General features: G+C 33.8%; 7 protein-coding genes and 2 non-coding genes across 16 annotated transcripts; 5 read left to right on the top strand and 4 right to left on the bottom strand.

Annotated features, from left to right (window-relative positions):
* Window positions 1-2509: 2509 nt before the first annotated feature.
* On the bottom strand, window positions 2510-6034 carry LOC113741294 (uncharacterized). The gene is made up of 2 exons (XM_027268788.2): window positions 5791-6034; window positions 2510-2887 (listed from the first exon to the last, which is right to left on the bottom strand). The coding sequence occupies exons 1-2, from the start codon at window positions 5932-5934 to the stop codon at window positions 2732-2734; spliced, it is 300 nt and encodes a 99-aa protein (XP_027124589.1). The 5' UTR covers window positions 5935-6034; the 3' UTR covers window positions 2510-2731.
* A 4331-nt stretch (window positions 6035-10365) lies between these two features.
* LOC113741997 (C2 and GRAM domain-containing protein At5g50170) lies at window positions 10366-18830 on the top strand. Of its 7 annotated transcripts, XM_072047602.1 has the most exons (11): window positions 10986-11123; window positions 12688-12742; window positions 13300-14508; window positions 14589-14771; window positions 14863-15146; window positions 15230-15346; window positions 16183-16445; window positions 16551-16725; window positions 17335-17607; window positions 17759-18073; window positions 18284-18830. In XM_072047602.1, exons 1-10 carry the CDS (start codon window positions 11121-11123, stop codon window positions 17957-17959), a joined length of 2763 nt encoding a protein of 920 aa, XP_071903703.1. In that variant the 5' UTR covers window positions 10986-11120; the 3' UTR covers window positions 17960-18073; window positions 18284-18830. The 7 variants fall into 7 exon arrangements, with proteins under 7 accessions (XP_071903699.1, XP_071903701.1, XP_071903700.1 ...); XM_072047598.1 differs by lacking the exon at window positions 12688-12742 and having other exon boundaries at window positions 10366-11123; window positions 17353-17607; XM_027269678.2 differs by lacking the exon at window positions 12688-12742 and having other exon boundaries at window positions 10371-11123; window positions 17762-18073.
* On the top strand, window positions 18419-18491 carry TRNAF-GAA (transfer RNA phenylalanine (anticodon GAA)). The gene has a single exon. It is a non-coding gene; the product is annotated as a tRNA-Phe (tRNA).
* On the top strand, window positions 18612-18684 carry TRNAF-GAA (transfer RNA phenylalanine (anticodon GAA)). Its single transcript has one exon. It is a non-coding gene; the product is annotated as a tRNA-Phe (tRNA).
* Window positions 18831-20175: 1345 nt separating the features above from the next.
* On the bottom strand, window positions 20176-22910 carry LOC113742791 (probable disease resistance RPP8-like protein 2). Its single transcript, XM_027270751.2, has 2 exons — window positions 21337-22910; window positions 20176-20515 (listed from the first exon to the last, which is right to left on the bottom strand). The coding sequence occupies exon 1, from the start codon at window positions 22711-22713 to the stop codon at window positions 21391-21393; it is 1323 nt and encodes a 440-aa protein (XP_027126552.2). The 5' UTR covers window positions 22714-22910; the 3' UTR covers window positions 20176-20515; window positions 21337-21390.
* LOC140004004 (putative disease resistance protein At1g50180) lies at window positions 22839-24204 on the bottom strand. The gene has a single exon (XM_072047595.1). It carries the CDS (start codon window positions 24052-24054, stop codon window positions 22912-22914), a length of 1143 nt encoding a protein of 380 aa, XP_071903696.1. The 5' UTR covers window positions 24055-24204; the 3' UTR covers window positions 22839-22911.
* A 5903-nt stretch (window positions 24205-30107) lies between these two features.
* On the bottom strand, window positions 30108-32797 carry LOC113741355 (geranylgeranyl transferase type-1 subunit beta-like). 2 transcript variants are annotated; one of them, XR_003460595.2, is made up of 5 exons: window positions 32327-32797; window positions 31408-31463; window positions 31255-31331; window positions 31093-31138; window positions 30108-30449 (listed from the first exon to the last, which is right to left on the bottom strand). XR_003460595.2 is itself a non-coding variant. In XM_072047594.1 (4 exons), exons 1-4 carry the CDS (start codon window positions 32353-32355, stop codon window positions 31052-31054), a joined length of 249 nt encoding a protein of 82 aa, XP_071903695.1. In that variant the 5' UTR covers window positions 32356-32502; the 3' UTR covers window positions 30979-31051. The 2 variants fall into 2 exon arrangements, 1 of the variants encoding a protein (XP_071903695.1); XM_072047594.1 differs by lacking the exon at window positions 30108-30449 and having other exon boundaries at window positions 30979-31138; window positions 32327-32502.
* An 11884-nt stretch (window positions 32798-44681) lies between these two features.
* On the top strand, window positions 44682-46029 carry LOC140005460 (uncharacterized). The gene is made up of 2 exons (XM_072046455.1): window positions 44682-45876; window positions 46022-46029. Exons 1-2 carry the CDS (start codon window positions 44682-44684, stop codon window positions 46027-46029), a joined length of 1203 nt encoding a protein of 400 aa, XP_071902556.1.
* A 10498-nt stretch (window positions 46030-56527) lies between these two features.
* Window positions 56528-57810, top strand: LOC113743001 (uncharacterized). The gene is made up of 3 exons (XM_027271054.2): window positions 56528-56536; window positions 57080-57200; window positions 57326-57810. Exons 1-3 carry the CDS (start codon window positions 56528-56530, stop codon window positions 57808-57810), a joined length of 615 nt encoding a protein of 204 aa, XP_027126855.2.
* Window positions 57811-60948: the final 3138 nt, after the last annotated feature.

Here is a 60948-nt window from a genome sequence, read left to right as displayed (position 1 = left end):
GATTTGTGCTTATAAGTGTCATATTTGTCTGTTTCCTCTTACCATATACGTGTGTGTCTATATATCTTTATATCGTCAAATAAGAGATTTAACCTTTACAAGGGGAAGGACGAACGGAAAGTATTTTAAAGTCGAGTTAAAAACCTTTCGATCGGTTGACTAATATTAGAGGTGGCAATTTGTCCCAAATCCCAATGGGTTACTCATGCCCATGGGGACTTTGGGCGGGATGGGTACTGGAATTTGATATTGGGTTTAAAATGAGACAAATCCCAATTGTACCCATTAATTGATGAGAAATTTTGGAAAATACTTGGATACCCATTGGGCTCAAATAGCAAGGGCTCCATTAGGATTAGTTATTTTTTGGGGTGTTTTGGAAATATTTTATTGTAACAGTGTATATGAAAAATTTTTACTATAAAATTTTTTTGAAATATTTGATATACTAATATAGATGGGATGTTTTTTGAGTTATTGTATATTACTGTAACATTGTATTTAAAAAATTATTTTTTGAAAAAATAGCCAATCCAAACGGAGTGTTAGATTCAAAAATTATCTTTAACAATTTTATAGTCATTCCAGCGAATATAATCTAGCAGTCTTCATAGTCATTATCCATAAGAATTTTCAGCATTTCAGTTAGTTTAGACCTGTCATCCTCAGACAATGATGAGCATAAATATTCAACACCCTAAGTGCCTTGGCCATCTTGATATATGTTGGAATATGGCTGTATAACTATCTTTTCCTTTATTTGTTAATCCAATTTTTGGTGGGAATCCTGAGTATAAAACACTTGCATGTTTATTTAATAAAACTAAAAGAAATTTAATAAATAAAAAATATTAAAGTTATATAAAAAATTAAAAATGAATTAAAGGAAAAAAAAATATGTAGAAAATAGATTTGGGTATTGGGCGGGATCAATCTAAACCCATCCCAAAGTGATCCCGCCCAAGTTAGTTCCAAAACACATATGGGTAAGGTTGGGTCCAAACCCATATGACTCGGTTCCATCTCAAACCCAAGCAAATCCCGCCCATTTTGCCACCTCTAAATAATATTCCTATCAGTTAAGTTGTGCCTTAAAAACTATTGACTACTACTAGTTTATATCACTTGGTGGAATTTGAATCAAATTCTCACGTGACCTTCTTCCCTTACCCTTTTTCTGGTTATGTTTGGCACACAGCTACCTGAATCAACGAATGGATCCACGATAGATATCTGGTACTACTTCGAAGTGTGAGTATCTTCATAATGTTTAAGGTCAAGTGTAAGTAATTTCCCTTTTGGATTGTAACTGGTAAGTTCAAGTTTAACTAAGTAATTACCCTTTTTGATTGTGTAGTAGAGTACTTTTTTACGCTTTCTAGTTCCATTGATGGAGTTGAATCCAAGAATATTGGAGAACATAAACAAAGAAGGGAGAGAATAAAAAATTAGGAACCTAAAACAGAGAATCATCCAATTCTCCATTGATGAACAGCCTGGTTGACTTTATTCTAGGAACCTTAACTTACATGGTGAGACTCAAAACTCCCATTACCGTTGCCTTGATGTCGGTAGTCAAATTCAAGCATGTCCATTATTATCTAATAATCCCAACCTTGAGAATCAAATTAATGATTTGGCTGACGAGTGCCCCAAATCACTCGTTAAGTTTTTTGACAAGAGTAAAACTAATTTTGAAAAGTATTTAAATACAAAGGGCAATTAATTGTGAATTTATGCATTTGAAATAGTAAATTAAGTGTAATTTAAGTATTTCAACGAATGTTCTGACACTCATTAGAAAAAAAAAAATCCTTAAAAAAATTCTGAAAATTGATAGAAATTGCCACATGGAAGCAAATAATAACGTTCACCAAATGATGTAATAGTCGTGAATATGATGGGAAATCAGAAAATAGAAATCTAACCAGAATTTTCTTATATAGAAAGAAGGCTATCCAACCAGAGTCGAGGATAATGGTCTCTTAAAATTGCTGAATGCAAAAGCCTATTATTATTTTTTTCAATTCTCTTTTGCCATGATAATCATACTTGCATTTCATCAACACAGGATTGTTGAGGCGGCCATAAGGAGAGCTAACTAGACGATATATGGTCTAGCAGCATAGACAGAGCCAATTTTTTTTTTTTTCTTTGGCTTAGAGGAGGAAAACAATCGAGTAGATTGTAATACAAAATAATGAAGCAAAGAAAATGTAACTGATTAATGGGCATTCTGGAAACATTAGCTATTAGGCCGAAGTAGACGCATAAGACCCAAAAGATTAACAACGTGTCGAGACACATTCTCAAAATTTGTCTCGTCACAAAAAGATATCGAAGAATATCTTGATTAGGAGATAATGATCTGGATACATCCACTTTTAGCTCTTCATCCTAACTATTAAAAGATGCTCAGTCATGAAGTGTGATTACACAAAATCAGTGATCTACATTAAAGAGACTTGCCAGGATCATCAAAACTAAATTAAGAATGCACCATTTGAAGTAACGAGTACAAAAGATGCAAGTATATATATTCAAGCAAAAAATAGAGATAATATGGCCACAATAGAGATAATATGGGCGGGCCTTGAATAGACAGGGGTTGTATTGATCTTAAAGCAAAAAATTGCCGTTTGAAGGTCACGCATTGCCCCTACTAAACAGCTTACAACTTCAGTCAATTGACACAGAGATTTCATATGAGGCAGCAGTGAAGCTAAAGAAATCAACCAGTCTCCTGCTCAAAGTCATCTCCTTCAGACTCTTCTACATTGTCAGCATCATCATCATCTGCATCATTGTCGAAGTCTTCTTTATCATTGTCTGTAGTTGCCTTCCCAATGACAAGAAGATTGCTATTTGTTTTTCGGATTTCATTGCACTGAGAACGTAATAATGATGAATCAATCAGTTGAAATATACAAAATTTACCAAATTCGAAGAAGATTAAAAGACATGCGAGCTAAAATCAAAATGATTGAATAGACATATTCGAGACTGAAGCTCCTCACTATTTCATGAAGATAAGATGCCAATTCCACAATCAAATGAAAATGAAGTCTTTCTAAGTCAGCGGGCCCAACAAAATTCAAAAAAAGACAGCTTATTCATGACTTTTGAATTACATAGACTTAGGATTAGCTTCTCAAAATTCAAGTTGGCATTGAAAACCAAGAGAAAGGGCCAATTGGAATAATCAAGCAACTGGATATGTACACAAAAGTATGACAAATCATAAAACCAATAGAAATTGTGTCATGTTAGAAGAGGAACCATCAATGCCAACTCCAAAATATTGCTAACAAAAAAGCAAACTCTTAAAGAAAACAACCAAGATTCAAAATCTAGACTATAGGCTAAGACAAATTATATAGACAAGGAACAGCTTCATCAGGCTTTAAGTCAGCATTCAAAACCAAGAGAAAGGGCTATTAGAAAGAATCCAGAATCCAGCAACAAATGGAAGTGCATGAAAGTATGATAATTCAGAGAAGCAAAACAAATTGTGTCAGGTAAACAAAGGAACCGTCAATACCAACTCAGAAATGTTGCTAAAGTAAATAATTGAAGGAAAAACAAGATATAGCATCCAGAATGTAGGCTGAGAAACACTCTGCTTATACTATCAAAATTATGATTATTTCTAAAATAACATGGTTGTGTATCAAGTACCACAATTTATTTTTCACTCTAAAAAGGTAAAAGCTCTAAACCAAATCATGTAGAGCTATAGCAGATTCCAGGATACAGAGCACCCATGACGTCATACAACAACGGATACATGCAAGATACATAAGTAGATATAAAATAAATTCCAAAACCAGCATATCTTCTTTAGTGCTAATTGTTTCAAGATTTTAGCCTGCCATGGCTCTTATACCAAATTGGAAGTGCTTTAGTTTGCTCAATAAGCCATGAGGTGCACGTATTCTAATATCAAAAGTCATATTGTACATGGATAGTCACACAAATTTCCACTGCAAGCCATGTTCAGTTCTCAGAGCTTCTTCCAGTGGGTTAGCTTTTTACACTACTCTGTACTTACTGCCATACCTATACTGCATCAGATAATAAATTCTTATGTTCAATAACTTTGGTTAAATAAACCTCATTCCTTGACAAAGAATTTTCAGTAAGAAAAACCAGTATGTATCTGAAAAGTGCAAGTTGAAGACATTTCCCGAGAAAATGGAATTATGTATGCCTGTTTAATGACATATAATCATTCAATATTAACACGCAACAAAAGAGGGCAGATGTGCATTTGATTAAATCTCCAGCTGTTTTAACCATCAACTAGCCTTACCATTCAAAACTGTTCCTTTCCACATGGATAACTAGCCCAAATTATGAATGTGATCAAGCATTTGTTACTTATTCAGTTTGCTCTCTTCATTAGAAGGTCAATAGACTGATCAAATGTACTTCCAGACTGCCTAGATTGACTGTGCAAACAAGTAACCAATAATTAAAAGGTATGTCAATGATTAAGATTAGCTAATAACTGCGAGATTCTGCAATGACCTAATAAACGCATCCTAAACAAGCATGTTGCATCTTCAACACACAATTCAAATTAGCCACTCTCACAATGTCCAACTGTTAAATTTCACAAATCAAAGTGCATAAATTTATTAATCAAATACCAACAGAGAAGAACAACTCAGCCCCAGCTCCAAGTGTATAATAGCTCACAAATTAGAGCTGTAAAATGCCAACTTGGCAGGCCAGCACTGAAAATTGATAACGCATGGAGGAAGTAAGTTGGTGAACTTTGACAGCTACACATGCAGATCCCACCAAATTGTCGCCATCAGCATGATTAATGTCAAATTTTAGAAACATGTTAATGCAACACTAAGTTTCAGGCTTACAGCAAGCATATCAATTAGCAACAGAAGCAAGTATTCAAGGGGTCATTCTTTTGCAGAACAGTTTTAATAAGCAACACCTTTTTCAACGAAACAAATAACTAAGAACTATTTTAGACGGGAATTAAAAAGAAAAACAAACAGTAAGAATCTTACAATGTAAACTTTGACAAATTGGTAATAAAAACCTGTACCATCATTACTAGTCCTTCTTCTTCTTTCTAAACCTAAATCTATGTTCTTTTTGCTGGAATCTCTTAACATGGAATTCCTGATACTTAGGCCTTCTTTTATATCAAATTACTGGGATTTCAAAACTCTCAGAATATCAAACTTACTCAATTTGTTGGATAAAATTCCATCTAAAAATGGCATTGCTTCAAAATCCTGCCATTATCTCTTGAGTTTTACCTTCATTAGCTTTTCTTTTCTGAAAATTACATACATAATCTCATCTTAACAAAGAAAAAAGAAAATTTAAATCCAAGATTTCATTTTCCGGAATCTTCAAGTCCTACCAAATAAGCAAACCCTTACAAAGTTGCCAAGCATTCCCTAAAACTTCTATCTAGTCCATGAACTTCAATGTTCGCTCATTCAAGTCTTTTTTTTTTGGATCTTTACCTAATTTAATTCTTCAAAATGCTCGGACAATCAAATGTCTTTGTTCCCACATTAAAAATTACATCCGCATACCAAATAAACCCCATAAATTTAATCAAGAATCAATTACAAACACTATACTACATTAAAGCCCTAGAAAACATTAAGCACACATGCAACTTTAAAACTAATTTTGGAAAATTAAATAACTCAGCTTAACTCCAAAAATTTATTGAAACAGAATTGGAGATCAATTACAATAGGAGATTGTAATTAACTATTGAAAAAAGGAAGTTGGAAATTTTTTGACCTTTTCTTCGAATTCGGCCTCTTCCATGGAGAGAAGGAGCTCGTCGCTTTGGGGCTGAGGCCACTGAGCTGGAAGCAGATACGACGTCGGAATCATCCGAGTCGACCATGGGTACTGAGTCATGAATGCCGGAAATTGCAACATGCTCGCTCACTCACTGAGTCGTCGACCGTTCTCCTCTTCTCTCTTCTCCACCCGGTTTTAGCTATCAATTCAGTTCAAAGGTCGACCCGTTTTTGTGATTGAGACGAATTTTATTTCAAGTTACCAAAATAAAGTCTGGTATTTGCTTTTCGGGTTGCATATTTTACATTCTTTACTTTTAATTCCCCATATTTTTCTAAGTACTGCATTTGGACCCAGAGAATATGAAGCTTATTATTATCTCTTTTTTATTTTCCCTTATTTTCCTTTGTTCACTATATATATATATATATATATATATATATATATATATATATATATATATATATATATATATATATTGTAATTTAGACAATATATATATATATATATTTTTAATTCCACGTACCATAGTGAACCACATTGACCATGATGCATTTCTAGAATTGGCAACGATTTCAGGTGCAACTCATCAAAATTCACAGTAATCCTATTAAAGAAATTGGACTAATTCCATTAGCCTTTTTTTCCTCCTGATTTTTGGAGGGGTTGGGGGAGGGGAAGGTTCATAACCCTATAGATTATATGGGTCTGAATTGTTTTAGGAAAAAATAGTTTCTAGCTCATAATTATTTAGTGATCTGATTTACGCCTGTCTAATATGATATTATTGTTCTTGACATTACAAGTGTAAACACTTTTTTACGTGAGTCGATTAAGACGTAATGGTTTCGCTAATGAAATATTGAGTCCAACAAAAATGCATCTTAAAAATTACCTATCAAAGTATACAGATTATTTTGGTGGGAACTTCATATTTTCATGCGGGTTTTTTTTTTTTTTTTTTTGCCTTGTTATGTCAAGTGCAAATCCAAATATAGTAATCCATGACATGCAATAAAATAGTACACCCCTTATGGACTCAACATAGTATGAATGATGCTATTCCACCTGCAAAACCTGGGAGCGAAATTGTTTCCCCATACCAACGAACTCCAACTTTGCTGATATATTCTGCAACACCCCTCGTCAAGTGCAGAGCCAAATCTAGTAATCCATGACATGCACTAAAACAGTACACCCCTTGTGAACGATTTTATTTGCCTTAACTCAGAAATCTAAACAGCCCTCCACTTTCTTCCCCCCCCCCCCCTCTGAAAAAAGAGAAGTGCACATATTACTCAGTCGTCACACTAATGATCCCATCTCCCTCGTGTCACTTTCTACTGAGCCCCACGTTTCTTCATGGCTTCAACTATAATCCTCTCCCTCTTCCCCCCTTTAAAGTACCACTTCAAGAAGAAGACCAGCAAGCCCAATAAGGCCATTTGTAACTTGTCCTGAAACTTTTTTCCTGTTTTTCATCAACCCCAATAATCTTTCAGCCATTAGCCACCAACCCTTTAATTTTGCTAGCAACATTTATTTGTTGGTACATTTGCATAGAAATACAAGAAGCAAAGGATGCGGCTTTTTGTGTGCTTGTTGGAGGGAAGGGACTTGGTAGTGAAGGATTCACATGTGAAATTGAAAGTTGGTAAGTCTAAGTCTAAGACAAGGGTGTAGAAGAACACAAGAAATCCTGTTTTGGAATGAAGAGTTTGTGTTCAGAGTGCATGACGTGGAGGATGAACTTGTTTTGTCTGTGTATCAGTTTACTGAAGACTCTAAATTCTTTAATGTGGCTGGAGATTTGGCGGGCAATGTTAAGATTTAAGTTCGGTCTATTGTTGCTGAGGAAAACCACAACTTGCCTCCCACTTGGTTCTCTCCTCAAAAGCGCAAGAGCTTGAAATCAACGACTAAGAAAGATTATGGTATGGCTTTGTATGTTTTGTTAGTGTTATTTGATGATTGGTACTAATGCTTTCGTTGTTGTTTTATGTACTTATTTATGTTTAAATCATGTGAACTAGACACAAACTGCCTAATCTCTGAGTCATTTAATGGTTATGGCTTCTTGAACTGGACTTCTTCAAGAACCAAGAATTTTGAATTTTTTGGTTAATAAGTGCAGTTAATTGCATGATGTCAAATCAGTGATTGAAATAATGAGAGGATTTCTTAGTGCCTATAGAAGAATTTTGGTGCTTCCTGGTGTTAAATATTTTAAGTCAGTTTGCAGAAATGAAGCTTGAAAATGGCCCTTAGGAATGTTAGGACCAGTGAGAGGAGTCCAATTCCATGCTTGGTTCTATATTTACAAGAATTAGAAGTCCTTAGATGGCATTTGCGCACATTTTTACACTTTTTGAGGTGCCAATTGGGTTCTGAAGAATTGGTTAATTAGAATATCGACTAGAAAAATTAAACCAGGTAAAATGGCCTTGTCCTCAGTTTTGCTCTATTAGATTGGATACTAAAAAGGAGATTGAGTGGATTTAATTGCCTTTCCCATTGAGCATATAATAAATTATTTTTATACACCAATTATACAGCTGTGTTTAACTTTACCTTATGAATGCAGGTAAAATTCTTCTGACACTGTCGCTGCATGGGAGAGGTAAGCAAGTATGCAGTGGCCATCTCTTGCATGTACATCCAAGTTGCAGAGCTGAAAACACAGACAAGTATGGAAATAAATCTGTTTTTTCTCAAGATATTTTTACCTGTACTCCTCCAACAAGGAAGATATTAGAAGGGAAACAGCTAATGAAGGTAATTGCGGGTCGCTTTGAGAGGCTTTTCAATAAAAACGAAGAAGCATCAGGGACTGAGGATTCTTCTGAGCTGTCAACTACCATTTCTGATAATGAAGATAACTTGGCTGAGCCAACCAGGAACAATAGCTTTGTAGAGTGTCATGAGATTCTGTTGCATTTCTGTATATGTCAGCCCTGTAGCAAGAATATTTGTGTTAAGCCATTGTTAAACTTAGTTAAAAAGATATGCAACAAGAAACAAGCTCCTCAATATGTGACAACATGGTTGCTCCCCCAATGCCATAACTGGTCCTTGAAAGTGTCTAATTTACGCTATTATTTTGCAGCCTCTCTCTTTGCATCTCTCTAGTATAGTGACTAATGTCAGGAATCATTCTCATGTATCTGTTTTAGCCCTGCATGTGTTTGTTTCTGCTTAGGAGACAGGATTTCTATGCGTTTTCTCTCCTGTATCTTCACCTGCTTGCAGCAGTAGTTTTTCTTATTTGGGCTTTATTTCTTCATTGAAATGTTTCTGTCCTCTATCTGTCAATCAAACTGATAGTTGCTCCTCTGGAAAGATAAAGTAATTCTTGAAATTTTCACGGCCAATACAGCAGATAAGATCGCTGTTGCAGATGTTTGACGGTGGAGACTTCTAGTATAAAGTGATGGCAAATTCCGGCTACAGCAAATTACACCACAACTCCATGGGAACCTGTAACACATCATGTACTTGAAAGACGTATATCTTACAAATGTGTTCGTGGTATCTCAGTTTTTGGAACACAGCAAAAGATTCCATTTTCTGGTGATGGTGGTTGGATTGTTAATGAGGTTATGGCCCTTCATGATGTTCCATTCAGTGCAACTCTTCAAAATTCACAGTGACCCTATTAAGGAAATCGAATTTATTCTCTTTGCCTTTTCCTTTTTTTTTTTTTTCTTTTTCTTGGAGAGGTTGGCGGAAAGGAATGTTCATAAGCCTATAAATTATATGGGCAGAGGCGTTTTAGGTAAAAAAAATATATAGTTTCTAGCTTATAATTATGTTGGTAATAATATTTAACCTACGCCTAATCAACAGGGCATTATTATTTTTCACATTAAAAGTGTAAAAACTCTTTACACGAACACGTTTAGATGTAATAGTTATCTTGCTCCTCCCACAAAGAAGCATCTTAAAAAAGTCCACTAAAGTATATAGATTAATTTAGTCATGAAGGAACTTATTATTTTTATTTAGTTTTCTTTCTGGTTATCTCTATGATAATAAAGCGAGAGCATGTGATTTGGTGTAAACAATTTATTGTCACTTTTTAGTATTTCTTTTTTATTCTTCAAATAACTTCTCGTCACTAATCCATTTCAACTCAACCACTAATTTCACACAATCAATAAAAGTATGTGCTTGCTATCGTTGCGGCAAAAAAAAAAAATGCTTGTCATTTAAACATAACCCGCCTACCGACACTTGCTTGAATTAACTTTTTTTGTTTGATTTTTATAATTTTTTTTGTTATAACCTTTTTAATTTGCTATTCCTAGATTTTGTTGTCAAATAATGAGTCTACATGCATTAGTCTGACTGAAGATTTTTTTTTTTTTTTGAATCACTTACACGCATATTGAGTGTGCATCGATCACTCGTCTTAATTAAGTCAAGCCACCGAACAAACTTGGCAAGCATCAGCAGAAGGGGATTCATCATAGCTATTCCACCTACCGAAGTTTCGAACCAACATGTTTCCCCGTACCAACAAACTCCAACTTTTCTGATATGTGCTGCAACCTCAAGTCCAAGTCCCATATCCAAATCTAGTATAATTCATGACAGAATAAAATAGTGCACCCTTTAGTGGACCTTTTTAGTTGCCTTAACTCAGAAGTCTAAACCGCCCTCCACATTTCGCCCCTCAATAAAGAAAATTGCACATTACTCATTTGTCACAACAATGATCCAAACTCCCCTCGTGTCACTTTCTACTGCTGTCCACGTTTCTTCAGGGCTTCAACTTATAATCCCCTTTCACTTCCCCATACAAAGTACAAACTACCAACATCTTCAAGAACAAGACCAGCAACCTGTCCTGACATTTTTTTTTCCTGTTTTTCATCAATTCCAATAACCATTCAGCTATTAGCCACCAGCCCTTTAATTCTGCTAGCCAAATTTATTTGTTAGTACATTCGAATTAAAAAACAAGAAGTAAATGATGAGGCTGTTTGTGTATTTGTTGGAGGGGAGGGACTTGGCAGTGAAGGATTCATATGTGAAATTGAAAGTTGGTAAGTCTAAGTCTAAGACAAGGGTGTTGAAGAACACAAGAAATCCTGTTTGGAATGAAGAGTTTGTGTTCAGAGTGCATGACTTGGAGGATGAACTTGTTTTGTCTGTGTATCAGTTTAATGAAGACTCTGGATTCTTTAATGTGGCTGGAGATTTGGTGGGCAGGGTTAAGATTCCAGTTTGGTCTATTGTTGCTGAGAAAAACCACTACTTGCCTCCCACTTGGTTCTCTCTTCAAAACCGCAAGAGTTTGAAATCAACCACTAACAAAGATTATGGTATAGCTTTGTATGTTTTGTTAGCCTTATTTGATAATCTGTGCTTTTGTTATTGTTGTTTTTGTGTACTTGTTTATGTTTAAATCATGTGCCTACTGCTAATGTCTGAGTCTTTAAATGGTTTTGGCTTCTTGAACTGGACTTCAAGCACCAAGAATTTTGAAATTTTATTTAATTGGTACAGTTAATTGCATGATGATAAATCAATGATTGAAACAATGACATGATTTCTAAGTGGCATTTCTTTCCTATAGAAGAATTTTGGTGCTCCCCGCTGTTAATTTTTTTGGTCAGTTTGCAGAACTGAAACTTAAAAGTAGCCTTAGGAATGTTAGGACCAGTTATAGGAGCCCACTTCCATGCGTGGTTCTATATTTACAAGAATTAGAAGGCCTTGGGTAGCATTTGCGCACACATTATCCCTATTTAAGGTGTCAATTTGATTTTGACGAATTGGTTAATCAGATTATCGATTAGAAAAGTTGAAATCAGTGAAATGGCCTTGTCCTCAATTCTGCATTTTTTTTTCCGGTTATGCTTAGATATATGAAATTCAGTAATAGGGTATTCAAGTTTATTTGTGAAGAATTTTATGAGTCAGAATACCTTATCACAGATTGATTGGGTATCTTAAAAACTAAAGCGAGATTTTCTGCAATAGTTAGGCAGGTCGTCCTTTTCGTGGGTTTCCTTATTGACTAGTAACATGTTGAGTTATATTATAAAAGAGAATAAAGGTTGCATGTTTCTTGAAGTAGTTCTCTTTTTCTTGATGTGTATGAAGAAACAAACGAGTTCTAAAGTTATTAAGCACAAAGCTGAATTTCATGGATAAATAAGTCTGATAGGGCAACTAGTTCAGAGTTTAGGAAAGGTTAGGTTGCAGAGTTTAGAATTAAAATTGCCCTTGTGATGCTAAAGGTTGATTAGTTGTCAAGAAGGCTCAGTGCAGGCTGCTGAGAAAACATTGTTGGTCAATATTGCCATTCTGTGCAAATAATTATAGCAGGTTGACTTATGTTTTCTAGGTCCACCAATTTTCAGAAATGTTTAAGAAAGAGGTCCAAATATTATATGCTTTCAAGCTGTAGTTTTTTGTCTCTTAGGAGAATAGGATGGTGCAAAGTTCCCTTCTTTGTGCTTAACACTGCATCCTCTTCCAAGTTGTTCTGTACTCCTGTCCCATCCAGTACGTTTCTTGAAGTTAAGTATTGCCATCTTATGAGCTGGTACATTTCATTGAGGCTTCCTCATATAAGCAGGCTGCAGCAGGCGTTGAACTGGCTCTCTGCCTTCATCCAGCTTGTAGCTGTACTGGACCATGTGCAAAGTCCATTTAGCAGAAGTAGCATTATTCAAGCCCTGAACCAACTCTCACCAAGCTCTATTAGATTGGATAGTAATCATCTTTATAAACAGAACTGATTTTCATGACTGTTGGCTTTCTTAGCCTTTCACATTGGGGAAATTTTTCAGCAATTCAGCAAATGTGAGTAGTTGAGTAGCAAAATCCCAAAAGCAGTTGTCGTAAATATGAGTATATTAATACTGTTGAACACTACAGGCCTTGTTGCAGGTTCAACTCCTCGTACATGCACTTTGTCTGCCTGGAGCTGGAGGTAATGACCTTTTTTGATCATTTTGAAGTGGACGGACCGTGTGATGATCAAATAAGAGGGGCTCATAATCCTTAGAATAGCTGAGTATCATGGTCTTGTAGACATTGTGCGAAACGATTTAAAATGGATGTGTTCCTTTTGCTTGCTTTTCTACTTTTTAGCCGTTTCTGCGTTCTGCTTAATATGCAGTCTGTTTATTTGAAATGATTCCATTAAATGTATTTGTTTCTTAATGTTACAGATAAAGTCATGCAATAGCAACTTCATTACAGTTCTAGTAGTGTCTCCTAGTATATCTGTTTAAATGATTTTAAAAGATTTGATGCTTCTAAACAGTTAAGGTGAAAAAGGGGAAGTAATTTTTTCATGGAATTATTTGGCAGTGTCTTGCTTTACAATTCTTATATGGCAGTGAAAAGGAGATTAAGAGGATTTAATTGCCTCTCCCATTGAACCTAATAACTTAGTTTATAAACCAACTATGCAGTTGTATTTGACTTTTAGTTTATAAACCAACTATGCAGTTGTATTTGACTTTACCTTATGAATGAATGCAGGTAAAGTTCTTCTGACACTGTCACTGCAAGGGAGAGGTGAGCAAGTATGCAGTGACCATCTCTTGTATGTACATCCAAGTTGCAGAGCTGAAAACACCGATGAGTATGGAGATAAATGTGTTTCATCTCAAGATATTTTTAGCTGTACTCCTCCGACAAAGAAGATTTTAGAAGGGAAACATCTAGTGAAGGTTATCGCTGGTCGCTTAGAGAAGCTTTTCCACAAAAATGAAGATGCATCAGGGACTGAGGATTCATCTGAGCTCTCAACTACCATTTCTGATAATGAAGAAAACTTGGCTGAGCCAACCAGTAACAGTAACTTTGAAGAGCTGATTGAAATGCTGCAATCAAGTAATGAACAAAAAGACATGCCAGAGAACCTAGAGGGAGGCATCCTTTTGGATCAGGCATATGCAATACCACCTAAAGATCTCAACATGCTTCTGTTTGCTCCCAAGTCGCAATTCATGAGAGATCTTGCAGAATTGCAGGGAACAACGGATGTTCAAGAGGGCCCTTGGACATGGAAATCCGCAGATAAATCATGTTTAGCACGAGTTGTTACCTACCCCAAAGCAGCAACAAAATTAGTAAAGACTGTTAAAGCTACTGAAGAGCAAACTTATATAAAGGCCAATGGGAAAGAATTCATTGTCTTTGTAGATGTTAATACGCCTGAAGTTCCATATGGAAACACATTTAAGGTTGATCTACTTTACAAGATAACTCCAGGGCCGGAGCTATTTTCTATAGAAAAATCTGCTCATCTTGTCATATCCTGGGCCTTAAACTTCCATCAAAGCACTATGATGAAAGGCCTGATTGAAAGAGGAGCCAGGCAAGGATTGAAGGGGAGTTTTGAACAGTTCTCCGACTTACTAGCTAAAAATCTCAAAGTGATAAATCTTGTAAATATATCAGATAAGGGGCATACGGTAGCAACTTTGCAGGAGGAGCGCCAGTCAGATTGGGAACTAGCAACTGAATATTTTTGGAATTTTACAGTGGTTGCAGCCTTATTCATGGTTCTATATATCAGTTTTCACATCTGGCTTTGTGGAGAGTTCAAGCTCCAAGGTTTAGAATTTGATGGCCTTGATTTACCTGATAGTGTGGGGGAAATTATTACCTCTGCAATTTTAGTCATCCAACTCGAGAAAGTTTATGATATGGTATCACATTTTGTGCAAGCAAGGCTAAAAAGAGGTAACAGTTCATAAAGCATATCATTTATATCTAATATATATCATGTTTAGTAGTTTAACTGAAAATAAAATGTTTACCAGGAAGTGATCATGGAGTCAAAGCACAAGGAGATGGTTGGGTACTTACAATAGCTTTGATTGAGGGTGCCAAATTAGCTTCTTTAGATTCAACTGAATTACCAGATCCTTATGTGGTATTCACCTGTAATGGCAAATCGAGGACAAGCTCTGTGAAGCTGCAAACTCTCAATCCCCATTGGAATGGTTTGATACTTTACTAAATCTGGTTATTGCGTACTCTAACTAGTAATCAAAATACCGCACTGTGACAACTTGCATTCGATACAATGTGCAGAAATACTTGAATTTGATGCTTCAGAAGAACCACCTTCAGTGTTGGATGTGGAAGTTCTTGACGTTGACGGCCCATTTGATCAAGCTTGCTCTCTTGGCCATGCTGAAATTAATTTTTTGAAGCATACGTCAACAGAATTGGCAGATATATGGGTTCCCCTAGATGGAAAACTTGCTCAATCTTCTCAGTCAAAGTTGCATCTGAGAATCTTTTTGAACAATACTAATGGAGCTGAAACAATTAGAGATTATTTAAAAAAGATGGAAAAGGAAGTAGGAAAGAAGGTATAAAAGTTTCATACCATCACATTTTTCATCTTCTAGAGCTTTTGAAATTATGTGTTATCTACATGATTTGTCTGTGGCAGTTAAACCTCCGATCACTGCACAGAAATTCAGCATTCCAAAAGATTTTTGGATTGCCACCTGAAGAGTTTCTCATTAGTGATTTCTCATGCTCCCTTAAGAGAAAGATGCCATTGCAGGTAAGGTTACTAGGATATTGCTTGTATTGTTGTCATCAATTTTCTTTTTTCAATACCATTGGTAGGAAGGAGAACTAATAAATATTTATACCAGAGATAAAGTTTTCTTGGTGGACATGTGGTTGATTTATAAAATGTTTGGCTTGATCTCCTCGTCATTATTATTTGACAAGATACAAGAGGAAATGCAAATGCATCTAACATTACACTTTATAGATTACTGGATGTAAATTTTCTATTTGATAAAAGTGATGTCTATAACGATGCCTTGCAGTTTTAGAATTAGCTTTTATAGATTACTGGGTGTAAATTTTCTATTTGATAAAAGTGATGTCTACAATGATGTCTTGTAGTTTTAGAATTAGCTTTTCTTTTTTACTTTATTGGACTGCCTCAAAAAAACTGTAGAAGTTTTGGCTTTGATGGTTCTATGGTTTCTGATCCATGTTGGTAATATTTGCCTGAGCTTTTTGCTAATTATTCCTTATTGGAGTCAATGTGATGATCACCTGTGATTGATAAGTCTAATGAACTAACAAACATAATATTGAAGAAATTATTGGACTGCATACTTATTAGTATATAATTATGAAGAAATCTGGATTGAACAGAAAATATGTTACCAAACTGAAGGTCCTAATGTTCCAGTATTGAGGAAATGATGGCCAAAATTCCTCATGGAGTCCTAAATGTTAAATCTGCTGTATTTTTTCTTCTCCTATTTTTTTTCTCAGCTGGCCATCTCGCTCTACATTCTCTGAGTCTGTGACAGCATCTACCTCTATTCTAAGCAAGACCGAACAAGTCTAGTCTAACATATTATTCACTTGCTCCAGGGACGGCTATTTCTATCAGCAAGAATTGTTGGATTCTATGCCAACTTGTTTGGACATAAGACCAAGTTTTTCTTTCTATGGGAGGACATTGAACATATTCACGAGCTTCCTCCGACCCTAGGAACAGTAGGAAGTCCTTCACTTGTCATAATTTTGTCTAAGGGTCATGGTAATGATGCTAGACATGGTGCAAAGTATCAAGATGAGGAAGGCAGGCTGCATTTCTATTTTCATTCATTCATCTCCTTCAACGTTGCTAGCAGGTATGGGTGGTGCAGGATTCTCTTGTGAATTTTCATAGTGGATTGCTTTGATCTTTCTTTGTGACGAACCAGATCTGGTGGTAAAAATTGGCTGCATGCTAACAGGACAGTAATGGCTTTGTGGAGAACGAGAACATTGGGTCCTGATCAGAGAGCACAGATTGCAGAGGAACAACAGGACAGAGATGAGAAGCCCAGTTTGTTTGAAGACCCCAGTTCCTATTTGATTATCCAAGATGCTAAATTGGCCAAGGTTTTAAGTGTGGAACTTCCTGTAAATGTATGTACCTCATTCTTTGTGCTTAAAATGATATAATTTTCATCTGTCACAGGTGCTTATATTAAAATTTTATTCTATCCACTGAATAAGATTTGCTAGACAAAAATTGATGCAGAGTATGACAGCATTTCGATATATACGTCAGCCCTCTAGCAAGAATAGATATGTTCAACCATTATTAAACTTAGTAAGTTGTTTCAGCAGTACTTGAAGCTGGAAAGTAGAAAAAAAGATATGCAACAAGAAACAGGTTCCGCAATACATAGCAACAAAATGCTTCCCCCAATTCCATAACTGGTCCTTGAAAGTGCCTAATTTACGCTATTGTTTTGCAACCTTTCTCTTGGCATCTATCTAGTATGGTGACAAATGGCAGGAATCATCCTCATGTTTCTGTTTTAGCCCAGTAGATGTTTATTTCTGCTTTGGAGACAGGTTTTCTATGCGTTTCCTTGTCTGTATCTTCACCTGCTTGCAGCACTAGTTTTCCTTATTTCAGCTCTATTCCTTCATTGAAATGTTTCTGTTCTTAATCTGTCAATCCAATTAATAGTTGCTCCTCTGAAAAGATAAAAGTAGTGATTGAAACTTTCGCGGCCAATGCAACAGATAAGATTGGTGTTGCAGATGTTTGATGGTGGAGACTTCGAGTATAGAGTGATGGCAAAGTCCGGATGCCTGAATTACACCACAACTGCATGGGAACCTGTAACACCTGATGTACACGAAAGACGTATATCTTACAAATTTGATCGTAGCATCTCAGTTTTTGGAGGGGAGGTAACTTGCACACAGCAAAAGATGCCGTTTTCCAGTGATGGCGGTTGGATTGTTAATGAGATTATGACCCTTCATGATGTTCCATTCGGTGAATACTTCCGTGTGAGTACATTGAAATTACTTTACCCTCCCTTCCCCAATTATCAGGGACGAAGGTAAAAGAAGTGGAATTCTTATTTTCTTCTTGTTTCTTATTAATGGATAAGCATGTAGAACAGAATTGAGTTTTCGTCTGCCGCCCTCTTCCATGAAGCAGGTGCAACTAAAATATGAGCTCGAGAATCCTGCTCTTGCTCAAGGGACTTGCAAGTGTGATGCCTACGTTGGTGTGGCATGGCTGAGGAGCACCAAGTTTGAGGAGAGAATAACTAGAAATGTCGTGCGAAAGTTTACTCAGTGGTCGAAGGAAGTACTACAGTTGGTCGAGAGGGAGATTCTACTAGCAACTACATAAGAAGAGGGAATGGCCAGAGCATTACTCGGATGTTCTAAATCCAGCAAAGTTTTGGATATGCTAATTCGTGGAGGCTGAAAAAAGCACTTTCGGTTGATAGAAAATGCACTACAGGTATGGATTTATTCTGCTGCAAATTACAGTTAACTTGCTGACTAAACTGAATTCGACATTTTATTCTGCAAAAATGTCGTATCTGGTTGCTGGTGTACATATACTGTTGTCTTGGAGTTGTTAGCTTAGATATGTGGTTTGTCAACTTTTTTGAAGAATGTATTTCTTGTTTTGCTTGATTCAAAATAGTTGATGAGATGATATATTCAGGTTGAACATCGATTTTCTTGGCAAATTGGAGATTCAAACTAGGCGTTAATCCAGGTTCCTGAAGCTGAAGAACTGGCATTTGTGCAACTGTCTAATTGTAATAAGGGACGAAACAGGATAAGCATCAAACGGCAAGCGGGGATAGCTCAGTTGGGAGAGCGTCAGACTGAAGATCTGAAGGTCGCGTGTTCGATCCACGCTCACCGCACATAATTGTTTTCTGCCTTTTAGATTCATGTACAACTCTTATTTTCTCCCGGCATGCGGAGACTCACTCCACAGCCTTTAAAAGCATCTTAATATAGGCAATTTAAGCTTGAAACGGCAAGCGGGGATAGCTCAGTTGGGAGAGCGTCAGACTGAAGATCTGAAGGTCGCGTGTTCGATCCACGCTCACCGCACATAATTGTTTTCTGCCTTTTAGATTCAGATACAACTCTTATTTCTCCCTGCATCCGGAGACACACTCCACAGCCTTTAAAAGCTGCTTAATGTATGCAATTTAAGTACGTGTATATAAAAATTCTCAAGGTGACTAAAGTCGAAATTTTGAAGCTCTTATAGAGAACAAAAATTTTGGAAATCAATATCTATTCTTGTGTTAATTGTACTATAATAGAATCTTTTTTTTTTATAAAACATTGTAATTTCATTAAAATTTGGACTAGTGGCAGAAATTATATCATCAAACATATAGAGATATCAAAGAACAGATTTGAAAAATGAATATTATAGATATAAAGAACAAATAAAAGTTGTAATGGAAATCTCCAAAAAATATTTTTAAAAATTAGATAAGATGATTGCAGCCCCACGAATATTTGTGCATGCTTTCAATCATTAGATGTGTTGATTAACTATTTTAAATTTAGATATTACAGTGAAATTTGCTAAATAAACCCAAAAAATTCTAGATATGATAATCAAAACCTAAAAAAACTTGGATCTAATAAAAGGAAAATGAAAAAACTATCGAAAACTTTCACTAGAACTCCCTAAGGAGAGGAGAAAATTCTCGCTAGACAACCCTAGAAAAGAAGAAATTCTTACTATAGAAAACCTTAAAAGAAACTTTATTCATACAAATGAAAAAAAAAATTAGAGAGAGGGCTTCTCCCATAGAAAAAGATCAGGAAAATCTAATCTCTCTCCCATGAAAGAGTTGGAGGAAGTTTTGTCTAAGAAAGAATGAATAGAGAATGATTTTTTCTAGAAAGGCATAAAAGGATATTAGTGACTTCAGTCAATATGCTGGAGTGTTAAAATAATTTTTTTATATGTCTAGGAAGTTTATGAAACAACCATTAATACATGTTTGAAGTTTGATCTTAATAATTGTTATTAGTTTTTCTTACCTAGGTACCTTATATAGTTTCTTCAATTTGATGATGTACCTGTATTAGAAAAATATTGAGTTCCTACACGTTTTAATTCTCCTGCTTGTATTTATATCGTAATGCTAGAAATGTTTCTGGATCATCTCCACGGTTATATGATCCTCCATCATTGTAATTTCCGTTATTAATGCAGATTTCCTTTTGCATTAATAAAATTTTGCATCTTTATTTATCAAAATAAAAAATATATACAGTCTCTACAAATATATATATATATATATATATATATACACACACACACACATCTGTACAGGAAAAGTTGCAAAATGTTTAATTCATTGCATGTATTTCTCTAAGAAACATGAAAAATTTTATGTATGTATGTATGTATATAAACACTCATATATACTTACCTATAAATACATAGCCAATATATATGTGTGTGTATTTTTGTATATATGTATGAATCATTAGGTTTAGAATTTAGAGTCTAATTCAAATATTAAACATGTGTGCCACAAATGTATATTTGAATTCATGTGATAGCTATTTGACTTCGGCTTTGACACTAAGATTTTGAAATGAAAGGCAAACAAATGAAGCCATATAATTATAAGTCAGAGTTCATAACAATGGCCCCATATATACTTGTACAGATCAATACAGATTTCGTATAATATTTTCTTAAGACACATAATTTTGTGCGTCTTTTATCACTCAATAGTATAAGACCAAACCTCAATGTAGGGTCGAGGTAGATTACTCTCTCCTGTTTTGTATATGATAGCAACAGGTTATAGCCCTTTTATTTATTTATTTCTACGAGACAATTTCATTCGAACAAATGCAGTCCGGCAAATTTTGTCAGCATGGACGAGGGGAATGAATCTCTCAACTGCAATATTCATCATAAAACAAAATCTTAGGATAAAAAAAAAAAGGTTGTTATCTCGTTTTTAAAGAAGTAGAGGAAAAAGAAATTATTGTATATGCCACGAGGTCAAGATGTTGGACAGAAAAAATATTAATATGCCACTTTATTTTATCCTAAAGATTTAAAAAATTATTCTATGGTAAAAATCATGTCTTGTAACTTGAACATCCAAAAATCTATCTTAAGGTATCCATTTGTGATGCGAGTAAATAATTTTTTTTTTTTGGTCAAATCATGGTTCAAGACCAAGTTTAGTAAGGTATCCATTTACAAACTTAAAATTGACCAATTTAGTTTTTTTTTTATTTTTAATATCTTATTTGTATAGCGAGTAGTATTTAGGAAGCGATCAATCCTCACTTTCAGACGGACCAACACTTTATATGCGATTTGTTTGCCAACTTCATTCTTTTTTTCTCTTCCAGTGCACGAATAGGGCCTTTTATTTCCTTATTCTCTTTTTCGGTTTGGACAGCATTGGAAAAATTAGAATCAACCAAATAACTATAAGATATTTTTATTGATTTCGACATTTACAAGTCCCAAGAGTTTACTATCAGGATTTTCTTTCTTTTTTTTTAATTACTACTTGTATTAATATGTAAATTTATAGAAAGACAAATCCTATAAGATGTAGTGTGAGATTTCAAATAATTAAAAAAAAAAAAAACAAAGGACTTAAAAAGCTTGTGAATTGGGGAAAACAAATACGGAAACATTCTTTTTATTTATGTATTTTGATAAAAACTTGAAATAATTTTATTAATCACTACACGACATACCTTCCATTCTATGCGCGAATGCATTCTCCGTTTGATCTTCTTTCCTTCTGCGAGTCAAAATATTCCGAGGTTAGGGACACGGGATACCAGGTCCGCATCAAGCCCACTGATGAAATCTTCTGGCATGTCCACAAGCTCGAGCGCATCAAGACTAGATATGTGCTTCAGCTCTTCCGGCAATTTTGCTAAATCGGAGCACTCCCAGATTCTCAGGCACCGGAGCTGTGGCAGTGCACCTTCCTCCACCTTTATTTCTTCCAAACCATACAGGTGGTTGAGCTCAAGGAATTTCAATTGGTGAAACCCATGCCTAGAAATGACCATACGCTGTGGCCCCACGTGTGCAAATTTCATTTTGAGGAACGACAGCTGTCCCAACTTCTCCAGTACTGGCATTGGGTCATCCTCGAGAAATACGTATTTCAAAGACAAGCGAGAGAGATTTGGAGGGAAATCAGGAGGCAGCATTGTCCAATTGGATAGCTTAAGCTCTGTTACATGACGGAGCTTAGAAAATCCACCTTGAGATCCTGGATTTCCCGAATACCGACAAAGACGTAACGTCTTTAGGCTTCCAACCTCAGATAAATGCAGACAGAGTTTGTCTATGTCTGACCTGTCATCCACCCAAATCCCCAGTTTCTGAAGACTTGTCAGAGTTATCATGTCATTATGCATGATATCATCAAAGCGTATGCGTGACAAAGTCTGGAGATTCCTCAATCCTTCAATCTTAAGAGGCACATCACATTCCATATAACGCGCATATAGATGCCGTAAACTTTCAAGCTTCCAAATGAAATTTGAAACTTTCACTCTCCAATTTGGGACTTTCCTTGTCCATATGTCAAGAGTTTGTAGGTATCGCAAGCAACCGACGGAATGAGGGAGCCTGGGACTGGTTGTGTGTCTTAAACCGAGGTACCTTAGAAGCCTGACTTCACCAATTTCTTTTGGCAAATAATCCATCCCAACATTCTCTAGGTCTAGCATCCTAAGCTTTCTGAAACTTTTGAAGATAAGACTAATGTTTTCCCAGTGGACATTGAAAAAAAGTAGAGACCGGAGAGGAGGGGTCGAAGACCCAAAATAATTTTCATCCAGAGGGAGACTATGAACAGCAAGGTACCTGGATTTGGCTGATATTTTATCATCTCTGGTGCCATGGATTTGAAAAAAATTTTCATCCTCTGCCTTTCTGATTGCAAGCTCTCGCAGTAAATCATGGACTCTGCAGCTTTTAATCCTCTTATCAACCGTCATTTCCGCCACCTGGACCATATTTCTGCTACAAAGTCGCTCCATATCTTCATATGCTGCAGTTTCCTCCAAATTTTTTGCATCTCTTTTCTGCATTATTCCCTCAGCAACCCACATATGGATCAACTTGTGCACAGAAATCACGGAGTCTTCGGGAAACAAACCCAAATACAAAAAGCAAAATTTCAGATTGGCAGGGAGGTCTGCATAACTTAATTCCAGAATTGCCCCTGCTTCACTAATTTTCCCTGCTTCGCTCTGGCTCCTTGATAGGTATGCGCCAAAGTTGTTGACAACGTTCTCCCATTCAGTATTCTACTTATTCTTGCCTAGTAGCAGGCCACCTATAACCGTTATGGCCAGTGGTAGACCGCCACATCTCCTTGCAATCTCTCTGCCTACTTCTTCCAAATCCGAAGGACACCCAGCATTAGCTCCGTGGCCTAAGGCCTTTTTGAGAAACAACTGCCAGCTGTCTTCCTGCCCCAAAGTTTTCAACTCATACGGGTGTCTATAAGCATCAGCGTGTTGGGCAACATCCCGATTGCGACTTGTAAGTAGCACTCTACTTGATGTGCCAACATCAGGAAAGGCCCTCCTGGCAAGACAATCCCACGCTGCTACCTCCCATACATCATCAAGCACCACAAGATAACATTTGTCTTGTAGATCTTGATAGAGCCTTCGTTCCAAGTCTTCCTCTTCCATCTTTTCCAACATGTCAAGTAGCTCATTAGTTATTGGATTCAGTTGCTTTATGATTGCCCTCAGCATCTTTTTGTAATCGTAGCTTGAAGAGACACATACCCAAGCACGGCAGTTGAATCTCTCCCTAACATCAGCATGGTTATAAACTTTTGTGGCTAGAGTTGTCTTACCAGCACCTCCCATGCCAATGATTGAAACGACGCGGCGGTTTCTGTCCTCTTTCAAAAGTTCTGCCACCAGCGATTTTGTTATCTCCCCGAAGCCCACTACATCCTTTTCGTCGCTGAAAGGAGAGGACCGCCGGAGCCGTTGAAGCTCTTCTCCATGTGTACTCGTCCCCACTCCAAGATTTTTGATACCGTATTTTTCACGGCTGTCAGCAATCTCCTTGAGCCTCATCCGTAAGGATTCAATCTCTTTGCCTATCTTGTAGAGGTTCACAATTTTCAAGGGATAATACGTCAATTTGGTGACGAGTCCCTTGTCCTTTGTGAAGAACTCAACTTTGCTGGCAAAGATCTCGATGACATCCTCCGCATCGTAGGCAGCAGCTCTGATTTCAGAAACCCAGTTGCGGATCCTCTCTTCTTCAATTTGCTTCTGATCAGCATCTTTCAGGAAACACCGCATCCGGACCAGATCATTTTGAAGCCTCTCAACTTGTCGTCGAACGCCTTTCAGGAAAACAATTTTTTGAACCAGCAGATCGCCAGTTCTCTGAATTACAAAAGAGAGAGCAGGGTCAGCCATCTTGGTTAAGCCGGAAGCGAGCTTTACTTTCAACAAGCTGTTGTTTTACTTTTAACTGATCTCAGAAGAGAGGTTGGATTCTCGTGGTTCATTTTCTCTTCCAGTTTTATCCTTAATTCTTCATTGACTTGTGCAAGAGCAATTATTTCAGTCAAAAACGAAGCAGTTCGATTCACATGGTGGAATGGAAGGCGGAATTGTTTTGATACGCGGATTTGACTTCAACTACAGACTACTCTGCGACTAAATACATTAACTTCTCTTCCTTATTATGCAAGTGTTCCTTAATAAATTAACTACACAAGTCATGACCAAGACACTTTTACAGGTCCGCGGTTTTGCATACTACAGAAAAGTCTTGGTAGGCCATGACCAGGAAAAAGAACAAAATAGTACCTCTCTGACCAAGTCAATTTTCCGTCATTTACCTCTGCTTTCTCTTTTTGGAGCAGAGTGGAAAACTGACACTAATATTGGCGAAATATATGGCTTGTAGTGTCTGTAGTGACAATAATGTAATATCTCACAAACAAAATCCCTTTGCAGTACATTGGCATAAAATATGCCACGTAACCACGACACCTTAACATACACAATTAACTATATATTAGCACTGATAATAAATCCCTTACCTTTTGGCAACAAATATTTTTTTATCTCTAACTTTTAAAATGCGGCAAACTAGTTCCTCACATTTTAAAAACGAAGCAAATTAATCGCAGATTGACAATTTAATATAGATTTTAGATATAAAATTGGAAGGTCACTATAAAAAGACATTAAGTCAATGTAAAGAGGAAAAAAATTAAAAATTATAACATACTACCTAGAAAAAGTTAAAATTTTTTGAGACAATCACATTGGTCAACATAAAAAGGAAAAAAACCCCTGAGTTACAAAATTTTATAATTCAAAAATTGTTTAAACTTTTTTGAGTGAAGGGTTTGTCTTTGATGTTATAACTTTTAAACTTTTCTTCTTTTTTAGAGAGAATGGTTTGTTTTTGATGTTGTAATTTTAATTTTTTCTTTTGATGTTAATTTAATATCACTTTTTGAAAAAAATTTTATTTTTTAAGAGAGAAGGTTTTTTTATGTTGTAATTTTAATCTTTTTCCTTTTTCTATTGACTTAATATCGTATACATATCATATATAGTTAGATTTGATTAAAGTTAAACTGATGTTTCAATTTTACCCTTGAAATCTATATCAGGATATCATTTTAGGATTAATTTGCTTCGTTTTTAAAATGTGAGGGACTAATTTATTTTATTTTAAAAATAAAGAAAAAAAGTTTTGTTTCCTAAAATGTAAAGGATGAAGCATATCTTTTCCTTTTTTTTTTGGTGAGAAATCCTTTTACACAGGAGAGGGATACTGCCCTAGTCTATGTGGTTTACTGTCTGTATGTCTTGTAATAACACCAGCTCCCTCACCCCCACTTCCCTCCAAGGTTAAGGATATTCTCACTGTCCAAGATATTTTGTGCTGAATACATTGTTCTAACAAACACATGATTTTTATTTTATATTTATTTTTCAAGTATTGTTATTGTTTATATAATCGTATCCTCAAATTTTTGTTATACCTTAGACTATTGTTAACATTAGAAATTGGGAAAAATGCCAAAACAGTTGCTATGCATTTCTATAAATTTTCCCATTTTATAAAGCAATTGTTACTTTTTGTAAAACCCACGATTTTTGGCACCGGTTTTATTATTTTATTTTCCCAATTAATTAAAAAGATAAAATTACTAGGCAAAAGCAAAAAATAAAAATAGAATAACTGTAGAATGGGATAAAGGTTCCTAATAAACTAAAACTCTTATCCAAACCACCTACTATGCACAAATATTTTAATATATGTGGGAATAATGGGACATAACAGAAATGGAAAAGAAAATTATGATTGCAGATACAAACTATCTTAGTACAAAACTAAAGAAAAGAAAAGGTTACAAATTTTCAGATGCATCATTTCCTGTTGGAAACTAATTCCAATTTAACATTTGGCTAACAGTAATATATATTTTTTCACACCGATTTTATTTTGATTTTAAAATGTTCGTTCGTTTGAGATTGCCAAATTAATGAAAAGATAGCTCACTTTGTTCTTAGTTCTGCAATAATTTTTTTTTTCACTTCTGCGAATTTTTCTTCTGACTTATAGTTTGACCTTTTATTTTAAAATATTTCTGCCCTTTATCAAGAGATCAAAAAAAAAAAAAAAAGAGTGAGAGAGAGAATCTTGCCAAGTCCAACATGTTACATACAGGAGATAGAGGGTGCATTCTCCCGCCGAATGGGAATTCCTGCATATAGATTAGCATTAGCAGCTTAATTAAGTCATTAAGAATCTTAGCCATTGGCGGCCACGTGTACTCGTTGACCAATCAGTGGAAGATAACGTTATCAAAATTGAGATTGCGGGAAATGGTTAACTGCACACGTGTCAACTCGTGAATGGAATCGTTAACCTTCTTTTGTGTCCAAACCAGGCGGTAGTGATAGTGGGCCCCCACAGTAGGAGGTGCCAGTTCAGGTCTAACTGTCTAAGACTCTAAGTGGGAGGAAAAGCTCAATTTTCTCACTGGGAGTTTGGACACAAATTATTCCAAAATCCAAATACTGGAGCACTTATTTTAACGTGGTAAATTCTGTAGTGTATTCATATAATCCAAAGACAGGTGTGGAAAGGTAAAAAATATGGCAAAGAAGCAGGCACGTGGAAAGATAAAGAATATGTCAAAGAAACTGACATGTACAGATGATGAAAGGAATATGTTTACAAAAGCAAATTGTGACCTATAACAGGCACGGGCCGGTTTGGAAATGTTGTGTATGGCAGAAGCTTAAAATGTATTGGGGTGTCACGGAATTAACATATATATAATGGGTCTAGAAATAAAACACCGAAGAGGAAGCGTAAGCAGTACTAAACACAGCCATGCTTGGTTTTGAAGCAACATATGGACATTATTGAATAACGAGTTGAGAGCCTTTAAAAAGTGAAACTTAAGAAAATAAATGTTTGAAACATTAATTTTTTTAATTATGTAATCTATTTTGATTATCGCTGTTCTAATATATAGTCATTTGGAGGATTTTTAGAGCTGAAGTACTAAATTCTTTTTGGACTTTTAATAAATTTGAGTTATTTTTCTTTTGGTTTCTCACTTTTCTAACAACTTTTATCTAACCTACTAAATTTGAATTATTGAAATTGATTTTAATTGTTATATTAGTAAAATATTAACATTTGTGGAAACTGGGTTCATGGGAAGACAGATTGTTGCATATTTCATATTTAATTGAATACAAATATCTCTACTTTACATAAAGCGTCCAAGACTGAGGAATAATGGATTCCAATTGATTCTCCCGATTATGGGTATTACATCAACAAAATACTATCTATTTATGGGCATTTTACTCTGAATAATTACAATTATGTAAAATAAATAAATGTTTATAACTAAAATTGAAAAACTGTTACACTAATATTTTTGTGAAAGGTAAACTGATTGTCCTGTATTTAGCATAAACTGATTTTGAAAGTAAAAAATAAATTGCCCATAACATACTTGTTCTTTATAATTTTTTTTGCATTATATCAACAAAATACTAGCTATTTATGGACATTTAACTCTGAATCATTACATTTATGTAAAATACATAAATGTTTGTAACTAAAATTGAAAAAGTGTTACACTAATATTTTTACAAAAAGGAAACTATTAAATTTTGTATTTAACAATTTTTAAATATGTGAAAGTAAAAAAGTTTTTGCCCATAACATACCAGCTCTTTATGAGTTTTTTGCATTACATCAACAAAATACTAACTATTTATGGGTATTTTATTCTGAATCATTATATTTATGTAAAATACATAAATATTTGTAACTAAAATTGAAAAAGTATTATACTTATATTTTTACGAAAGGGAAACTGGTAGATTTTGTATTTAACAAAATTTAAATATGTGAAAGTAAAAAAATTTTTGCCCATAACATACCAGCTCTTTATGAGTTTTTTGCATTACATCAACAAAATACTAACTATTTATGGGTATTTTACTCTGAATCATTATATTTATGTAAAATACATAAATGTTTGTAACTAAAATTGAAAAAATATTATACTTATATTTTTACGAAAGGGAAACTGGTAGATTTTGTATTTAACAAAATTTAAATATGTGAAAGTAAAAAAGTTTTTGCCCATAACATACCAGCTCTTTATGAGTTTTTTGCATTACATCAACAAAATACTAACTATTTATGGGTATTTTACTCTGAATCATTATATTTATGTAAAATAAATAAATGTTTGTAACTAAAATCGAAAAAGTATTATACTTATATTTTTACGAAAGGGAAACTGGTAGATTTTGTATTTAACAAAATTTAAATATGTGAAAGTAAAAAAGATTGCGCCCATAACATACCAGCTCTTTATGAATTTTTTGCATTACATTAACAAAATACTAGCTATTTATGGGTATTTTATTCTGAATCACTATATTTATGTAAAATAAATAAATGTTTGTAACTAAAATTGAAAAGGTGTTATACTTATATTTTTACGAAAGAGAAACTGGTAAAATTTATATTTAACATAAATTAAATATGTTAAAACAACATTACAGGTGATTTTATTAGTTACTTAATTTGTTAGTAAGAAACAAGGTTTTTTTTTTTTTGCAAAATTTGTTCATTAGATTTTTTCAAATAATTAGGATATAAAGGTAAATTTTCACAATCTTTTATTAGCAATAGACTCCAATTTCTTCCTAAGCAGTGACGAAATCAAGATTTTTTCCTTGGAGGGGGGGCCAAAATGATTGACAAATAAAATTATTTTAATATGTTATATTCAAAATAATTTTCATCTATTTAAATATATGGCATACTAAAATATCAAATATTAACTTTAATTATAAAGGTATGTCTATTTAATAAATATGTAATATAGTCATAACAAAAATTAAGACAAGAAATAACATTTGATTAAATATTTTATAGGAAAAAATGCACTTTTCATCCTCAAAGTTTCACCCAAACATATAGCATCCTCAAAGTTTCGTAATTTTGGCCAATTAAGGACAATTGACGGGAAATGAAGAATTGATCGTTGAACCAACGATTTTACCCAACAAAAAATAGGTAAAATCGAATAGAGCCATTTTTAATGGAACAATTCAACGGACAAAAAGCTCAATTCTTCTCCTTCTTCGCTCTGCCTTTATGTAACCCCAAAATTTTTTTGCCAATCTCTGAAGTTTTAACGACCGTTATACAACTTTCAAAACAAATAAATTCATTCTAAATTTTTATTTGGGATTATTTCATAAACCAAATTGCGGTCACTTTGTGTAAAGTATCACTTTCCCATAAAAGGTCAGCTCTTTATGATTTTCCTCCATTATTAGAACAGGGTACCCATTTTTTTTATAACTAAATTTATTTATCGAATAAAATAAAAATAAATTTATTTTCTAATAAAAGACCAGCTCTTTATGGTTTTCCTCCATTATAAGAACAGAGTACCCATTTTTTCATAAATAAATTTATTTATCAGATAAAATACAAATAAATCTATTTTTTAATAAAAGACCAACTCTTTATGACTTTCCTCCATTATAAGAACAGAGTACCCATTTTTTCATAAATAAATTTATTTATCGGATAAAATAAAAATAAACCTGTTTTTCAATAAAAGACTGGCTCTTTATGACTTTCCTCCATTTTAAGAACAGAGCACCCATTTTTCCATAAACAAATTTATTTATCAGATAAAATAAAAATAAACCCATTTTTTCAATAAAATACCAGGTCTTTATGACTTTCCTCCATCATAAGAACAGAGTACCCATTTTGAAAGTAAAAAGGAATTTGTCAATCGGATAAAATAAAAATAAACTCATTTTTCAATAAAACACTAACTCTTTATGACTTTTTTCCATTATAAAAAAAGAGCGCCCATTTTGTCATGAACAAGTAACTTCTTTAATTAGAAACCATCGACCTCTTACCAAAGACGATCAAATGCAACTAAATGATTTTCTTGCAAGAAAGTTGCCAAAAGCAGCTTTGTGACTGTGGTTGCTACTTTTTTTTTCAACCATTTTTCAACGGTACAAAGCACAAAGATACTCAAAGCCTAAAGCCAAAAGCCAATATCTTTTTTCCCTAAACAGCAATTCTACAGCTAAAAGCCAAAAGAAAAATGAAAAATGTCGAGAGCTCAATTGCCAACAAAGCTCTTCTTCGCAGCAGCATGTTGGGCCAACCACAGCACTCGCACGTATGCTTCATCAGCAGCATGTTGGGCCAACCACAGCACTTTCATAGTATCCTACTATTATGTTTCTCCCAATTTTTCAGCATTCTCAAATGGAGAACAAAATTGAATTAGGAAACATGAAGCATCTCCCAGATCCAGAAGTCACTAATCATTCGAGGAGTAAATTCATATAGGAACAGCCTTGAAGAAAAGTTAAAAAAAAAGAAAATCTATTGCTTGCAAAAATAATAAAAATGATCCCCCCCAAGGAAAAAAGTTGAGCAACCACTACCCAGTACCAAACAACCTGCGGGTAAACAGTGACATTCCATACAAAAAGAACAACGCTGTTAAAAACAAAAATAAACAAACAAAACAAGAATAACCTGGCAGAATCAAATGGACAAAAAAAAAGAATAACCTAGCAGAAAAAGACCAATGTTGTTCAACAAATAACCTGCTGCTAAAAAGATACAGCTGTTTGATTTTCAAATTGTATGTGAAAGGGAAGCAGAATAAAGCTGCATCCAACACCACTAATATTATGGGTTTAGAAAGAAAAAAAACAATCGAGTACAATGACACCTAGCAAAAGTAACTGAAAAAGATAAGTTGATAAAAAACCATTGAAGACTACCAAAGAAACAAAGAGAAGTTTGTTTATTTGCGGGAAAAAAGACCGGAGAAAAAATTCAATGCGCTGAAGATCAAGCAGATTCCAAGATCATACACAATTGTGTCCACTCACCATGTGATTCCGAACCAGGAATCAACCCAAAACCACCATCATATGACTGCAAGGACAACACTTGTAAGCACATCTTAAATGTATCACAAATACACAATAGGAACATTTGTTTGCAACTTGAATAATTAAACAAACTAAGCATGTCATACAAGCTTTACATACCTGACACTCTATTATGTAATCCTTTGCTTTCTCTCTGTCCAGACCACTCCAATTGCCCAACAAAAAGCAGATGGCCACTGATACATTAAACTGTTAGTATTATCTATCAGTATAAGAATTTCAATAAGAAGGACCTAAAAGCATCTTCCTCACCTGCACAAAATACAAAACGGAGATCTGTCTCTGCACCATAATGAGTAGGCATAAAACTGGAAAAAGACAACAGCTTTCATGTATCAGTTTGTAATATTAGTCAAGAATCAACCGGTAGATAAAAAAGAAGTGAAAAATATAGCGACTAGAATTAAGAACAATGTCAAAGCTAGAAAGATCGGACTCCTTTAGGTCATTTTCTTAATCGATGTTACAATGACAAATCACAAAATCTTCAAGTTATAACAGTGATGTGGCAACTACAAATGTTAGAGTATGCGTGATGCAACCAAAATTTTTTCTTCCAGTTTGACACTATTCCTGCCAAGAGTAATTTCAGAGAATAGAAATTAGCTCAGGAATGAGAAACTGTCTTCAATAAATAAATAAACAAATAAACAATTGAGGATATAGAAGATGGATGCTAACACATAGCAGCATTTAAGAGATAAGCAAAGCTAAGCATTTTGCAGCCTTTTTTTTTATTGTTCTTCAGTGAATGCAGTGGTGCAGGTAATTTCTCAACATGTGAAAGAAATTTTCCAGCTGTGATCTAGAATGGAACAAAAGGTAGGTTGGACAAAGGTTGCAAATACTTCTTTCGTTGCTAATTCTTTACTTTTTTTTTCTATACTCTCTGGAGTTTGATATATGATATGCTAACAAAGATGATAAAGTCATGGTCTACAAGCAAATCATACCTATATTTTTTGCTCAAAATCACAATATGAATCAGGTAATAAATCAATATATCGACAGATCTATCTTAAAAGTTGGCAATTTGACAAGTATCCGAGGATGGAGGGGAATCCATGTTCCCCAGAAACACAAGGCCATGAAACACATTACCTTACATGGTCCCACAAATGATGTACCCCTAAATCAGAGTCTTAAGAATGAATTTGAACAGAGAAATTACCTCCCATCTGACTGCTGAAGGTTTTTCATTGATTTTAAAATTGACGTAAAATCAATAAGTGACAAGTCACAGCCAACAGTCTTCAATATGGCCAGAAAAACCCAAGAACCCCAAATACAAGACTCAACAGCCTCTCTGACCTTTTAGAAGCTGATCGCTCAAATGAAAGCTTGGCAATCAAAATTAACAATCTACATACCCCAACAATTCCTAACAAAATCGGGATCACGGACCCATTTTCTAAAATAACATATTAAAAAACCTACACCATCGCTTTTCCTTGAAGTCTGCCATTGCATCGGAAGGGTCTTTAAAGTGTATCAATGATTGTATAAATTCAGATCTGGATGCTAGAGAGGAAGAGGGGAACCATATGTCTATGGGAAACTGAAAATTGATAGAGAGGGAAAGAGAGATAGAAGGAGAAAGGTGCAGGGGAGGTTGCAATTGAACTTTCGAGCGCTCTGATCTGAGAACAATATTTGGGAAAGTAGCCTTGCAAGTGTGGAAGGCTTGAAATTCATGTGGTGCTAGGCTTGACAAGTGCTGTGCCGGGAATGGTTAAAAAATTTTCAATGCGCGGCTCTGCTAAAAATTGAAAGGGAGCAAAATTTTGAAATTTTCACAAAAAAACACCCATGATTTCTCACCAATAACATAGAAACTTTGGCCCACTAAAATCAGTATTTGGAGGGAAGCTTTCCCGCTCTCCTTTTGGCGAGAATTTTAAGCGAGAAAAGTCCTTGCCCTCGCAGAGTATATGATGGCTCCAATTTTTGGTGAGGTATTGTCCTTTTCCTTGCTATAAGCCTCTTAAGAGCGTCAAGCTTTCTACTTCTTCCTAAAGTTGTTGTCGCTAATACCCTTTTTTGTTGTAGTGAACGGAGGAAAATTATAAAGAACTGGTATTTTATTGAAAAATATATTTATTTTTTCATCCGATAAATAAATTTATTTATGAAAAAATGGATACTCTGTTCTTATAATAGAGGAAAACTATAAAGAGCTTGTGTTTTATTGAAAAACGGGTTCATTTTTATTTTATTCGATAAATAATATTTTTTTAGAAAAATGGGTACTATATTCTTATAATGGAGGAAAGTCATAAAGAACTGGTTTTTTATTGAAAAAAGAGTTTATTTTTATTTTATTCGATAAACAAATTTATTTATGGCAAAATGGATACTCTTTTCTTATAAGGGAGGAAAGGCATAAAGAGTTGATGTTTTATTGAGAAACGGGTTTATTTTTATTTTTTTGATAAATAAATTTTTTTATCCGATAAATAAATTTGTTTATGGCAAAATGGGTACACGATTCTTATAATAGAGGAAAGGCATAAAGAGTTAGGATTTTATTGAAAAATGGGTTTATTTTTATTTTATCTGATAAATAATTTTTTTTTAGAAAAATAGGTACTCTGTTCTTATAATGGAGAAAAGTCATAAAGAGTTCATTTTTTTTTTATTGAAAAACGGGTTTATTACAATTTTATTCCAACCAACTGTGACCCATTTTCCCACTAACCTAAGTTAGACGGGGCTAAATCATTGAGTTTGTTAATCACAATCAAAATTAACACAGAAGCAGCTGACTCAAATCACTCAATCCTTTATGACTTATACCAAATGAATACTAGGAAGCTTATTTGAAATAATAAAAAAATATTTTATAAATGATTAAAATTTAGTACATTAGTTAGTAAGTACTTGTAACACACTTGTATAATGCATGATTATATGTATAATTTAATATTCTTTTGTACTTATATATTTTAAAATATTTTGTGAAAAATATTTTGACCTTTCACATAACCTTAGAAAATAATAAAATTTTATCGTATTATAAAATAATAATTTTATCTTATTATATTCATAGGTGTTAAGTTATAAAAATTGTGATATAAAAACAAGTGATATTCTACATGTAACTATGAAGATTTGTTGTTATTATTATCCAAACTTTCAAGCTTTTCAAAAATTGAAAATGATTACAAACTTACTTTTCTACAATTAGTATAATTTGTTAATTAGCCAAAATTCTAGCAAAAGGCAAGCAAATGCAACTTGTAATCAATCCATTCTGATGCATGTAAAAATAAGGTAGCATTGTGCAAATAAATAAAAAAATCCACTTTATATAGTTCGTTGTGACAACCAGACTTATCCCCACTTTTGTTTGAATTTTGATTACAATGGATATAACCTATTCCCTCCAAACCCCAAATTTTGAATTATAACATTCAACCAAAACATGCTCAAACTCTCAGGCTCGGTCATACAAGGACAACTAGTGTGAATATCCGTGCTACGCACGGTGCTTACATTATTAAAATAAATTAAAAAATTATACCATTTTAATTTGAAAAAAGTTAAAAAAATTATACCAACATAATTAAAATTTAAGATTTGTCTAACAATAGTTTAAAGTATGAAAAAAACTATAAATCATTCAAGAATTGTGTTTTTGCGGAAGATGGATCTTAAAATAATAATAATAATTTATATTAGAAAATGAATAATATATGGATGAAATAAATGTAATTGCATGTTTTATTTGATTTTAAATGAAATACTTACCAACATTATGCATTCGATTTGATAATCTTGTACAAAGGTGCAAACATTTTTTACACCAATCAACTTTTAGTATGAAAATTAATATTGGTGGTTTAATTAATTCTATTGAATTTTGAAGAATTCGTACTACAAAAAAAGTTCAGCAAGACTTGTATTTTTTTTGAAGTGAACTTGCTGAATCTTTTTAAAATATTTCATTGGGATCACTATGGTGTGAGATTCGCTTTGTGATTAGTTATTTTTTTTCTTTGTAATCTTGTAGGTTTGAAATTAAGATGTCATTGAAATCAATAATGGAACCAATGGGGGCTAATGGAGGTCATAGCCCTCCTCCCCAAGTTTTAAAAATTTTAATTCATATTATATAAATATTTGTGTAAAATAAAACTGGTCCTCCAAATTTATTATAATTTTAGTTTATATTATGAGAATATATAAGTATATATATGTACGTGTATGCGTGAAATAACTACAATTGGGTGGGAACACCATAATGTAAAATTTATTTTGTGATAAGTTATTTTCTCTTTTGTAATCTTGCAAGTTTGGAACTAAGACGCTATTGAAATTTGTTTGGATAGAGTGTTATTTAAAATATTATTTGAAATAATTATGATAGCACTTTTTGTGATATGATGTATGTGAGATAAAAAAAATGGATGAAAAATGTGTTTATGATATAAGCAAAATATTATTTAAAAAAATCTGCTATCCAAACACTCCCAAACTAATAGGGGCTAATCGGGGCCATAGGTCCTTTCTTTTGAAAGTTTTAAAAATTTTAATTCATATTGTGTAAATATTTGTGTAAAAAAAAGTTAGCCCTCCTAATTTTTTATAATTTTAGTTTATATTATGAATATATATATGTATATATATGTATGCGCGCGTGTGTGTGTGAATTAATTACCTTTGAATTAATTTTTTATTAAAAATTTTTTATTTTTTAATCCCTTTATAATTTGTGAATGATTGTGAGAGTAAAATATATTATGACAATAAGATACGTTGAATTGTGAAAATTGTAATTTAAACAGGTTACTAAATTTTGGATATTTGACTTTCGTAGTTGCGAATTTCTTAAATTAATAGTTAGTTATTACTATCAGTGATATGATAAGTGTCAGTAATAAATGTGAGATGTGAATTGAAATTTGCAGATATCATTTTACAGGGGTGGTTATTATCTGTTAGTTAAAGTTTAGGAGTTTGAATTTTACGGGGTAGTGAAAAAAACGTGCGGGAAATGTGGGAAAAATATGAGCATAATTATAGGATTTGTAGGAGCGGTTACATGATTAGTTAAGATATAAACATTTTTTAATTATAAAAATGTAAAATTCTATTAAAATAGCATTCAAACTTTTGACAATTTTGGAAGCTCCCTATCCAAAACCTCCTCAGCAATACATATAGATATACTAAATGATAGTTATGGTAGCGAAATAGTTTTTACCTAATATAACATGTTGTTGCACTTTTAGCGATCATTTGATTTATTGTTGGACCTATTCACCTAAATAGAATAACACTTAAAATCATGGAAGTAAGGGTTTGTTTGGATTGTGAATTATTAGAGATATTTTTACTGTAGCACTTTTTGTGATGTGATGTATGTGAGATAAAAAGGTAATTGGAAAGATAAAAAGGTGTGTTGAAAATTGTAATGATAATGTAAGCAAATATATTTTGGCAAATAAATCGCAATCCAAACAAACCAAGTTTCCTATCTAAAATAGTAAGTTAAGCCTAATAGATTAGTAACTTTTATACCTCAAAAGGTAAATTGGAATAAATATTAAACTTAATTTTTAAATAAGTAGATTAGTACTTTATATCCCAAACTTACTTTTAAAAGAGTAAGTTTAGTTCAAATAATAGTAAGTTTTTATACATAAATAGTAATTCTTACTAATAAATAGAAATGTATAAAAGTATTTATCGAAAAAAAGTATAAGAACGGAGTACCTATTTTCCTTAAATAAATATTTATTTATCTGACAACATTATATTGAAATGCATTTTTCGATAATAAAACCAGTTCTATATGGCTTTCCCCTATTATAAGTAAAGATTAAACCCATTTTCCGTAGAGGCCCATTCATTTATTCAAACGTGTGTTTCAATTTAAAAGTTTCAACTCTTTATGACTTTCCTCTCTTACAACAACATAATACCCAAGGTGCCTTAAAGACACAATGTTTTATCAGATAAAATGAAAATAATCCCGTTGTTGAATAAAAGACCAGCTCTTTATGTCTTTTGGACTGTTACACGAACAGAGTAGCAAGGTGCCTTAAATAGAAATGTATTTATCGGAAAAAAAAGTACAGTTAAACCCGTTGTCTTATAAACGACCAGCTCTTTATGGCTTTCATCCATCATACGGTCAGGAGTACCCAATTTTCTTAAATTGGGTACTTCATTTATCGGAAAGCATACAAAATAAACGCATCGGTGTTTATTAAAAGAACCCCACTTTTCAATGCTTTCGTCCGATTTCGCACTTCTTCCTTACTACTATGCATACTGTGTTTAGCTTACCCGCCAAGCTTCGCGCCTTTTTTCCCTGCCCTTACTTCAGCGTACGACCCCCTCATTTTGGAAGTTGCCTAATTTAGGCACTCCACATTTTACATTGCAGTTGTAATCCCCCAACACCCAACAGCCCTCCAGGTTGCAGGTAAAGAAGCCCTTTACAGGTGTCCATCACCCACACTTCCCCTATTATTTGTGGTCACAATCATACCGCAGCAACTTTCCACACCTCTTCTCTGATTCCTAAACATACTGCAGCAACATCCTTTTAACGTTATATACAACACGGATCATAACAGCCATCATAATGGGATAGGTATGGTACCATTTAAAGCGTTGTATGGGCGAAAGTATGGATCTTTCTTATATTGGGATGAAATAGATAAAAAACTGATCACTGGCTCGGATTTGGTGGAAAGAACCTTTGAGAGAATTAAGTTATTCTAGAAAGACTAAAAGTAGTTCAAGATCAAAACAAGAGTTGGGCGGATTTAAAGAGAAGGACCATACCCTACGTGAAGGTGCAATGGACGAACCATACACCACGAGAGGCAACGTGGGAGTTCGAGGAGGATATGCGGAATAGATACCCATATCTTTTTTATCAAAGTACGTAAGTTTCGAGGACGGAACTTTTTGTAAGGGGGGTAGAATGTAAAACCCACGATTTGTGGCACTGGTTTTATTATTTTATTTTTCCAATTAATTAAAAAGATAAAATTACTAGGTAAAAGAAAAAAATAAAAATAGAATAACTGTAGGATGGGATAAAGGTTCCTAATAAACTAAAACTCTTATCCAAACCACCTACTAGTGGGTAGTGCTAGGTTTAAGATTTTATTGAAACCCTAGAAAGAAAAATAACACCATCCTTACCCTTCTTTCGTCTGCCTCCCTAGAGTAAGAGCCGTCAGAGAATAGAGAAGGAGAAACAGGCAACACCGTCAATCGATCAGACGACTAGGCACCTAAACCTGTAAGTCTCGAGTTCAAGCAAAAAACTTCTCTTTTAAGTTTTAGTAGTTGCATTAATTGTCTTAGAAATTTTACGGATATGTATGGTTGCTATATATATGTAGATATATATATATATGTTTTTAGAAAGATTCATAAGTGGATTTGTAGAAATAGTGTGTTCGATTTTAATCTTTGGTTAAATAAGGTTGCCCAAATCTGTTGGAGGAAAACAGAAAAAAAAAGAGAAGGGCTGTGGCCGCCGCTACTCTGTTTTGGCTAGGCGTTGCAGAAGCAACGCCACACAGAAAGAAAAAAAAATGGGGGCCGCCATCACTGGCGGATGGCGGCAGAGAAAAGAATTGGCAAAGGTTGGTCTTCGGCCAACCCAAGACAGAAAAAAAAAACGTGCCAGCATGTGTTGCTGACAATAGGCCAGCAACGGCAAAAAGCCTTGGGGTCACAAATGACCCCAATGAAAGAATTGGCCATCGGTCAACCAAGTCGAGGGTGGTTGGCCAAGGGGTCCAAACCAAAGGAAATTTTTTTTAAAAAAAAATGGGAGAAAGATGGTTGGCCTTTTTGGCCAACCAATGAAAACAAAGGGTCGCCAGAAAGTCTGGCGACCATGGAAAAAAAAGAAATGGTTGGCCTTCTGGCCAACCATGGCTCTAACCCGAAGAGGAAAAAGGGATAATTTAGATGTTAACCAAATATAAGATAAAATAAATAAATATTTAATAAATCAATTTTGAATATAACTAGTCCATTTTTATAGGTTATCATGGGTATTAAAATTCAAGACCCAATTTAAAGTAATTGTTAGAATTGAAGTATTGGTCATGTAAAACTTATATTTAATTAATTACGTCTAAGATATTTAAAGAAAAATCTAGGATATCTTAATTTATCCTTATGAGGTTAATGTAGACTAGGTGAGACAAATTCTAAGTTGTTAAACGAAACGTTTAAAATAATAATAATAACAATAATAATAATAATAATAATAATAATAATAATAATAATAATAATAATAATAATAATAATAGTAAATAATAATGCTGACGATAACACTAATATTAATAATAATCATAATCATAATAATAATAGTAAATAATGATTAATAAACAATAATAGTAAGGATAATAACAATATGGACATGGAGAAAATAAATTAAGGATATAAACGAAGATATAAATATAATACGAGTGGAATAAACTAAGACAATAATAATGATAATAAGTCAAATGTCTGTAGATATATATATATATGTACATTATACATAAATAATAATAACACCTACACACGCATAAAAGTGGAAATAAAGGGAAAGGTAATAGTAACTATTTAATATATATATATATAAGTGGTAATAAAATAAATTAGCGACGACGAGGACGATAATAATAATAATGAATAATTATAAATTATAAATAAACATAGTGAGATAGTAGTCAAGATAATAAACATGATTACGAATAATTATTTTCTTTTAAATTAGGAAACTTTACAAAATGAACACTTTCCAAAGTAAGAAACTTTTTAAAAATAGAAACTTTCCAAATTAGGAAATTTTCCAAAAATAGGAATTGTCCAATTTAAGGAAAATGCTATTAGGGTTCATATAATGGTATAGACACGAATCTTCAGCTTACTCAGAGTTTGTATATTTATGCATCTATAAGAAGTAACAACTAATTAGGGAACCTATACATTTGATAGGTACGGTACAAGGACCTATGGTAGTTCCACTCGAACAGCCAAACAAAGGTAAGTGGTACTTACCCTTCTGAGATTTCAAAGGTGCAAAAGTGAAATTTTTGTTTTCAATCCTATTTTGTTGTGTTGACTCGAAATGTATTTGATGAAATGCTTTACTTGGATATTTATGAGAGTTATATTTTTTCTATACAAAAATGGACCATGTGACTTATTTGAAATGTTTTGATACGTTAGTATATACCAAACGAGTTGAATCCTTTATGAAATCAATGATCTATGTATGCGACATGTGGAATGAATTTTTGACAAGTAAAGCTCAAAACAGTCATGGAATAGATGATAGCGGTTATAGTTCTGTCTAATCGCCATGGTAGCCTGATATAGAGTTCGGTCGATTGGCAAGGTTATGGTAGCTTGGTATAAAATCCGGTCGATTGACCCATCTATCGAATGAGACCAATAGGTAGTCATGAAACCTATTGGTCGCTCACCTAGAAGAGGTTTAATTTCTAGGCTGAGTACTCAGTAGCCGGTCATTGCATGTACTTGTTATGAGCTGATATGGAACGATTTATGAATTGATCTAAGATGAGACTCATGAACTGATATGAACTGATTTATGAATTGTGACGAAATGATTTAAGACTTTATGATTTTTCATGTTCATTTATCAATAAGATACTTTTAAATTGCTTGCCACTCGTTACTACTGATTGTTTTATAAATGACGTTACTTTCAAAATTATGGAGGTGATATGCGTAAATGATTTGATTTGTACTTATATATATGTATTTATAAAGTTACGAGTACATGGTCCAACAGAGGGGTAGATATTATCTACTGAGCGACTTGTCGCTCAACCCACTTTTTACCATTTTTGCAGATTCTGAAGAGTATGAATTGGTTTACGTAGAAGACCCTGAGGATGACTTGTATTAGTTTTAGATGAATAGAAGTTGGCAGGCTGGCTACTTCTAGTTGTTAGTCTTATTTACTTTCGTTTCCGCTGTTTCAATCAGAGAATAAATGTATGAACGTCTTGGATATTAGTAGACTACCTTTTATATGGGATTTGTACCGCACTTTAGTTAATTATATTATTTAGTACTTTTAAAGTTAGACTAGTTAATGTAGCCTTGTATTCTTAAGCGGGACTTGGGAGTTGGGAGTACGGCGGATGTCATGTGACGGGCGCGTGCGGGCTCGGAGCGTGACACTTTTGCTTTGTGATCAGCTATACAAGCACAGCTCTTTTTTCTTAGTTTTATATTAATTCTATCTTTGCTAAATATAGTACAAAATGTGAATCATTTTGAGACTTACATTCAACCTTCACATAAGTGACAAAAGAATATTTATTGCTTGGTTGAAACTAAAAGAACATTTATTCAGTTTTGGCAGAAGCGAAATTCCATTTGTTACAAAAGAACATTTATTCAGTTTTTCTAGAAGCGAATTCCATTTTTTTCCTTTTTCTCCTAGATGAAAACTCCATGTCATTGTTCATCTTAGGCATCTCTTGTTTGATGTGGCAGTATCATAGTGGTTTTTTTGACATTATGAATGTGAGCTAAAAAAGTGTACAGAAAGATAAAAAGATGATTGAAATACATATTTATGATATAACCAATTTTTTTTTTAAAAAATATAATCACTTATGCAAACAAACATATTCTTCCACTAAGCCACCCGTACTCCGGCATCTTAAGGATAAAACATATAGCTCTTGTTCACCCATACTTTTATTTTATTTATATGGGTTAAATACAAAAAAACCCCCTGTAGTAAGTCTAATACACAGAAAATTCCCTTATGGTTTCAAAATATACAACACGACACCTCATGCTTTGAACTAAATTGTAAAGGTGACGGAATCCGTTAAACTTAACGAAAATGACTTATTGGAACCTAAGACAAAAATTTTATACCTAATTTTTATCAAATATACCTATTCTACCCCTTAACTCTCAATTCTCTCTACTTAGAAAATAAAACAAATGATTTTTGGGTAAACAACAAAAAAGCCCCCTGTGGTTAAGCAATCATACATAAAAGCCCCCTGGGGTTTCATATCATACCAGTCGATATCCCGTGGTTTGAATTAACCTGAAAATTGGACGGAAATCGGCAAAACAGACGGAGCTGAGTGAATAGACGAAAATACCCTTTGGGGATAAGCGAAAATTGCAGAAGTAATTTTGCACTTTCATTCTGTCGAAACCAACGAAGAGAGAGAGAAAGAAATAGGAAACCCTAGAGAGAGATAGAGCAGCCCCTTTTGTAGCCAATTTTCAGCAAAAATTTCGATTGTTACCCTTGTTATTTCAATCAAATATCAAGATCGACGGAGAATACGAGGAAGTGAAGATTTGCGGTAAAAAATCTAACAAAAATGGGTTAGTATATCATCTCTCATGTATTTCGATTCGGGTTTTGGGGTATGTTGTACAAGAAAAATTGTTATTTACTGATTTCAGATTAAATTGGGAGGCCATTATTTAACAAAGATAGATTTTTTGATGTATTTACGAATGTTGTTAATGAAGATAAAGGTTTTTGAGGTATGCCCAGCAAACCTAGCTGCATAGATAGATAGTTTAAGCGTCCCTTTCAAATGGGTAAAGTTTTGATAATTTTTGAAAGCTTAAAAAGAGACAGCTTTATAGAAGAGGTCCCTCCAAAAACGCGTTTAGCAGCTTTGGTTCCAATGCCTCAGTTGTTTGGGATGATAAGGCTACGTGTTTCAGGTCCTAATCTGGTTATCCCTTGTTTTTGGTCAGACTCAATTGTTGATTGAGTCTGACAGTCCGTCTTTTTGGCTTGAAGTTATACTATCAAAGTGCAGTATTACTTCTATTGATCAATTACTACTGTTAAATGCCATGATTAGTCAAGCATGCCAGTTTCTGTAATCTGTCATTATCTTAATATGGCTTATATCGAGACATGTTGTGGTCCAATGTGGTCCCCAATTGTTTGTTCTGATTGTATTATGTTAGTTTTTTGTGTACTTGTGAAAGACTCAGAGAACTTTATTGCTTGTCATGGTATCACAGAGGAGAAATCCGACAAAGTTGAGATACACATGTATTTTGGTGGGAGATTTAGAGAAAAACCAAGGCTCCACTACACAGGAACCCACATGGCTATTTTCAAAGACAGAATTGAAGATAAGTTGTCGATAGTGAGCCTGTGCAGAATGTTTAAAAAAGTAGATGAAGGAGCAAATAAAGTAACGTTTTGGTTTTGTGTCCCAGATGTTGATTTAGAAGGGGGTCTACACCCAATTAGGGACAATAATGATATTAATTTAATGAAGCAGTGCTACTGGAACTTGCCAATGGAAAGGCGAATTTATGCTTGTAGTGGGGATGAGCCATTTGAAAAGGAGCCAGAAGATGGTGGGGTCAGTAATGGAATAAAGAATGAGGGCCCTGATACAACCTGTGGACATGAAAATAGTGGGGTCACTAACACTACGGGGACAGGTGCATGTGAAGATGATGAAGAGCCAGAATGGTTAAAAGATGGGTTGGAAACAATAGAAGATGAAGACATCTTTAGCCCCAAGAAAGATACTGCTGGACCCAGCAACTATAACAAAAAAGATGGGGCAGGGGCAGATGGAGACATAAAAAAATTGCCAGTGCATATATTCTCATTTGGTGAAAAGACAGATGAAAAAAGTTCTCCTAAAAGGGGTTCTGTGAGAAAGAAAAGGGCAAGCAAAACTTCACAATCTAGAGGGCCAGATGTGATTCGGAAAATTGACCCCCCTGTTTCATCTCAAAGGCCATCAGATACTGAAGCTGCAAACATCAAAAAAGGACCTGTATCATCTCAAGGGTCATCAGAAGATGAAGCTGCAAACATCAAAAAATCTTCTGCAACATTTAGAGAATCAGATTTGAGACAAGATGATGAAAGGGTAGGGAATACTGAGGTGACTGAAGAGGATTGGCAAGAACCTGTGGTTCCAGATCAAGATTTGTTGGACAGATTTAGATCTGGTAGTGGAGAAGAAGATTACTGCCTTGACTTCAATCCTGAAGTTGAGTTTGGGAAGCCACACTTTGAGTTGAAAGTGGGGCAGAAGTTTACTAATTTTAGAGTGTTTAGATCTGTATTGTGTGAATGGCTAGTAAGAGAGGGTTATGAAGTTACTTGGGTGAAAAACTACTCCAAAAAAATTATTGCCATCTGTGCAAAAGGTTGTAGTTGGAGGATTCGGGCAACACCAATTCAAAATGAATCGACCTTCCAAATAAAGTCACTGAAGGGTGAGCATGTGTGTGCTCGAGAATATCAAAATAAGCATGCAACAGCCTCATATCTGAGCAACAAATATCAAGAGAAGATCAGGGATAATCCAAAAATTGATTTGATGGGGTTGAAGAATGACATCAGAAGAGATTTAATGATTAATGTGTCAATTGCTAAGGTTGGTAGAGCTAAACGTAAGGCAAAGGATATGATGCTAGGCACGGACATGGAGCAGTATCAAAAACTCTGGAGTTATGCAGCCACAGTCTGAGACACAAATGCTGGAAGTACTGTAAAAATGCAGATTGACAAGCCTCCTGATGGTTCAAGTGGTACATTTCAAAGGTTGTATTATTGCTTATATGCCTGTAAGAAGGGTTTTCTTGATGGTTGTAGACCAATAATTGGTCTAGATGGCTGTTTTCTTAAGACAGCATTTGGTGGACAATTATTATCAGCACTTGGCAGAGATGGCAACGACAACATGGTGCCAATAGCATTTGCAGTGGTAGAGGTAGAGCGGTATGACTCCTGGAAATGGTTTTTGGAGTTGCTAATGGCTGATTTGGGCATGGGAAGAGATAACATTCCTTGGACCTTTATCTCAGATAGACAGAAAGGGCTTGTGCATGCTGTGAATGAACTGTTTCCAAATTCAGAGCATAGATTTTGCTTGAGGCACATGTACCAGAATTTTAACCAAAAGTTCAAAGGAAAGGAAATGAAAGACATGTTTTGGGCTGCTGCAAGTGCTGGCAATGAAAGGGAATGGAAAATGGCAATGATTGAACTAGAAAAGACAAACAAAGAAGCTGCTGAATGGTTGAGCAGAATTCCACCAGCCCTTTGGAGTAGATCACATTTTACAGGTTATAGTAAATGTGACATTCTGGTAAACAACCTAAATGAGTCATTCAACAACTATATATTAGAAGCAAGAGAGTTACCTATCATTGGGATGCTTGAATGGATAAGGAGGAGATTGATGCAGAGAATTCAAACAAAGAGATCTGGAATGCAAAAGTTTCAAGGAGAGATCTGTCCTAATATAGCAGAAAAGATCGACAAGAATCAGAAGTTGAGTAGGACATTTGTTGCGACCTGGGACGGTGGTCACAAGTATGAGGTCGACTGTGGTGTGAGAAAATGTGTGGTAGTAGACTTGCGTGAGTGGACATGTACCTGTGGATATTTTCAATTAACAGGTTATCCTTGTGCCCATGCATGTGCGGCGATAGGAGTGTGTAGATTACCTATTAAAAATTATGTGCATGCTTGCTACACTAGAGCAGAATATCTGAAAACATATGCATATACTATCACACCTGTTCCAAGTGATATTTACTGGATAACAACTGAAGAAGAGTCCATAAACCCCCCTGCGGTTAGGAGAATGCCTGGTAGACCAAAGAAACTACACCGGAGAGCACAAGATGAGCCTAAGAAGGGTCAAGTATCAACTAGAAAGGGGCTTGTGGTACATTGCAAGAGATGTTTTCAGCCAAGGCATAACTCACGGACGTGCAAGAATCCTATTCACCCTAACTCCAAATTTTATAAGGTAATCTTCCTTGTACACTTAAATGTCATTTGTATAGCATCTGTATGTATTAATAATGTTAAATATCATTCTTATAGGCACCTGAAGCAAGCGCAGCTGAACCAATTGCTGAGTCTTCCACTCAACCACAGTCAACTAGTAAAGGAGCTCCTACTGCACAAAGTACCACAATGACTAGCAAACAGGCTAGGAAGGTGTACACTCAACCAAGCTTTTACTGATTTAATGAGTTTCATAAAAACAAACAGAGTTCTGATATACATCTAAGTTCTCTTTATATATGTAATTGCAGCCTGTGCATGGTACGAATATGAGTGGGGGTAACAGTGCTGATGCCACCACTGCAACAGCAACCACAGCCACAGCTCCAACTATTACTGATGTCTTGCGCAAGTTAAGGCCAAAGAGATCAAAAGCTATCCAGCCTTAATTACCTGCCTAATAGTTGTCTAGCTGTAGTTAGACCTTCATTTTGGAAAATAACTGTATGCAGTTGCAATGATATCTGCAACTATCTGTAATGTACAATGATTGGTTGTCGATGAAAATGTAATGTCTATTGATCTGCATACAGTTAGCTTATGTATTTACTATTTTTGTGGTGACTGGATGAAGTTCTTGGGTACCAGATTTTGGTTGTGTGAAATGGCAACCAGATTTTGTAGTTACTGAATGATTCTGGAAACAGTGATGGAATCTATGTTCTGCATACACTTGGCTTATGTATTTACAATTTTTGTGGCGACTGAATGAAGTTGTTGGGTACCATATTTTGGTTCCCTGAAATGGCAACCAAATTTTGTAGTTACTGAATAATCTGGAAACAGATTTTGTGGTTACACTCTTTGTTCTGGAAATAGTTCTGAATCTATGTTCTTGGCAAGTTGAGATGAATGTTATGTAGAATGGCAACTGCCAACTAGATTCAATTGTCTTCTTTTGTTTGGCTTCTATATCACTTGCTGTCCAATCTTCTTTTGTTTGTCTTATGTATCGGTTGTTGTCCAATTTTGAGCAGGTATATTTCTTTCCCGTAGTGGAAAAATCAGAACAAATCTGACCATTATTTGATTGGGGTAGACACCAAACAAAACTCCACAACTAGTTGAGCTAAGACTACCTGCTGAAATGCAGCTAGTTGAGCTAAGACTACTAATGTGCAAACAAAACTCCAGCTAGTTTATACAAAATGTCGATTACCAATTTTGTTCAATTTCACTGCAACAAAACTCCATACATCACCAGCAGCCTACCAACTAGCAATTTGATAGATGAAGAACTACATCATCAACAACAGCCTACCATTATCTTATCTGGTAGACATCAACAACAGTAAAATAGAAAACATAGATACCATAACACAACCTCCAACTAGCAATTTCAAATTCTTCATTTCATTGTCCAAATTTTCCAGTTTCGAGAGCACGCCACCCAAATATGCATTTTCTTCAACAGGTTGGCTCACTACGGGAACAGGTGCATCTCGATTTGGCTCGTCTCTGTAAATTGGGTTACACCATGAAAAGAACCCACATTCATCTTTTTCACACACAAAATATAACAATCCTTTCGATGGCTTTTCCGACTCAACAATCTTTAGCTTTGCCTTCCTTCGACAATTACATACCTTGTACTGGTATCGAAGACCTCTGCCTCCATTTCCCCCGCTTGTTGGTCGAGAGCTTGAGGAAGACATCTTGGGGTACTTTCTCCACTTTTCCTTCAGAATTTGCAGACCCAATATATACAAATACAGTTCACATTTTTACCTTAAGGCTTTGTTCCCTCAATTCCTTTGCTAGCCTGCAAGCTCTGCTTGATTGAACTGCCTGGAGAGATTTCGAATGCTGCCTTCAATTTTCAATGGTGGCCGAACATGAAGACTCGGAAGTTGTGGAAGCTGACCTCTTATTATTAAAGAGTGAAGGGTAAAGTAGGCATATCAGATGAAAGTTTGTGGTGGAAATCTGTTTTTTGCATATGCACGCGCCTTTGCAGTTCGTTTAAGACACACGCCGAATATTTGACGATTTCCGTCCAATTTTCAGGTTAATTCAAACCACGGGGTATTGACTGGTATGATATGAAACCCCAGGGGGCTTTTATGTATGATTGCTTAACCACAGGGGGCTTTTTTATTGTTTACCCATGATTTTTTTGAGCTGTCTTTTGTTTAATTATATCAGGGTATTTTGGTCATTTTGACCATTTTCGTTAAGTTTAACGGATTTCGTCACCTTTACAATTTAGTTCAAAGCATGAGGGGTCGTGTTGTATATTTTGAAACCATGGGGGCTTTTCTGTGTATTAGGTTTATTACAGGAGGCTTTTTTGTTTTTTACCCTATTTATATATATGTTGACAAACAAACCAAACCTAAAAGTTTTAATTGATTATTTAATAGTTTTATCTATAGTTAAATTTTTAATAGTTGTATTATTTAAAAGTTTATATTTTATTTGATAATTTTTTAACATAATAGTTTCTTGTTTTACAAGTCTAGTTAGTTATAAATAGCACATTAGTTAAAATATTTCTATGATTTAATTCTACAAAGTAACGCTCGAAGGTGCGTTAATGCCTGCAGGACGCAGCTACAGGCGGTGACACATGCAGGAGGAGAAATCGAGGCCATAAGATGAAAGGTCAAAGTCTCCATTATTTACACTTTCGGTGTATAAAAAACAACCGAGTAACAAGGTAACATGAGATAGGGTTAGGGATGCAAACGAGTCGAGTCAAGTCGAGTTTTGGTCTAATCGAGTCGAGCCTCTAGTTAATTTTATGAAACTCGAACTCGAGTTAAAAAATTAATAATAATTATTTTATTTTTAAAAATGAATAAAATAATTTTTTTCTTAACAAATAATAAAATATTAGAGATATATATGTAATTTTACTATTAAAATAAAAAATAAAATATATATATAATCGAGCTCGCGAACCTACGAGCTTAATGTTTTTGAGTTTAAACTCAACTTGATTAGCTCGAGGTCGATTCAAATTCGATATTGACCGAATAAGAGGAGGATAGGAGCGTTAGACATCGCCACTGTTTCGAAACCATCGATTCTAGTTTCAAAATTGACGGTTTTGATTCTTTCGAAAGATAGAACATAAATCAGTTCTCAAAAGAGTAGTTATGACTACGTTTCTTGAACTTACGATTTCAGTTACGGTTCCGATTCTTTATAAAATTGATTCTAAAAAAATATGATAATGAATGTAAAAACAAAAAAAACTTATTATATCATCATGTGCAAGAAAAAGAAAAAATTATGCAGATTTTATGAAAAAAAATATTTTGTTATTGATTAGATTAGATTCATCTTAGATTTAGATTAGTCATGGGGTATAAACTTATTAATGGAATAGGACAATGAGTTGTTGGGTTAGAACTAGAGCTATTGGTAGTAGATGTTGACTATTGATATTAAACCATAATCTGGTTAAATATGTTTAGGTGGCAAATATTTTTTTAGAAGGTTTAAATGGGCTGTAAACCATCTATTTCGATTCTGGTTCCGATTAAGAATTTTGATGAACCTAAATCTAAACCTTTAGCCACAATTATAGTTCCAATTTTGATGTCCAAAATTTGGTTTCGATTTCGGTTCAACAATCCGTCGAATCAATTCTGATCTGGTTTCGATTTAAATCTGAATCGTGGTCACTCCTAGGATGGGCTGTAACCTATTTGCCAAAGTTATTGCCAACTTAATAGAATTCAATATATTGCCAGTGCAACATTAATTTGCACAGAGTGGTAGTTGGGTATGATTCGATGGAGCTGGGTGGTTGTTGAGTTAGTGTTTCGCGTGGGTAGCAATTGAATGATGATTTTTGAAACGCAGATGAAACGGTAACACCTACAGGCAGTGCAAAATTAATTTTCACACAGTGATATATAGTGTGTCAAGTATTAGGGAAGGTAAGTGATACTTCTAAAACTTCAGGGTTCCAAGTGATATTAGGAGAAATCTCAAGGGAGGTTTCGAATATTATCCCATTGGTATAAAGTGCATAATTGTGAAATTTGTATAAAGATATATAGATGAATAAGGGATCTCTTCTTCTAGTATGTTTCTCTCTTTTTTTTTTGAGAGAGTATCTACTTTTTTACATTGATTTTTTTTCGACAATCTCAACTAATGACTAATGAGAAATTTTTCATGCTTCGATTAAGAAGTTTTGATACGTATAATAATGGGAGATGGAGTCCAAGCATAGGTAAATAGTTTTTAATGAGCAATTTTTAATTATAATCACCAATACTATTGAAATGTAATCAATTGGATTCTTTTATTCCTTTTAATTATTGCCACATTGAAATGCAATAATTTTAATTAAAAGACATAAGGGTAATTTGGTGATAACAAAAATTAAGATAAAAAAGTGCTTACACTCTCTAATGCTAAAATTCATACATTTTATATGGTAATGATAATGATGAAATCCAATGATATTTTTGTCCTAGGTTTCCTTTTATAATACAGAAATGTCATTACAACGTGAATAAGTAAATATACAATAATCTACTTCAAACTATTTATAACTGATGATTAGTTCAATTTCAGCAAACATTCCTTTTTCCTTAATTGAATATGATTAAAATACTGCTATAAATAACATGGAGCAAAATGGCAAGAAGCGCTATCATTTTCTCCATTTTTGCGCATTTTTTCTTTCTTCAAATGATTGCCCTGCTCTGCATTGAGATTCAGGGCTACACCTTATGTTAGTGTAACACGAGAGGCTCTAGATATATGAGATATCATTCATATTCAAGTTTGGAATCCTCTTTTTTTTTTTTTTCAAAACATGAGCTATATATCTTGACTTGAAGTTGAAAATATTGTTTTAAAAACAATATTTGCATACTTATGATCAATTTTTTCAATAATTTATCCAGTCATCTGATTGAAGGTAGAAAGAAGATTTGATTAGGCATTTCAATGAACATACAACATATAATTTTTTAAATCTTTAGGATAAAATAAAGTGGCATATTAATATTTTTTCTGTCCAATATTTATCATGCATGTATTAATAATGGAATCTACGAGAAAAATGTTGGTTTACATTAACCATCATGGCTTCAACTATTAATTATGACTTAGTATATCTTCTTTGTACATAATAATCGTCATTAATTATATCAGTCAATAAATATAACTCGGCTTGTGAAATTTATTTGCATAATGGAATAATTGCAAATTTTGTAATTATGACTCTAACAATTTAAAAATGCTATTTGAATTTTATTACTGGTTGCAAAACTGAACATCAAGAGAAATGACTTCCGTCTTCATGATCAGTCATCAGAATGCATCAAGAACTTTTACTAACACAAGTACTCCTGCTTCCTTTCCTTGTTGATTACATTGAAATTTTTGGAGACTGCCTTGTGGGACTTTACATAAACAAGGATTTAAGCAGCTTGTCGGAGTCGTAGTTGAGCAATCTCCAGGAAATGCAGTCCGGCAAATTTTGTCAGCATGGACGAGGGGAATGAATCCCTCAACTGCAATATTCATCATAAAACAAAATCTTAGGAGAAAAAAAATGGTTGTTATCTCGTTTTTAAAGAAGTAGAGGAAAAAGAAATTATTGTATATGCCACGAGGTCAAGATATTAGGTACTACTTGTTTTCAGTTCGAACCTCTAGTAGAGAAAAAGAAAGGTTTAGAAAAATACGGATGTTGGAATTAAAACCTATAAATTTAAAAAAAAATAAACTGAAAAAAAAAGAAGAAGAAAAGAAAGTCTGGGGGAAAAATCAAATTTGATATCAAATAATGGTTCACAAACAAAATCTTGTCTATCAAATTTGCAATTTTTTCAAGTCAAAATAATTTGTTTGGAATTCATGTTCATTCGACTCAAATTTGTACCTTCTTTATCATCATATGCTTTTCATGAGGATGCAAATACAAATCTTGTATAGTTTTCCTGAATTTGATTTAGGTAATATTTGCAATTTTACTGCTTTCCGTTGTCAATTTATATGCCCTAGTAATAATTAGGTCTTTAAAAAGATGAAATAGATCTTTCTTCTACATAATTATCGTCGTCGTTGAATCACTCACATGGATATAACTTGACTTGGCTTGTTAGTTTGTTTGCAGATTTGAATAAATACAGATCGATGTTGTAATAATGGCCCAAAAATCTAAAAAATGGCATTTTGATTTAATTGCTGTGATTGAACTATGGATGGAATATTCAGCAAAACTGAAAATCAAGAGAAAATGTGGTGTTTGGCTTGATGATAGATAAGTCAGCAGAGTACATCAAGAAACCCACTTTAAACTAACAATTATAATAGCAAACACAAACATTTTCCCTTCCTTGTTCTCGACACTCATATCTCCGCAGACGACCTTTGAATTTGTTGAAACATAGAACTAAGCAGACTTGAGTCCTTCTAACCGTGCAATTTCCACGGATATCAGTCTCGCAAATTTTGTCAGCATGGACGAGAGGGATGAGTTTCTCGACTGCATTCACCATAAAACCAATCTAATTAGTTGCAAAAGTATCTATAACCTCTTCCAAAAAGTAAGGAAAATTTGTCATGTCACAAATTTTAATTAACATATTCGATCGGATAGTAGGTACTACTTGTTTTTTAACAGGAGTTTCTAGTCGAGAAAAAAAAAGGGAACATATATTATCGGTTTTTCTAATGACATTCATTAACACACCTAAAACAATTATTAACACACCTAAAAAAAAGAAAGGTACATATTATATATCTGTGTGTGTGTGTGTGTGTTTTGCACTGAGTCGTAATTAAAGTGGAGTTTAGCACCATTGGAACTAGGCATATCAATGGGTAGGGTCTGTTTTGGATCTAGATCCATTTAATTCAGTTAGATCCACCCCAATCCAAACCCTTTTGAGTCTGAAAAAGTAAGTCCACACCCAAACTCTTATGGATCTGGGTATCCAATTGGCATCCATGGGTATTTTGTGAACATACTAAAGTAAAAATATATATAAAATATATAGAGTTCATAATTAATATAACATTCGACAAGTTGAATGCAATATTATGAATTCAAAGAAAGAATTATTATTGACTACTTCTATATATTTTCAAAGATTCAATTGCATTCATATCCAATATTTCATTTGTTTGCCTTTGCCTTTTCTCCTTTTCTTGAAAAGTTTGTACCAATTACAATGACAACTAGATTTAGTTTTTAAAAAAGAAAATAACCATAACATATATAAATATTTAATCTTATTTAAAAAATATAATTTTGTACCTATTTTTCTTATTTAAACCTCAATGTTGATAGATATCTCGTAATCCAGCACTAAAATAATGAATAAGATAAAAGTCATTTGACTAAGGATCGATGACAAATAAATAATAGAATAAGAAGATTTACAAGCACGTATTCATTTTTTCTTTGATTCAATCCAATCATCAGTAGTCACTAATGTTTCAACCATATCTAGAAGCAATTTGGCACGCGTCTCATAATCACCCAACCAACAACACTGATTGCAGATTCTGATGCCACACAATCTTATTATATTCGATCCAATAGCCATAAAATATTAGTTTATTTTATAAATTTACTAATATATATTTATTATTTAATTAAATATATATGGATCTGGATAAGGTCTGGTATGGATTTGAATTTGGATATAATTCTAGAAAATCAGACCCTACCTAGACCCATGACTCTCTCACAAGGTCTAGATCTGGGTAGAGTTTAGATTTGAGAAATTAAATCCAAACCCTACCCAAATATAGTGGATCTAGGTTGGATCTGGGTAAGACCTGATTCATTGACATGCCTAGTTGGGACCCTTTTGGGGGTGGCTCTAGATGAGGAAAAGAGAGGTTTATATATATTGAATCCATATATAAAAGCTGCAGGTGTTGAAAATAATGAAAAATGAAAAGAAATTTTGGATTATATTTCCCTATACTTATACTAACTCTGATTCAGAAACAAAAAAAGAAAAAAAAAAAACACAATATGGGATATCAATAAAGATGACACTGACATCTTGCTAGAATCTATAATCTTTACCATACCTGGAGCAAAGCAAACAAAGCTAACCATAAGCATGAAAAATATCAATGACTTTGCCATCGTCAAACTCAATTGATATATATACCTTATCGTCTGCAAGAAAAGTAGTTTCAACTGATTTATGACCTAGAGATGTCTAGGTGGTCTCCCTTTTTTTTATAATGAAACCAAGTGAAAGATTTTGGAAGTAAATGTTATGTGCTTTTTATGGTAGTAATAAATTTAGTAATTATTACTTCTATGGGCTTTTTATGGTAGTAATAAAATTTAGTAATTATTACTTCTATGGCAATCGAATATTCTGGCTGTCAATTCAAAAGTGTAAAGTAAATATCCTCCTTATTGCAGTACTCATTTTCCATCTGCTACCGTGGAAACTCAATAACAGCATGCTCGAGATGTTACTCTAAACAACTTTTTTTAAAGTTTTTTTTTTTAAAGTTTTCCTCTAAAGGACACCCGCCATTCCTATTTATTGCCACTCTTTCAAGATGTAGAATTTAATTTCATTTTTCCAAAAATTAAATTAACACTTGACACCCTCTTAACTAGTGCTTTGAGACATTTGTTAGATAAAGTATTTTTTAATTAATTATAATTAACCATCAAATGAAGGCTTTTTTGTCCCATCTCGTGATTAGAAAATCTAAAGCCCAACGGATGATTTGGCACAGAACAATCTTGTACTCCATTGTGCAGGCCCATTTCATTCTATGCTTTGGTTATATTTAACCAGTGTCACGAGAAAAATGAAAAGATTGTTTCTTAAGAGAACAATGGTAATTGTGGCATGGGAATTCCTTATGTCCCTAGGAGTTGGGGTGCATTTGATAAAACTGAAATTTAAAATCTAAAATCTAAAATCTGAATTTATTAAATTATTAAATTGTTAAATATTAAATCTAATACATTTGAGTACATTTCACATTCAATAATAAGTGAATAGCTTATCACCTAATTTTTAGAGTAAGGTTTGCCTAGAAAATTCAGTGTCACTTAATTAATTCAGAAGTTTAATTTTTGGTTATCAAATGGTCTGAATATAATAAGATCTGAATTCATTAAATTTAAGTGCTGAACTAAGTTATCAAAAAAAGCCTTAATGTGACACCCTACAATTTTTTGTTTGAAAATTTAGACATATTAGTTTGAAATTTACCATGTTTCAGGGATTAATTTTATTTGGGAATAAGATTTGTTTATTGCAAATTTATGATCTATTTCTTTAAAGCAGTGAATCGTTAGAAACTTTAAAGAATATGATCAGTTAAACTTATTACAAAAAAAGAAATGAAATTATTAAATTAGAAGCAATTAGAGAAGTGATAAATTAGCATGAACAATAAAACTTATATCAGAATATTTTTATGTAACTTACAAGAATTAAAGTTAGAAATAATTAGAGAAGTGATAAATTAGCATGAACAATAAATGGATAAGTTAACGATTATTATTCTAAAATTTAATCTAAAATAAATGCTAATTAGTAGAGAGAAAAAGTAAAAAAATTGAAGAATTTGTAATTGAATTAAAATTATGTTTGAGAGCCTTTGAATGATTAAGGAAATTATTTGGAAGACATTAAGGCTTCTTTTATGACTAATATGGTAATTGTTTGGGGAGTTAATAAAGGGAGGTTACAAAAACTTTTCAATAATTCTAATTCATGACGAAGGAAGTAGAAGCTACAATAAAATAGGAAAAAATCCTAGGAAAATTGAAAAGTGTGAGAGTCCTATATATATATATATATATATATATATATATATATATATATATATATATATAAAGGAGTTTGTAGGTTACTATTAGAAAATTTTTAATCTGCCATCTTTAGGGATAATTTTGGTAGGGAAAAAAAATCAAATGCAAGTGATTAAACCAAATGTGCAACATTATAATGTATAGTTGAGTTGGATTTGACTATTATGTCCTCCCATTTGCAATTGGTTTATATTTCACGTGATTATCAAGCTTTTAAATGGCTTTTAAACCACTTACAAATATTATGTAATTGCAATGCTCTTTGTCTTCTTTTATAATTGATGGGTAGCTTTTATAGCTACAATAACAGAGGATTTTAATGTTAAAGATGATTGGTTCAAGAAGTACTTAATAATAAACACGATTGGTTTTGGTTTATATTTCCAATCCGTTACAAGTATAATTGTAGTGCTCTTCAACTTGACAATAATGGAGGCTTTTAATACTGAAGAATATTGCTTCAAGTGCTTGTGCTCAATCTTTTGACGTGGGTTTTTGGAAAGATATGCTCATTTACTTTCACTCTTTCTGGAGTTTTGGATGTTTAACTGATACAACAAAAATTATGAGTTTTCTCCTGTAATATTTTCTCAATAGCTATTGTATGAATATGGAAATTTCATTATGGAATAGATGATACATACATATGAATATCCATAGGAACCTTCTTACATTTTCTAACTATATTTTCAAAATCTGATATTCATGGTTGCAGGTGGTTAAACTATGACTAAAGATTATTTATTGACTACAATATCATGACCAAGGTAAAATTTAAATCTGACATTATAGTTGATTGGATATGGCTATGATTGTGTGATAATGGTATAGTAACAAAGATAATGATGTTTTTGTTATTGTTATTGTGGTATGGTGTGATTATCTACTATAATTCTATTTCTTTTAGGGAATTTCGCCAATTTGGTCCCTAAACATTTTCACTTAAACCAATTTCGTCCTTAATGAAATATTTTAACCAATTTAGTCCTTGAACTAGTTTTTTACTTCCAATGTAGGACTTTTGACTACATTTTACTCCCTTCGCGTGGACCAACAGGGGTATAATTGTCATACTTGCTTAATCTGCTGCAATTATTCGAAAGACACAGATTACAGATCATTACAAAAAGGGGTGAGCATCTGGGTTTGAAGACATTAGGGAATCTGCTGTCTTCATCCGAGGAGGACTGGCAACTATTCAACTCATCTGAGGCGAGTGAATCAGATTCCTCATGGACTCGAATCTGATTTCCTTCATCTAAGTGCAAGTCCTTAAAAGAATTATCTTTGACTCCATCTTTTTGGTCTAGGAAGGTATTGAGAAAGAAAAGGACATGCCAATCATTTGGGAACCCAATTTAATTGAAGAACTATGTGATGTTGAAGTTGTAGATGTGTCATGTGGGCTTGACCATTCCCTGGTTCTTTGTGGTAAGTCATACAAATTATTTGTACATTGGTGAATATTTGATGCTACCTACAAAAGAATAATAATAATAATAATAATAAGAATATCTGATGCTGATATATATTGATCATGTAACATGCTTTTGCAGGGGATGAAACTCTTTTAAGTAGTGGGAGCAATGTGTATGGCCAGTTGGGTAGAGTAAACCAAGATTCAGGGATGCATCCAGTTGACATAAAGTTCCGTCCTCTTTCTATAGCATCGGGTATGGGGCATTCTTTTGCAGTCTGTCAGAATCACACATCAGACGTTACTGAAGACTCACCAATCGTTGTTTCATGGGGATGGAACCACAATTCTCAACTTGGGAGAAATGGTCTAGCAAATATCCCGCTGGTGGTTGAAGCACTTTCTAGTGAGACACCTATTACAGTATCGGGGGGACGGGCTCATTCAATGGCTATCACAGCTAGGAAAGAACTTTGGACTTGGGGCTGTGGTAGAAATGATAGACTTGGCTTGGGCAGCTCGGCTGATGAACCAGAACCTATGGTAGTTGAAGATCTGGAAGGTTGTGAAGTTATGGAAGCTGTTGCAGGTTTTGATCATAGTCTTGTTCTCATTGGGGAATGAGGTGTGTTGAGAATAATTTCAACTGATTCTTGCTAGTGCTCTTATTGTACTAGATCTTCCCCTGATAAATTGTGGAATTTCCTCATTCCCATTTCAAAAGTCAGAAGTTATTTGCTACTAACAAGATTCCCTAATGTCTTCAAACCCAGATGCTCGCCCCTTTTTGTAATGATCTGTAATCTGTGTCTTTCGAATAATTGCAGCAGATTAAGCAAGTGTGACAATTATACCCCTGTTGGTCCACGCGAAGGGAATAAAATGTAGTCAAAAGTCCTACATTGGAAGTAAAAAATTAGTTCAAGGACTAAATTGGTTAAAATATTTCATTAAGGACGAAATTGGTTTAAGTGAAAATGTTTAGGGACCTAATTGGCGAAATTCCCTTTCTTTTACTTATAAAATTGTTTTCGTTTATAAGTTTGTTGATTTGGCCAATTTACTTATAATTTCATGCACGTCAACTGATTCAATTAAACCAATTACCATGTAGTTCTAATTTTACTATCTTTTTTATAAATTTATTTGAATAAATATTTTATCACATAGGTTAAAACTCTTGCGCTTAGTGCAGGCTTCGCTTCTAGCTTAGTAAAGAAAAATGAAAGTGAATACTCAACTGGTTCCGTTAGAGAATAAAGTTTGAAATTTGAAGGTGAGTACTCCTTTTGAAAACTTGTTTGGAGTTCATATGCTTTGCAAATGAATTTTGTTACTATATTTGCTAAATCATGTTTAAAAACTAGAAACATGTATTTGGTAAAATTTCAAATCTTGTCACATATGATATAGATTTTGTAAATTTTTCATTGTGAATGTTACATAATTCATGGAATATTGTGCAAATAGTTTTAGTTTGAATTTTTGTAGATTTATGAAAATATGAAATTTTGTATTTGTAGAGAGATTAATAAACCCCATTTGTGAATCTGAAAGTTTCTCATATAATATGTGTCCTATTCTATCTTGTGAACCCAAAAATAAATTTTCGGGGAAGTCAAAAAAGCATCAGGCTAACGATAAGTAATAAGTGGGCATCACCTCCATCTAAAAAAATCAAGAGGTTTGATCTTGTGTAGTATGACTGAATTTTCTGGGGATATTTGTTGCCGGCTGTTGTGTAGGCAAAATTTGGTGTATTGTGGAAGTGTTAAGTTGTGAGTGCAATCTGTGGAGTTGTATGAATTTTTGTGTGAGTCGGCTAGACTGACCAAGTTTGGTAAAATCTTTCCTATTGATAATTGTGTGTAATTTGTAAATGTGTTACTCACCTCTTTGTAGAGTGAATAAGATAAATGTTTTCACAATAATACTCCTATTCATAGAGTGAATGAGGTAAATGCTTCATCTATTCAACAGCAATTATTTGAACTTATCTCTTTTGTATGACAATTGGTTGTAGGAAATTCGCAACAAGTCAGGACATATGGAATTTGCACGAATATAGGTCACTCCATGGATATGTATCCAATGTTTCAAGAGGAGGGTGCTAAATAAGTGAATATGACTCGTAACATGCCCGTGTCATGTAGGGAATATGATCCATACTCCAATACGTTCGAGGGATCATCCAAACCTTAAGTATGGAGAGAACAAGCAATCCAATTTTTCCAAAATAAACTGTAAGGGTTCCAACCTCAATACTTGCCAAAAGCTCAACTTTCATCTTTTAATTCATGTAACTCTTTAGAAGGCATTGTTAAAACCTTGTCTTCAACACTCTACAATTTCAGTAGAAAACGAAGGCGAGTATACACAATTTGAAAAATCAAGTGAGTCAATTGGCGACTGTGATAAATTGCCTAGAAGCCAGAGTGAAAGGAAGATTGCCAACCTGAGATGAACCCTAAGAATGTGAGCACTATGACCTTCAGGAGTGGCAAAGAGATAGAGGAACCCAAGTTGATCAGTCCAAAGGATAAAAGTGAATATCATATTGAAAAAGAGATTGAAAAAGAAGGATAAAATTGTATAAGTCCTAAGGTAATTTCTAATCATGCAATTCAAGTTAAATCTAATCCGTCTCTTTTTCCTAACAAGTTAGAGAAATTGAAAAAGTAGAACAAAGAAAGAGAGATTTTGGAAGTGTTTTGGAAGGTGAAAATCAATATTGCTCTATTGGATGTGATCAAGCAGGTGCCAAAATATGCTAAATTTTTGAAGAACTTGTGCATCAACAAGAGAAAATTGAGAGGATATATCAACAGTATTACAAAAAAAATATTCACCCAAATGCAGGGATTCAAATCTGTTTACTATCCCCTGTAAGATAGAAAATACTAGAATAAGAAATGCAATGTTAGATTTAGGAGTATTGACGTGCGCGGGGTCTATATATACAATTAGTTTGTCCACAATTAAGTTTTACATTTATAACATTTTAAATACCCCACACGCAATTTTTCGTAAGTATACGAGTCGAAAACGAGTATAGGGTAGTAAGGATCGAACCCAAAGGGAAAATTTTCAATTACTAGTGTTTTTTGAACTCCTCCATTATTTAGACTACCATAAACATAAAAGTAATGAAAATAACACTAGAAAACTCTTAGAGATATGGAATTCTTTACTACTCTTGTAAATGAGATTATCGGTTAAGTGAATGCTATTATTTGGGTCAGTTATGACGTAATTTCCTAATATATGTAAAACATACTCTTGTAGTAAATCAACTATACTTATAACTAAACCATACCTATTCTTGTGGTTATGAAATTAACTACAAACTCATTTCTTCTATGAAATTACATGAAACAAGTCACTAAAGCCACAAAGGTGTTCCTCTACTCTCGTGAGTGAACTCCCTAAGTTTATCACTTCTTTGAACTAGTGTTAAATTCCAATTTTTATTGCAAACTTAACACCTTTAGATAATCATAATTAATGGCTGGTTAATCATGATTAGAAAAGCAAAAGCAATAAATAATTTGCTCAAGATAATATCATCATATAACCAAGTAAATATCACTAACAAGATATAGAAAGTTCATCCATAATTTTAGGCATAAACTTTAACTAAACATGAAAAACAGGATCCAAACTTATATTATAGTTAAACATAAACTTAAGTACAAAAGAGAAAGTGATAGAAGAGATGTCACCCTTGTTACATAAGTTTCAAACTCTCCATCTTTGCTCCTC

Source organism: Coffea arabica, chromosome 4e, assembly GCF_036785885.1.
Source record: "Coffea arabica cultivar ET-39 chromosome 4e, Coffea Arabica ET-39 HiFi, whole genome shotgun sequence".
Taxonomy (NCBI): domain Eukaryota; kingdom Viridiplantae; phylum Streptophyta; class Magnoliopsida; order Gentianales; family Rubiaceae; genus Coffea; species Coffea arabica.
Note: the sequence above shows the minus strand (reverse complement) of the source record. Positions and strands in the feature narration are given on the sequence as shown.

What these genes read in the sequence shown, in the direction of transcription:
- LOC140005460 (XM_072046455.1), top strand. Translation starts at nt 44,682, where the DNA reads ATGCAGATTGACAAGCCTCCTGATGGTTCAAGTGGTACATTTCAAAGG.
- LOC113741997 (XM_072047597.1), top strand. Translation starts at nt 10,769, where the DNA reads ATGATGAGGCTGTTTGTGTATTTGTTGGAGGGGAGGGACTTGGCAGTG. An exon ending in AACCACTAACAAAGATTATG is followed by an intron (nt 11,124 to 13,299) that starts GTATAGCTTTGT and finishes GAATGAATGCAG; the next exon opens with GTAAAGTTCTTCTGACACTG. An exon ending in CATTCGGTGAATACTTCCGT is followed by an intron (nt 17,608 to 17,758) that starts GTGAGTACATTG and finishes TCTTCCATGAAG; the next exon opens with CAGGTGCAACTAAAATATGA.
- LOC113743001 (XM_027271054.2), top strand. An exon ending in CCATTCCCTGGTTCTTTGTG is followed by an intron (nt 57,201 to 57,325) that starts GTAAGTCATACA and finishes ATGCTTTTGCAG; the next exon opens with GGGATGAAACTCTTTTAAGT.
- LOC113742791 (XM_027270751.2), bottom strand. Translation starts at nt 22,713, where the DNA reads ATGTGGGTTGCTGAGGGAATAATGCAGAAAAGAGATGCAAAAAATTTG.
- LOC113741294 (XM_027268788.2), bottom strand. Translation starts at nt 5,934, where the DNA reads ATGTTGCAATTTCCGGCATTCATGACTCAGTACCCATGGTCGACTCGG. An exon ending in AGGCCGAATTCGAAGAAAAG is followed by an intron (nt 2,888 to 5,790) that starts GTCAAAAAATTT and finishes TTACGTTCTCAG; the next exon opens with TGCAATGAAATCCGAAAAAC.
- LOC140004004 (XM_072047595.1), bottom strand. Translation starts at nt 24,054, where the DNA reads ATGGCTGACCCTGCTCTCTCTTTTGTAATTCAGAGAACTGGCGATCTG.
- LOC113741355 (XM_072047594.1), bottom strand. Translation starts at nt 32,355, where the DNA reads ATGAAAAACCTTCAGCAGTCAGATGGGAG. An exon ending in CCGTTTTGTATTTTGTGCAG is followed by an intron (nt 31,332 to 31,407) that starts GTGAGGAAGATG and finishes TTAATGTATCAG; the next exon opens with TGGCCATCTGCTTTTTGTTG. An exon ending in ATTACATAATAGAGTGTCAG is followed by an intron (nt 31,139 to 31,254) that starts GTATGTAAAGCT and finishes TTGTCCTTGCAG; the next exon opens with TCATATGATGGTGGTTTTGG.